Consider the following 72,089-nt stretch of genomic DNA (forward strand, 5'->3'; position numbering starts at 1 on the left):
ATTCGCTTATACTTCTAAAATATGGGGCATTTGCTTCATTTTCTATGAATAAACGTGTGCAAAACCTTTTGCTCATGCTCATCAAAAAAATAGTTTGAGCATTTGCTCTAAAGTAAAAGCTTTTGCTCAAAATTGTATGAATAAACTAGAGCATTTGCTCAACTTTTGAAGAAAATGCTTCAAAAAAGGTGAGTCTAGTCTAGAGCAGCTTATCACCTTTTGCTCATAGTAAAATGGCTCAACTAATTCGTATGAGGAAGAGGAAACTATACCAGATAGGATCACAACCAATAGTTGAGAACTATAAAACTCTTTTCAGATTCAACCATGATATATATCACCATTATCCCTACAAAAGAATAAATACAAAAGATAGTCATACCTGTTATAAAGATAGCCATCACAAAATAGGAAATAGGCATTTAAGAAGATGAGAGTGTAGACGATTATAAGAAGGCTATTGATATTATAAGAATATGCTGAAGATTATTATAGAGATGACATTTTCTCACACTATTATTTTAAAATTCTAAACTCAACCAACCTGAACCTCTATTCATAAAATAATAGAAAACAGAGCAGACGACGCAAACACAAGCGGTGCACCCTACTTGCATATTTAGCGCTTCCGTGAGCTATAAAAACAAAGTAAGGCTACAAAAGTGAATCAGCTGATGAAAAATCTTTAAAATACGTGAGAATTTGCTCCAGAGTTCAGGAGCATAAGGTAAGAGTAGGCTATAAGGTGAAGCTTATTCATATAAAAATGAGCAAATGCTTTTGCTTCTACCGTTTGCTCATGAGCAAAGCCTTATGCTCCATGCTCTTGCTCATGAGCATTTGCTCTGATTTTATTCATATGGGCCATTGAATCAACCTATTAACAGTATAGAATCATGAACGCTCTTATGTATTTCTTATCACATGACAGTTAAACATCAGAAAAGACGAATATTATTTTTCTGTTCTATCATAATAATTTTATCGGATTAGCGTTCCTTGTAGAATTCAATTTTTTCAAGGTGTGAACAGAACGATTTGTACGCGGTGTAGATTTCGGTCTCTGTCGATAATCATCTGTTAATGATAAAACATCTGAATGTGATTATGTTGAACAGAAATTGAGTGGTTATCGTACTGTTCATGGCAATGCTTTACACTGTGTTAGTTTTACATGAAGGTCGATTGCGATCGCGACTTACACTGAAAGCTGAATATCGACCTGACCGTTACCCCTAATCTGGTCGTACCCTAAGGATATGAAATAATTCATTCTCGATAAAAATAATTTATCAATCTAAAACAGTCCACGATTTAATTTCAGTTCAATAAAACCAACTAAATAGAAGCATAGAGAAAAGTATGAGCAGTTAAAGTAAGTCAGTTTATTTTAATGAATGGAAAAGGAAGCAATTAGTATGACCGCTCAGTACCAACCACATCTCATCAAATCTTTGTGACAAATTTGAAGACTAACAAAGTCGGCATGTTATTCTAAAAACATTTTTTAAAATACAATTCAAAATAGTAAGTACTACTATACTATAATGTAGGCCACTATAGTATGGGCACTAGCACGTTCTGAACGATATTTAGAGAAAAAAAATTGAGAATGAACGACTGAAATGTCAACAGAGTCGGTGAACTTTCTTTCAAGTTTCATTTAGTTAATTCTTATGCAGGTCTTTGAGAGCCGTACATCGGTACATATTTGAGAAATATTGAGGTGAAGCATGTTAACTTTAGTGGGTATTGTATTTGAATTAAGTATATGGTAAGTACTTCTTCCATGTTCCATGTCATATAAAGATTTGAGCTGGCTAGATTCCTAAAGCTAGGTTTTCAACTGTGTAAAGCCGACAGAACATTGCATCTGAGACAGTGCAACAATTATGAATCACGACAGTTAAAAATTGTGTGATTCTCTAAAAACTGAAATTGTATCATGGAAATTTATCAAAGCATTGGATTTGAGTAATTTTTTATCTTGAATTGAATAATAATTTAGTTCATCTTGAATTTTACTTGAATCCGAAAACCGCCAATTCTATTTTGTCAATTAGTTCCCAGAGTTCCAAAATATCTCAGAAGCAATCAATCAACGAGTGATGGGAGATCAAATTTTATCAACATTTGAGCTAACATGTAGAAAAACTCTTCAAATGAACATACTATTTTATGTTTATTAATTATTGATCCATTCTGAGCTGCAATGTATTAATACACTATTTTATCTTTCAAAGAACGACAAGCGCAATAGACAGCATATCGGTATTTGAATGACAGGATGTGTGTTTGTACAAATTATTACGAGCAGCATATCACTGAGTGATACTTGTCAAAGGCACTGTATACCTACTTCGACTATTTATCGATTGTAAATTTTGATGATTCAGTAATATTAGAGTTATTCCTACATTCATAATAATATTCATTTCTTCCTTTTCTCATGTTGATGACAAAATACATTGTTCTACGATCAAGTACTTTAAATTATTCTCCTTGGTCTCCATTGAAAAATTATATTTTTCATCTTTGACCAGTAATCTATGACATCGATTTTCAAGACTGCAAGATTGGATTGCAAGTATTCGCTTCATGCTGCATTTCCAAAAATAAATTATTCCTCATGATAACGTTCATGTTCAGTAATACTAGATAGAGTTCTTTGATCTGTAAATGTTTTCGACCTTTAAAAAATATTCTATAGTGAACAAAAATCTTTGTTGAGAGAGTGCTCTGTTCCTTACATGGACTGTATTGGAACAGTTTGGTTTCGGCTGTTTGTCGGTTGTTATCAGGTTTACAAGTTATCGGATGATAAATGAAAAGATAGTAAATACTTTCAATGAAAAGGTTTATTCAATTCTTATTAAATACAATATTTTACTTGCTTTATACATTTTTACAGATCAATATAAATAATAATAATCACCAACAAGTCAACATTTTAAGCAACATTATACAGAACACAAAATAGTATCGAGTCTTTTTACTCATTAATTTTCACAATAAATATCGATGATGAACCTCTTGCTGAGCAAAAACAATTTGAAAAGTATGAGCTACAATTATATATTCATTTATAGAAATTATAGCAACTAAAAATTGATAATATGAAATAATTGTATAAAAGTTATTTTTAATAACGATCATGCGAAGGATACCCAATAAAATGTTCATGCTTCAGCTATTTTGAGGATTTATGATTCAGAGTAATTGCCTTAATTGATTGTATATAAAACTGTATCAAAAATGGATTGTATCTAAAACTGTATCAAAATTGGCAATAACATTTAAAATCAGCAAGCTGTTCATTCGATACACATATAGGCTACAATATATGGCTCATTATAAAAACAGAAAATTTAACGAGTAAAGAAGCTCAACTATCAATACACAAAGTTTCGGCGAATTTTTAATTCTGAAATCTATTAACATTGAATACAAGTAGGATATTGGAAGTATGTCGGTACATGTAAAACTAATAATTATCAAAGAATTCATAATTCAATTTTTTACATCAGTCTTTAAGTCTACAAATAGAAAAACATTGACAATGAAGAAAATACAACTCTCATTGGAATATGTACAAGCAGTTCAATATCGTTGGGCCTAGGGCCTGTGGAAAAACTTGAGCCAATCTCATCAACCACAAAATTGAGGGAACATCTGAAGAAAATCAATCACAGTTCGAGTTTGTATTCTTCATTGCAAAAGGTTGAAAACATGTGAAACAGTGAACAAGATGAATATTTCTGGATGTCTCATTCATAATTCGTTCAATGCTTCGCATTGCTATGACAAATTATTTTGAACATAGTCAACCTTATTGGTTTATTCCAAGCTGGAGATTACAAACTCAAAAATTAATAATGAAAGAAGTGTTTGAAGTCTTTCAAATGTTCCCGATAGCATATTTATTAGAATAAGAATATAGCCTTTTGATGATTATCTTAATAAGATTTGAAATATTCATCAATTCTAGCCGCTTCATCCGAGAGAAAGTAAACTGAAAATCTATTGTGGAGTTCACAATCTCTTGAGTTTCAAGAGTTGTCATGAACCAACTTAATGGTTCATGAGAAGTTTTGAACACTGAATTTGAGATACAGATTAACAGTCTAGTCTCCTCAGATTAAAAAATATATAAATATTTGTTCGCTATATGAGCTTGTTGTTATCTACTTGAGAGTCTTTTCATTATTGTCATTTTACATGCGATCTCTGAGAATTAGTTCCAGTTGCCAGCTTTCAAATGAATATGAAGCAAGAATTGATTGATTGAAAGTACATTTTCTAAAACAAACGAATTTCAATAATAGCTTTTCTTCTATATATTAATTTATCAAACAGCTTGTGTTCATAATCCTTCTTTGGGAGTTTCAGTTTCTTTAATGTAATAATTTCATATATTTCTATGAAGTAAAACAACCAACAAAATTAATGTTTACAACAATAAATATTTCTCCAAAGTATTTCGTCAAACATTAAGAATCACAAAACAATATACAAACATAATACCAAATTTATGTCTTTGAACAAAAACAATTAGATAAATTACCTGTGTTGTAGAGATTTATTTGTCCATCTTGAATGATAATAATATAATACCAAGTTTTACATTGAAAATTACAATTTTTATACTCCGGCAAGCTAGATTATTTTTTCCCTTAAGGCTCAACTGTTCTTTATGTAATGAACATTGGTTAACGATATTTTAAATTAATGACAGTCTCCTTAGATATAAAACTTGATGTCAACACAGATAATATTATATATATATAATTTTCTTATAAGTTTCGAACCAAAACGTACTCAATTATCCACTAAACATTTTTTTGTTCCCTGAAAATTGATACTTTATTTCAACTTCAGACTTTCTTTTTATGGTAAACTATATTTCTTAGCTACTCAATTCCTTTTAGTGATGTCTGATGTGATCACAACTTTTTTGCAAAAGATTGAAATCGATTGAGTATTTTTTATGAAAGAAAGGAACAACCTCGTAACAGTTCTTGTCTCATTGTGACTATAGATAATATCAATTCAATTACGTTACAATAGTTACTACACAATTCACAATTATTATTATTCACATTATTTACATAAGTACTGTTATGTTACAGATGAGAACATTTATATCCAAATATACAATTTTATACAAAAACTATAAGTTTTCATCAAGTCTTTACAAAAAACTATTCAATTATTAAACTAGTCGAATTAACACTGTAAGTACAAAATGACAACAATTTGAGGGTCCTGAACAGTGCATGGATGTAACACAGTTCTTTAGGGACGGAAACTTTCAACTGCTCATCATACACATTTTTCAAGGCCCTCCAATGACTTAGCAATAATAACAGGAACATTTCATCATAATAATTATTTATCAATTCATTACTATTATAATTATCATTACATTTACCATTGTGAAAAACAAAAACCCTACCCAACTATGAGAAGTGACGTCAATTTTTGTCAAGGTCGACTCATATTTTTATTCATTTTCAAAATTTACGAATTTTACATTAAATTTCTCCTACCCCATTTGCTATATCAAACAGCAATCAAACAAAATAAAAATTATTGAAAAAACCGTCTTCCACGAATAAAGGAAATAATATTACTTTTACAAAAATAATAGTTATTTTAGACATGAACAGCTTATAAGCTTGTTTTTCTATGTATCAGTCATTGGCCAAAACTTAAATTTTAAAAATAGAACAATATTAATTGGCCATAGAATGTCCGTTCTTTAAATTATTATGATTATTAGTATCGTTATTACAATCATCACCATCTTGAGTATCATATTAATAATCATAACAATAATAATAAATTCAGATGATTTTTATCCATAATATATTATAATAACAATGAGTTTGTGAATGACTTAGTTTTTCTTCCACTTTATGAAAATGGATCACAATAATTTTACACAATAATAACATAATAATCGAATTATTATTAGGTCTACCTATAGTTATCTTCAATTTATTTTTATATATAATATTTATATATATATAATACAGATGAGAACGAATTGTTAATAATTATCACACTTGGACAATAATGTCTATTGTCGTCGAGAGAATGTCTATCGATGAGAAAACTAGATTCAGATGCTTTTTAGCGTCGACGCAATACGTACTAGACTTCTGTGGCTAGAAGGGTGTCTGTGTGTGAGTGCGCGTGCGCGAGTGCCGGCCTCTGGTTGTAGTGTTCGTCTATGACGTAGACACTGGACGACGCCGACGCCGACGCTGACGTTGAGTCTTTGTCCTGCGTCGTTGATCGCTTCAGTAGTGATGTGTCACTGCAACCACACAAACAAACCATTCAAATTAGTTGATTGACACATTTAAAAAATCAAATTGGAATTATGAGTTGTACAGGATAGTAGGAGTGGGAGGGGAAATATGTAAGAGACTAGAGGTGTTCATGAACATTGAGGATTTTTCAAGAATGAAATAGATTCTAAAAATAATTATTTGGAGATGATTTGGTGAAGATATCGAAATCAGAGGAGAAAATGTATAATCATGAACTTGAAGGAATGTTGAAAGTCAGAGATGCCAACCATTTTAAAGATAAATATAGAAACCGTTTCAAAGACTCCTATTGATTAGCTCTTCCCACTTTTACTGGAGTGGGAGGGAGCAGTTTTGAGGTACAACCAATCAGATTTTTCAATTTAATAAAAATTTAGCTGCCATTATAAGAAGATTGATTGATACAATTTCTATTATAAAAGTTGATTGTGATGAATTCTTGATTTATGATATTGGATTCTTGATTATGATATGGATATTGGATTTATGATTAAGGAATTAGTTCAAGATTAATTAGTGAGTGGGAATTTGTGGAGATATTTACCTTGTGTTACAAAGCGACGAGTCAACCGACAGGACTGATATCCTCTTGTCAGGTGTCCTGTCGAGGTCCTTGCAGGAGGCGCGTGTTGTCCTCTGCACGGAAATGTCTGTGTTGAGCTGCTTCTGAGACCTGCTCCTGTGCAGCGAGTAGACAGGCGCAGGCGGTGCCCCCTCACCAGGCCCCGTTGTGTTGGGTGTAGGAGTGGGAGTCACGCATTGCTTGGCAGTGTACCCAAGTTCTCCACTGCCATCCTTCACACAAGGTTCCCATGTGTTCTTGATCATGTGGGCATCGCCACGTTTCGACACACTGCTGTGTACTGCGTTCTGCTCGTTCTGCATCCTGGCCTCATCATCTGCCCTCTGCTGCTCACGTTTCCGCCTTTGCTTCATGCAGACAACCACCACTGCAGCAACCAGCACCAGGATGGGAACAGCTGTTGATAGGGTTGCAATCACTATCACGTGTTCTGTGGTCAACCCTGAGTCTGCTTTCTGGTGGGACACATGTCTTGATATGTTGCCAACACTCCCAGACTCTTCTTCTCGACAGTTCTTGCCCCGCCAACCATGTGCACAGTCACACCGGTAGCCATTGACCCTGTTCACACACTTGCCACCATTCGCACAAGGGTTGGATGCACACTCGTCGATGTCCACACTGCAGTCCTTGCCTGTGAATCCGGCACGGCAGGAGCATTTGTAGTCGTTGACCAAGTCCAGACAAGATCCACCGTTGGCGCAGGGTTTGGCCAGACAGTAGTTGACTTTGCTCTGACAGAGGTTGCCAACGTAGCCGGGGATACATTGACAGCGGAATTGGTTGACCATGTCGATGCAGGTGCCACCGTTGAGACAAGGCGAGTCAACACAGTCGTCGATGTTGGTCTCGCAGTCCGGGCCTTGGAAGCCGACGGGGCAGTGGCACTCGTAGCCACCGATCTTGTCGACACAGGAGCCGCCGTTGCGGCACGGGTTGGGCGAGCACTCGTCGATCTGGTGGGCGCAGTCAATTCCCGCGTAGCCCGCGGGACACGTGCACGTGTAGCCGTGTTCGGTGTCTTCGCACGTACCTCCATTGCGGCACGGCAGATCGCCGCACGTCTGCGCCGAGTTCTCACAGTGCAGGCCATGCCAGTGCTTCGGACATTCGCAGATGTAGCTCGTGCCATTGTCCTGTAACACAACACAACACACTCATAAGTCACATGTAATTACACAGATAAGCAATCAACAAAGACAATAAGTTAGATAAAAAGATAAATAGATTGAATTGTTTTTTTATTAATTGGCATAAATAATTGGAAATGAATTTTAAAGGATCGCTACTATTTATTTCCTCTTGACTCATAATCAGTAATAATAAGTTATTGATTCTCCTTCAATGGAAAATATTTCTGTGAAAACAAAAGGAATTTCTGATAAATGAAGTCAATATTGTAATAACGTAATTATCATTATTCTCCTGAATATTCATACAGCTGAATTCCATGATTCAAAGACAGGAAGTAGATTGAGTGATCCAGTAATAGAAATTCGAATGCAAGAGAAATATGCAGCTATAGACTATCAATTTCACCAAACTGCTCCAAATTAATTGCAAAATATAAACTATTATGATCAGAAAGAGTCACCAATTTCAAATGAGAACGCATATTTCAATCCTTAATAATATTATTTTATTTATTTTCTATTATAAGAAGATTGATAAAGTATAGTATTAGAATAGGGCTACTCGAATTGTAAAATTTATATAGAAGTAAATAAATACTGAGAGAGAATGATGAGGTTGTAGTTACCTTGCAGGTGCCACCGTTGAGACAAGGATGGTGCGCACAGTCGTCGACCTCTCGCTCGCAGTCGGTGCCGGAGAAGCCAGGTGGACAGCTGCAAGTGTAGGAGCCCTGGCCGGTGTTGAAGCAGGTGCCGTTGTTGCGACAGGGCTTGTGGTTGGTGCAGTAGTTGAGGTCCTGGTTGCAGAACAGGCCTCCCCAGCCCTCGTCGCACAGGCACTCCCACGGCTTCTGGCAGGAGCCGTGCAGGCAACCCGGGTAGCGCTCGCACTGGTCACAGAGGCGACCTTTCCAACCGCTGTGGCATCTAGAACAGGAAGGAGAGCGCTGCGGTTAGACGAACATGGCTGTACAAAAGTAGTTGGAAGTGGAGGAAAGATTCGAGAGTCAGTAGTAGGAAGTAGTTGGTTGAAGCTGAGAGAAAAGATAAGTCAAGAAAGTTAGGGAGACCATGAATGGATCAGTAGTTGGAGAGGTTGTGGTTGAAAGAGTAAGTGAAGCTAGGAATCTCAGTTGTTAAGGAATCTAATAAATAGTAAGTAGAGTAGGCTGCGAAACAATGAATAAGTAAAAACAAATAGAAGTGTAGAGAAATGAAAGATGAAATTGTAAAGACTGAAAAAATATAATTATTTGAATAATGATCAATAGTGAAGGAAAAATAATTTAGAAAAAGAGGGATCGTATAGGTGAATGAGCAAACATTATGAGAGAAGGAATTGATCAGGAACTCAGAAGTCAGAGTACATATTATACTGAAGTACTAGAGCAAAACGTATTCAAACAAAGACCTCATTGTCATTGTTGGTAAACCACGAACGTGTTTGAGCGCAGCTAAAATTAATTAGGATATCACCGCCAGCGGTATCTAATAAATGATAACGCACTGCTTTGTCAACTTTGCCTTCCTATAATAACAGTTGTCAGCGTCGTCTCTGAAGACTATTAGCCCGCATAATCTTTTCTCAGGTCTTAAACAAAATCGTAACGCTGATAAAGATTAGGCGTGAATAAATTTACATAGCATAGGAAGTTCTCAACTGGTGTATGGGAAATTTTCAATGAGTTGGCAGTTGTTGAACTTGGGATTTTATTCAATAAGCTTTGCAAGACTTGCTTTTGTTTCAGAAGCATTTATTTTACCTTCGTATACATCAGGTGAACAATCACCAATTTCACGTCAGGGAAACAGAAGGCGTGATCTTTCCTATCTTACCATCGAAAGCTGATTTTTCATTTCTACAATAAAGAATAATTGAAATCATTAAAGACTGAGGAAAATGTACATTATTATTTGTTTTAAAATGATATTTTCTACCTTCACATAATACAGTCCTAAAACCTGTCAGAATAAGTTTTGTTTAGTCTATCCTGAGAACGTGCAGCAGCTACCCTGAAGCAAAGGTTTTATAAACAAACAATTTTAAGGGCGGATGACTGCTGCTCGTCTGACTTCTGCCATCCTTCTAAATATTTTGTCAGTCACCTCTGGAAAATCAACCCCTATTCCAGCTATAAACTTGATAATATATGAGTTTCAGAAGCATCTTGTGTGAAAGTGTGGCGCTAGCGCTAAAATGCCGCTGCTCTTGTATTTGGTTTTCTCAAGTTGCTAACGAAGTTTTGGAGTAGTTCTAGATTTTTTGGAGTGGATGGTAATGTATTATGAGAGTTTCTAGCGATATTTCAAGATAAATCATTCACTGCGATCGAAATTTTACTTTCAGCGCTGACTTTCAAGTGGTACATTCGCACTAACAAATGACTTTGAACTAGGGAGTAACTTATTTTTAATGGCCATGCTTTGTTTAGAGCTATTTGGAACGCGCGAAAGTGAAAAACTATTACAGAAATAGAACGTTTTTTGAGACAGTGTTTGTGGTGGAAGGGTGTCGGCAGACAGCTTTACCCATTTGAACGTGCGCCAATTGGATCAGCCATTGAAGTTTGGGGAGGTTTCAGTTTTTCGAATTGGTTTATTGTGTTGTTTGGAATGACGAGAAGTGTCGATTACAGCATTTTTATTAGAGTAGAACGGAATGTGTTGTCAGAAAATGTGTTTGGTTGAGATTCTTGTGGCTGAGGGATAAAATGCTTGGTAATTGTGAGAAAAGTGGAGAGTTATAAATTATGTTGGTAGAAGCAGAGAGAAGTAAGTAGAAGCAGAGATCATGAGGAATAGCATTTTATCCTCTTTGGTGAGAGTAAGTAAAAGAATAAGAACAAAGATAAGTTGAAGAAGATGTATTTTGAATAAGATAATAATTTGCATGCATTCATCTTTGTGTGAAAGTAGCATAGTTTTTCATGAGCGATAAACTCTTAAATTTCTGGAAAGAAGATATCAAACTTCTCACTGAATATAGAAGTAATCTAATAAAACAATTCGATGTTTACCAGAGTAAAACTTATTTTAGAATTCAATCCAACATCCGAGCAATTTCCTCCAGTTAAGAGACATACTTTAAAACAGTGAATTGCTGTTGATACAATGTGAGAAACAAAAATCAGACAAGAATACAGTTGTAGTTGAGTGGAGAGTGGAGAAGCGCAGGATCGGAAGCGCAGCGCTGTTCAACGTCCATTATGAATGCAAAAGAGTTGCTGTCTCTCTCTAACCGACAGTAGACGAATTGTAATTCAACGTGTCTAGCCCAAACTATCAGTGAGAACCGACCGAGACATGAAAGTATGCAAGACCATGTTCTCACGCAAGCCCAAGCCTCCTCCATTCTGTCAGTTGAGGGTGGAACGTGCAGTGCAGTGCAGTTCACATATAGGTTACAGGAAGGCAACGCAACGCAATACTCTACTAAATGCCCTCTACAACCAAGCTTTGCATCTATTTTTCGCGATAGTGATCAGGAATGATGATGAATCATTCTATGGTATTTATTTTTCAAAATATGAGGATTGAATATTTTGTTGAGCATTTTTGGATCAAGGTATGATAGACATGTGTTTGTTGTGATATGAATATACCCCGATTATTGAAATGAGTCTGAGACAACGTTTGATATTCCTATAAAATTAATCACTTTTGCCTTAACTCTGGCTGCTTAAGCGTATCCTAACGATTTTATGTTTGCACCCTTTATAACAAGCCAATCATCCCCTGAAACAGCTACCCTCATACTGGCACAATCGGTTACATATCCTACCCCTTTTTATATTGATTTTCTCTTAACAGTCACATGTGTATGTAACTGCCATCTGTGAGTTAACGAGGGGCCGCGACCAATGCCAATTATTTTTGGGGTGGTGATTATGAGAAGGGGTAGCGGAATTGGAATTTGAAACAAAGCCGAGCATGAAAAATTAATCGATGATTTCGAAGCTTGCAATGTATAAAGTAACTTTCAGCTATAAGATTTTTATCAATTTTCAATAGATTTTTTTAACTTGACCAGCCTTAAATTTCCTTGAAGATATGAGATCGCGTTGAAAAATTGTTGAAATATGAAATTAATATAGCTATGGTTTCCCACTCACCACACACTCTAGACAAAGTCGGCAATTTTTGAACTTCTCGAAGAGGCAACTAAACATAAGAGAACATGCGACAATTGAGAATGACGGCATCATCTATATCGACCTACAGCCTACGCAAGATGCCCAGTAACTAAGGCTATTAGCGGGGTTCAGAGGTCACCTGGGAGGACACCCAGAGGAAAAGAGCACAAGAAAGACGGATGAGAAAGAAAGGAGAAGTGTGAGAAAGACAGACAGAACGGAAAAGAAAGAGAACTTCTCCCTATCACCCCATAGAAGCCACCTCTGGATTAAGTCCAAGCAGACAAAAAATGAAGTCAATTAGCAAGTGAAAAGATCGGGTTGCTCGCTTTTAATAACGTCTCAATAAGATTGACTCATCAATGAAACGTTCGAAGAATTGCTAGCAGTATGAAAAATATATCAATCAATTATTGAATGAGACATGAACAACAATGGTAGTTACGGAGAATACCGGAAATGTGATGTTTTGAGCAACATTATTATTGTATAAAATAAAGGTAATAATTATGATATAGTTTAATTTGAAATAAAGATACTTACGTGCACTCGTTGGGTTGTGAGCAGTGTCCATGTTGTTCATCACACCCAGGAAGGCATTTCGCTGTAAATATAAAAAAATATATTGTTAATTTGAATAAATATAGAAGCAATCTCTCAAGTTAAATCCATAATTTTAGATGGAATTGAATTCCAGCTCGAAAATCATAGAAATCTACAATATCAATCGGATTGGAGGCACTCCTGCTGACAAGTCCTTATCAAACTTTGGTGGGAGACGTTGTTTTTAATTGAAATGCACAGAGGAATATGAGCCGGAAGCGAGCAGGAAAAAGGTGTGACAATCGTTTAGGAAGCCACGCGTTGGAGTACACAGTCTGACAACATGTTCAAGAGACGTCCACCAAACTAGCAGGTTGGGCGCGATATGAAAATTTGGTAGATAGTGTATGCGTATGTTCATTAAAAACGTACGCCACCAAAATAATGTATATTCAACGTGTATATACGTATTCTGTATACAGTATGAAATATTAAATATTCGTAACTAGCGCTTGGTGGGTAAACTGAGACAGCTGGTGTTTCCTGTACAGGAGGCAGCTGCCTGAGTTTTTGTCACCCTCCACCCCTCGGGCTTTAAACGCATTGTTATTGTCCCCTATTTTGGCTCAAAAGAGGCATCCGATTCAGGACACCCCTCAAAAATTGCGCAAAAATCTACCCCTCCGATGTCTGTTTTGCGCCTGCAGTCAGTTGAATCTTTTCGATAAAGCCACCCCTTGCATGGTGCAGAAATGAGGAATTCCTCGAAATTGTGAAATGTATTGAATCATACACTTGTTTCCTCCCCAAAGTATATAACTTGCTACTGTAACAGGAATTAAGAACTCAAGTTGAATATTATCTGATACCGATAGTGTTCATTCTGTGCAATACAATCCCTTTTCGAGCATATTAGCCTACACCCAACTCTACTGTACTACATACTACTCTACCCTAACCTTACTCTTGGAATGATTAATTACCTCTTTCTGGATATTTTATTAACCTAGTATTAAAAAGTAGAATGGCTAGAACAAGGTCTTGCTACAATTTACTATAATCACAAGATTTGTGTAGAACTTCTGAAGAGGTTGATGAGGAAACTGAATGAGGTTTAACCACAGGTTTGAGAGTAAAGCAAATTGAAGTTAGAAGTAGAGATGATTTTTTATCAGAAAATCACTGTTACAATTTTACTGAAGGTAAAATGCTTTTGCTCCTTACTGCTTTTGTGTTATTGGAAATAATATTGAGTTGGTGAGCATCCACCGATTTTACTAACAACAAAAACCAAGAACTATTATGTATTTGTGATTCTCTTGCCACGCTTCTTGTTTGTACAGTTACGACTTAATTTTAGTGACGATTGTGAAATTACTCAAGGGTGGAGTGAATCTGTCGAGGAAAAAGGACAAACAAATTGTTAAGTTTTCATGCCTCTCACTTTGGAAATATTCAATAGGATTCTAGGTGGAACATCAAAGCGGAAGTCTGTGAAGACAGTAGTGGCAAAAACTGGGGTAAAAAGTGAGGAATTTTCAAAACCATAAACTCGTGCCTCCCAGTGATCTTCACACAGTATCCAACAAGTGATTGTAGATACATAGGAATTCACAATGAATATTAGAAAACAGAAGAAGCAACTCCTGAAGAAGCGATTACAAAACTGGAAGAGACAGGAAAAAAATTGTACCATTAGAGGCTTTGTTTCAGTAAGCTAGTTTAAACAAGTAGTGCTCAATTTTTAAGCTTTTTCTTCAGTAATCTTTGTTTTGAACATTTAGACAAATTGTAGCTAACTATAATAATTGTGTTATTGAAAACAATATTGGATTACTTAATGAGTAGGTTGGAGTTTGCACAGCTCTTCAGCTCGCATAAAAACATTGCGAATATTGAGCCTTGAAGTGAACGGCTTTGTAGAAATGCTAAGTTATTATTTCATATTGTATTGAACGAGTGAACTGTGTTCGGATATGCAATTCAAGCAAAACAATTCTTGGATTGATAATTTCCAAATCAGCAACAGGCAACTTAAAAAATTATCAAGATATTAACTGTTAAACGTTTGAATGAGATTTTGAAACTAAACATAAGCTTATGTTGTTTTAGAAAATGTTCCACCCCCAAACTCCATTATAAGCGTTTATGTACTAATAGACGTAGAATAGATGTAGGGATTCTTCATCTCCAGACATGCTCTTCCTTTTTTTCTATTATTCTCTCCGATAGGAACAAGAAGGGTCAATTAATTATCACCGGGAGGTCAGAAAGGTCATGACGGGCACGTTTTAATGATTTAATCGCTGAGGAAGACCCTCAGTGCATATGCCTCGGGTCCAGAATAGCCGTGGGAACTATTGTATATGTGTACCGGTGAATCGACAGAGACGAAATTGGGATTGGAGAGAGAGAGTATGAAGAGAGGGAGGAGAGAGAATGGACCAATTAGAAACTGATTCGTCGATTCTCTTTTGCTTCTTTGTTGTTTCGTTGCAGTCTACTTTATCCTTTATTTTCCTCCAGATTCTTTGGGCATGCTCGAATCTTAAATGATCATCTTTTCCCCTCTCCTCGTCTTTTTAACCTCAACTACCTATTCATAAGCCACAAAGTTCAATGCAGCATCGACAGAGTATAAAATAATGACTGCACTATACTATTATAGCATGTTTAAAGGGCAGAGAATGATCTGGGAAGATGATAGATATCTAGAGACTTGTAATGCTTTCTATAAATCACAATTCTATTATTAAAAAATATACGATTCAAGTATAAATTTCATAAATGTCTGATGAGATGGGAGTGGAACATGCAACTAAATCTGTATTAATAATAATTGTATTAATACTTGGATCTCACTTGAAAATCCCAGTATTGCTTACTTGTACAATAAGTATATATACTCATTACATGAACTTATATGAAGATTACAATGAAGTAGGAAAAGTTCTAGAAAAAAACATGATCAAAATGATTCTCAAGAAAATAAATTTCTACCAGCAATCAGCTTGTCTCGTAGCTTTTTGAGTTGCTTGTTTACTCTCTACGATAATCTGTACAAATTTGCTGCTATCTATCATCTTATCAGTTAGTAGTGACAGAAATGCTACAACTTTGATCCGTGGTCTGTCAACCGAATAACTAATTCCAATTAGGAATCATTGAACTGGGAAATCCGTTGAATGTGATTGATAATCATGACAAATTAGGATTTTTATGACAGTTACTAATAGATTCTCAGTATGTTTTATGATTCTCGTCCAGTATATTACTATTGTAATAAATCAGAAATCATCACATTAGGTCAGATTTCTTGAAGCTGATGTTAAACATTGTGGAGTCTTAGATCCAGTGAGTCGTTGTAATAAGTTGGAAACATTTCATCATGACAAAATAACCTAATATTTTTATAGCTAATATGCAGTTATTGTGGAAACATCAGTTTTATCATGTAGTCTATGTGTGTTGTTGTTTATGAGGGCCAGTCTAGCCTTGCACGAGCAGACCATGTGTGTAGAGTGTAGACCAGAAGGCAGGTCGAAAATAAAGCACTTGAAGCACCTAAAATTATCGTCAACTGTTCCTCACAAGGGTGGAAATAACTTTACCAGCCGGCTTCTGAATCTGGAGAGCTGTAGACTCTGTACTGAGGTCATGAGAGAACATAGGAGCGGTCAAAGAACTGATAATTTGTGTGGTTATGCAGAGAAAATTGAATTCCTATTATAATAGAGTTCCCATTTCTTATCTTTGGTATTTTTGAAAACACTCCAATTCTGTGGATGAAGAAGTGAACCTTAGAAAACGTTGAGTGTTGGTCGGGAAGTAGGAGTACATTTTCAATATAACAATCCTAAGATGGATAACGTAATCTCAACTTGTTGAGTAATGTCGCCAAAAACTGTACCTTAATAAGATGTCTTCCCCTATAACCTTTATGTAAGATTCCTTTGTCTTAGAACTTTGAAATGAACGATAATAGCCCACGATACACCTGTAATTTCACTGTACGCCGCTTTATAGCTTACGAGCATTCTCTATTCGGGCACAAGTTCTAGATAAATGGTTTGATAACTTCAAACCTCTGGTGTTAGAACGCCTAGGGGCGGGGTCACAGGATCCTGGGTAATTACAAAATACCAATAGTTGGTTGATTTTTATTTCTTCTCCAATGGGAGATTAAACTGGTCTTCTTTGTTTTTGTTCGGAAGTTAATTAACTTGAGAGTGGGATCGGTTGTGGACGTCGTGATTCAAGGCAGCGAATTTGAAATTTAGGAGTCGTAAATTTTGGGGGAGTAGAAAAAGAAAGGGAAGTATTTAGAGGTGACTCCCACTAATCGTGATTGACTCTACAGTCTCAGCTCTCATGTCTTTTTTCGAATTTTTTGTACAGATTTCATTGACCTTAGAAATTGAGTGTCTGGATCGCTTTCTCGTTAATTTACACCGTCACTTTTCGAGATTCTCCTTCCAAGGTTTAAATTCTTAAATTGAATATGGATGGAATATTTGTACATGAATGAATTACATAGAATAACTCACGTTTAGTGCAGTAGTCTCCTTGCCAGCCGTCGAGACACACTCGGCCTCCCACTGGTGAACAGGTGTAATGACCGAAACTATCGTCTCGCGGCCTACAGAGGTTGGCACAGCCAGAGCCGTAGTAGTGCGAGTCGCAGGTAACTCTGTATTCGTAGCGCATGTCCGAATGCGAAGACTTGTGCTCGTCCTCCGTCCAGTCGTCACCGACATCCAGCCAGCGTTGCGTCGTCAGTCTTGAGATCAAAGTTTTGCTTCCAGCTGCAAAAACACACAATGATCAGGTGAGTACAGGTTGAACAATTCAGAAACTTCAAGATTATCAACTGGAATTGGGGGATAGTGGTTGTGAGGAGTGGGAGGGGGAAGAGTAAATAGTTTAGGTACTAGATGGGAGGATTGGGATCAGGGTGCTATTATGACACTAGAATTAAAGAAGTAATTCATTAAAGAGATTAATTCCATCATTTATCTGTATAACAATACTAACTCTCCAGATGTGTATTATTTGTGTGTGTGAGTGTACTGAAGAGGACAGAGCATGATAATTTTCGATTTCCACTAAATCTATCCTATTTTTAAGGTGAAGGTGTGTGACTCCACATGGCACAGTGATAAATCTGCTCTGTGGAAGACAAAAAACAAAAGGTAGATGACTTTCAGAGTGATCCGGTTTATAATTTTAGAAACCGAAAAAAGAAGGAGCGAATTCGATCGGAAAGAGAGGTGCGACAAAGAAAGAAACGCTGGAAACAGGAAATTGTGTAGGACTAATAAATTTTTGGTGTGAAGATGTGAGACGAAGATAGAATTAGAAATAAAGAAGCACAAAGTGACAGGAAAAAGAACTACCGACTATCTATATAGGTTTGGAACAACGCGATATGTAGACAAATATACACAAATAAACAAACAGGAAAATATAGCTACTTTTCCCACGGATTAAGCTCGGAACTTCGTTCTCAAGACGATACCAACAAATTATATTACTCACATAAAGACTCTCGCTTCACCATCCAAATTGGAAGCAGATCCAGACTATCAAGGTAATCCTATTTAAGTAAGGTAAGTTATTTGGAGGTTATGTCTGGAGATTATCAGCCACTGATTAATTCAATTTAAGACTAATATATGAGGAATAAACTTCTCACAATATTTTTCTTCATGGCAACGAAAACTTATAGGATTAATCACGCTGTTCAAAACAGTTCAAGTTCTGTTGCTAATTAATTATTTAGGGCTAAAACTGATCGTACTCTCACCATGTTACTGGCTTTGATTTCTGTTCTTTGCCAATAGGAAAAATCGGATTGAATTATTTCGGATTATTTTCTGAAGCCCATGTAGAATCAGTCTCAGTCACTCTGAAAAACTCATCGTTCATATTTATCACATTTATTTCCAATTTCAAATAATGTAAGCAACGGCTAAATCAATCGATGATGATGATGTGGACTATACTAAGTTGCATTATATAAAAAGTATCAGAGTAATTAAAGGTAATAAAACAGGAATAAACTTATGGGACGCATTATAATAAAACAGGAATAAACTTATGGGACGCATTATAATTGATTCAATTCTGTAAAAAAAGTTTGGGACCAGAAATTATAAAACAGGAAGAAGGAACAACCTTTTGGTCTCCTCCTTCATGGCACCTTATTACATTTTTTCTTGTAGCGAAACAAAGGACTAAGAGGAACCCAAGGTGTTGTTTTTTTTTCTCTCTTCCAAATTATCTTCCGTCTATTTCATCAATCATGTCGATAATTTTTTGTGTTTCGTTTGATAGCATCTTGGAAGAACAAGAAGGAGAATGAGAAGCCGATATTGCAGTTTTGTACAGTATCAGTGGTTGTAGTAGTAGAGTAGAGTAGTATGATATTGAAGAAGAATGGACCACAGAAGAAATAAAAACTCTAAGTCATTGACTCTGTCTGGTTGCCTTTATCCACCATTCTTCCATCTTGGATTCACCGGTAAGGTACACAGACAAACACGATGGCTGAACAGTTTCTTTCTTATTTTTTTCAAAAACTGCCGATTCATCGTGTTCTCTTTGGACCCTAACATGCGGTGTTAACCAAATCAAGTGTTATTTGACAATAACTACAGTAGTTACAGTATACAAACGTGAACGACACATTATTCTATTTTTGATTATGTGTTCGTCGCTATCCTTTATTCACGATTTTCTCCAGCCTACACTCAATCATCCCATCACATGGCAATGCCAGTCTTTTTTGTTATCATCATTCATTCATGATTTATTAATGCTTGATGACAGTAAAACAACATGAATGTATAGGAAGAATATGGAAATTCAGGAAAATTAGGGGATGACATAGATACCATTGAAGTTGACACTACTGTTAAGCTTATTTTGATTGTATAAATTCATATAAACAGTAACTGAGGTACGTATTTCCAATAGGCTTTCCCAAAAGCAATAATTATGTTACACTGCACTGTACCTACACCATTTTTTTACCTTTAAAGAACTGTACTAATTTAGTAGAAGGAAGCTTTCAACTCAACACGCAACTAGGGTCTGAACCAATTTGTTGGTACTCAATAATAACATAAACGAACAGAATATAATTTGAGGTTTCAACAGTAACTGGAAGCTTCGTGGATATTCCTACACAGATGGTAAGTGAGCAGGTAGAAAAGAGAGGTTTTTTTAAGAAAGATAAATACTTGCAGTTACAAAAGTGGTATGGATGTTCGTTCATTTTCAACCCAACAATTCAAAGTCGTTGAGATATATCACTACTGCTGGAGAAGTAAAAAATAATTAGTTCAAGTGGCAGACTACAGCAATGCAAGATAACTACAACAGATCTACTTTCAGCTTGAAGAACTTCAAGAGAACTAAGTTTGATATAGACAATGTATTTGATAATCTCTAGTTTTTGAAGACCAGTATTATTTTATTCTCTTTCCATATTCGTATTATTCAATAATGATTTTAATGGCAAGGAACGCTTCATAATTTTGAGAGGAAGGTATGGAAAGATACCAGGAATCTTTTGGAATCCAGCATACAGGCTCAACGTGAGCAAAGAAATATTATTGGAAAAATCCCCGTTCCCTATTAATAGCCTCTGAGGTCGTGATGCTATTGTCTACATTATGGCCAGACGGTAATAATTGAGCTTGTTTTGTTGTGGTAGGTGGGAGGAAAAGATGGTTAAGACTTGAAAACGAGTAAAAAGTGAAGAAGAGGATGATGTCTGATGTGGGTGCGTACTGTGACCTTGAGACTGGGCAAATCTTGTTTTTGAAACGATTTGCAAGTATGGTGAATGGTCATTTAATTACTCAGATTTATGAAAATAAATAAAAGGAATCTATGGTAGATCTACAGGTGGATTCAAGATCATTATGAAGATTACAAAATAGTTTTTGATCGCTAAGCCTTCAAAATCTGATGAAAACCATGGAAATCAAAGGAAGTTATTAAATATAAGTCCATTCAAGGACATTATAAAGCTTACTCAATGATTTATTATCACTTACTCATTGAAATCCAATAAAAATCTATTGGAATTGGAATGAAAGAAGAAATAAGTTTGTCTACTAACTGCAAGTGTATCTAAAGTTCATTAAAGAGCTTATTCCATGTTTTATTTTGTCTTCTTGGAATGGAAGTATTAATAATTACTAATAGATTTATAGATTCGTGAATTCTATTACAAGCTCATTACAAAATGAATGTTCAATCATAAGAAAAAATTAATCAATCGGCAAATTATTTAACTAGAAGTTGTAAGTGCATATGAGGTTTCTTGTGGATGGTTATTATGATTGGGGTTTGAATGAAAACATGAATGAAAGAAGGTTCATTGTAGGGAGGTGATCAGCTCAGGAAGTGGATTGGGAAATGCGAGCCGTATTTCGTTGTCTTTTTGAAGGGAATCGATTGAAGATGTTAGTAGGCTGATAATCGCCACTTGAAGCATCCTCCTCCACTTTCAGGGACAACCCCCCACCGGAAGGAAGTTGTAGAAGTTGATCCAGCCGATTTGACAAGGGTCACCCACCATATGCAGTGCAGCACCTGAAGATCCTCCCCCCTCCCACCATCCCTACAAATCAGTGCCATGGCCGGGCTCGGATTTCGGTTCCCAGGATTTCAGTTCCCCTGTTTTTCGGCCATCCGAAACTTACTCAAGACATAAAACACTACACTAAAACATAAATCCACCATTACACACACTCACACACCCATGCATAACTGTGAATATCGTCCAACTCATAATTCATGATCTTCTTCTGTCACTTCCACAGACGGTAACCGAATAGCCTACTTAGGTTACTCTGCACAGGTCATTTTTTCTACTAGTAGTAAGTTGTAGTAGTGGAGATAGTAGAAAGGCTTCCAACTTTTTAAAACTGGTTACGTGTTGTTATGTAAACAAAGACAATCCAGGAGTTAAAGTTCCTCCGTTGCAGAGTGGAGTGACTCAAGGTCAGGGAGCATTGACTCTGTAATTGGCGAAAATATTCTGCCTGATAACACACGTGACCAATTGCACTGATTGATTACTAAGATACGTTGGAACTCTAGAGATTTTTCGAATTTTGCTTCAGGTATTTTTCCTCATTCCTCAATTTCAAAGTACATGTAACCAAAGAAGGAATTCTCTTGTTTTTCATAGCAGCTGTCCAATTACCACTAATACAGAATGTCTTTGATCCTGCCTTATCAATAGAGGATTACAGCATATCTACAAATGTGAACAGGGTCCCTGGTTTGTTAGTATGTGTATACTTTATCTTAATCTAATTATCTGATTTTAAAATATTAGGTATGGATGAAATTTCAAACGTAAATAATTAGGAATGCTCCCAAACTGATCTATGATTTGTTTCATTCCTATGTTCCATTGATGCTTACTTTATCCTAATGAAGATGACATAATATTGCTGTTCAAAAATGTAACTATAGGCTATATTAAATTTGAAAGCTATAAATTCAAATTATTGTAATGAGTGAGTTTACTTAAAGTTATTTGAGAATTACATGATCATGTTACTTGATGATATCTTCAATTGAAAGTATTCAAGCTAACTTGATGAGTAAATTCTTATATTGAGAAACAATTTTACCTGACGATGAGATCATATCTACATTCATGACGTATTTTAGATAATAATATTCACAATTAGCATTAGACATTGAGTAGTTCATTCTCCAAGTTTATATGTGTCTCATCTCCAGGATATCACAAGATAGATCCAATCATTGATGAAACTAGTCAACTAATGGACTAACCCCTATCATCATATCATATCGCAACAAAGATGATATCATCACAGATGACTGGCGGATGTAATTTCATTACGAATTAGGAAATTCCATGAGCTTTACTAATGTAAGTATCTTTGGTACATCGACATTCTCTCAATGCCTGTTGCAAGAATGGAGAGAGATTCCTCGGCAATGACTCACTCACACATCATGGGAACCAGAGAGTCTTGAGAGAAGACCGGTTATTATGGAGGGGTAGTTATAATCATTGCGTGGAATAACAAATTAGGCCTACTCTGAATGTTAAAACAGTGGACAAGTTGAATGTTTCAGTGATTTTATTGGGAGTTGGTGAAGTTTTGAATTCGAGAGAAGATTGTTGTGCAAGTTTGTGAGATACTGATGAGTGAGGAAGGACTGGAACCTGTACAGACTTTGCTAGAAGTGACCCTGAACAAGTTTCAGCAGGTGAATGAGCGAGGATCCTTACGGGAGAAAGAGAGAAACACATCGAGAGAGGGAGAGAGATTCGATTCGACGCCCGCTGAGAGATCTGCATGCCTTTTGGTTCTCCTGTTGCTACCACTCCAAGTTTTCAACATATTTATGTGCCATCTTCACCTGTATCCAATGCTCGTATCCAAGTCGTAGCATAAAAAATTACGATGAGATGATGAAAGGAGAGTTAATTTTACGTACGACGATCATGCATGCCCACAACACACAACATGCATGCACACAGCCAACATGTCTACCCTTGCCACCGATACACCAAACTCCATGAGATATGGAGCTGAAAGGTCGTCAGATTATTTGTGAGATTCGCTTAAAACTGTCAGCATTGGCTTTATGCGATACATTGATGTTATCTATAAGAAACACTAACAGTATAGAGTGAATCACATTATAGATGCATGCCATATGGTAGTATGGCGTTTCTAATTCAATGGTCACACTTTACAGCAACAAGCATTTAATTTAGATTATTTTGAAATGAGTTTCTATAGAGGATGATGGATCAACCTGATCATCAAGATGAAATCAGTTTCAAGGAGAAAAGAAGAAATTGAAGCTTCAACAACTTATTTACAATGTTGGGCCATGACATTAGTACCAAATTTGTATGTGACTCCTTAGTTTATATAGAAGGAAAGAAATCATGAAGATTGATTCAGCTTACTATAAGGAAAATTATACGATACATAACTAATATTATTATATTGATATTTTCTCTTTAATAATAATAACTTTAATTAATAATAACATTCGAAAAGAGGAGCTGGTTGAGTTGCTTACCTGTCGTACTAGTATTGTTATTGTCGTGCCAGGCTTCAACAATGAGTGAAAACGTGCCCTGAAATACAAATAACAAAGTTAGAAATCTGTAGATAGCATTGATCATGAATTTTCAACACATAACATATTACTAGATAAAGAAGTTTTGAGAAAGAGATATGTTGAACTTACTAATTCTAATTAATTAATTACTCCCGCCATTCAGTCAATGTAATTCATTCATTTGATACACTTATTACATTCAATAATTGAACTAGAAGTATAGCAGTTGAGAGATTAATCAACGAATGCAATTAAGAGAATCTAATATGCTATAATAACCTGTGTGATTATAAACGTTAACTCAATTTTTATCCCACCAATAGATCCGGTTTGAATGTCAAAGTGCTAGAGGTGAGAAAGGTAGTACAAGTGAGATAGAGAGAGAGGGAGAGTGTGTGATTGAGGAAATAGGAAGAGTGTAGAGAGGGAATGACTGAGAGAGGTGGGCGAAAGAAGAAGACAGAGAAGTGCCATTGAGGAGTATGTTGATGAATGGGGGAGACACACTAGACACGCACGCACTCTCATGTGCCGACATCGAAATACAACTTCCAACCGGTTGGATCATTGAGTAAACCTTCCTCCTCATCACATATACTAATTCTATAACCTTCTTCCTTGATCTTTCTCCTCGCTTTTATCATCGCATTCTTCTTCACACCGTCGTACGCCGTCGGGAAAGTGAACCATGCGCGAAAAATTGAAGAATATCGCCGGAAATCCAGTTTGTGTCATCGGTTTTAATTTATACTTTCAAAGCATAAGTTTTTCCTGTAGGATCGTTCAATCTCCCACAGAACGTCCCAGGTTTTAATTGTTTGAGAGAAAGTTGTGAATGAGTTTCCAATGAACAAAGACACAACATCCTACTAAGTGTGGATTACTCATTGTTCCTCTGTAGTGGAAAATAATTAAAGACTTTTGGTTCTCACTTAACCCCCAATCAGTTGAAAGCAATAAACTAATAATTGTATAAATACACTCTACTAAATACAAGTGATAGAAATGATTTGACAGTGTTACTGTCAGGAAAAGAGTTGGCACATTAGATTTTTGTTGGCAGTAGTCTACCTAATAAAGCTACAAAAATAAATTATTTTCATTTTCAACGATCACAGTACCCTCTCCTTGAAGAAATCTAATTTCCTCGCCGAAGAACCTTTTTACCTCGAAAATCGTTTAATGTGGCTAATTTCTGGGTGCCTGCTTTTTTACGGGTATAACATAATGAATATATATTTTTCCGAAAGAGTATTTTATTACAGAAAGGCTATAATATTGGGAGGCATTATGGGAGGATGCAACCATGCTGTGGTGGCTTACCTACCTAATGATGGGTCTTCACGTTCCGACGGACGGATGAAACAGAAATCGTTTTTTCGTTGATCGTCTTGTTGCTTGTTTTGCTCGTCTTCCGTTCCCCGGTAGTGGTTTATGGATGGAAGCAAGACGAGGAGTGTGGATATGGATGATGGAAGAAATAATGAAATGGGACGAAGAAACAGAAAGACAGGAAGAAGAAGAAGTTGGTGAGTAAGTATTCGGTATTCAATTCACGCGTGGGAATTAGTAGCGTGCCTCGAGGGACCATTCACGGATCGCGTAAAGAGAGAGAGAGAGAAGAAGAGACAAATGAGAGAGTAACAAGACAAGGTCTTCACTTTCCCTCTCTGTTGCTGTGGATCCGCTATTTTTATCTTTCTCTTTTCGCGGTGATGCATCTTGTTTTTTAAGACAGTTGTTGTTACCGGTTCCTCTTTGTAGTGTACACTCTTGTCAATGAGGTTATCAACAACTCTACTCATTCCTGTATTTTCTTCACACATTTCTGGAGGATTTATCAGATTTATCTACAAATATTATATAACATAGTGCTGAGTATTCAAATATAAAGATTCACAGACTGTTTTTGTTTCTTGCAACCAGATACAACCTATGGTGTATAAACTACATTAAAATTCTCCTGGAGTTGAAAAAGTGCAGAAAGTAAATCTGTCAACATTCAACTGGATGAACTACTCTAGACTCTTGATGAAATTAGCTGTGTTGCTATGTTATAGACAAAAGAGAAGATTCTCCTTTATTTGTTAGAGCTTCTAATCCCGAAGCTGATTGTTTATGGGTGATGGATTGGAAAAATCCATCCAGTGGTGAAATCCAAAGAATCAGTAGCAAGAAAAAATGTGAGTGCTATCCTGAGAGTGGCAACATTCGACTTGGCAACGCAATGGCAACCGAGAATCTCTCGAGTCTGATTGGAATCCGGTTCTACGAAAATATTTAAAACATTTGAGATTCTCTTAAGCATGGAGTGAGCTTTTTTGTCTCTTATAACATTATCGTGTTTACTTCTTTTCTTCCCAGAATAATAAAATTGAAAGTCTTCTCTTGAGAGTTTATTCCTTTGTTGGGTGCTCAAATTCTTCAGTAAATTCTTCCCATTTAGATAAGAGAGTTCTCAGCTCGATTTTTTCCAGATACAACAGGACGATATCGTGAGTATCATATATCTTACGGTTGATGATTGCCCTGGGAATCAGTTGGGATTTTGTTTGTTTGAGAGATAAGACGGGCATCTTCATGCAAAAAATGTTGCGTTGCACGTTTTATGTGTTCACAAAGTTCAAACTTTGAAAACTGATGATAAAGCATCATTGAAATTCATCTTCCAACACAATAACTCCTGAATTCTTTGAATGCGCAAATCTTCAAGTGGGAAAAGCAATAATTGAATTATCCCGACATGATCTAGTTTCAAAGTAACTGACAATACAAGAAAAATAGATTGTCTTATCACATCTTGACCAAATTATGAGGGACTAAAATCTTACAGAAACTAACTTATCCAGCAATCCAATTGTTTTTTTTTTAGAATTCAAACTCGTATTATGATAACTAGACCAGTGTATAGTAGAGTAATACAGTGAAACAGTGTAATATCTAATGGCTGATCATCTGTCAACAATTTATTAAGGAATCAGTGATGAGCAGTTAACGGAAATTATGATTGTATAGTGGTAAGCAAGTAATCATGAGACTTTGAGGACACAATATGATAGGTTGGAGAAAGTATATGTACGTAAATTTATTATAATTCGATGTGTTACCGTACTTTTGCACTTATCCACTTATTTGTGGTATTTGAGCAGAGAACAGTGATATAAATAAATTAAGGGGAAGAGAATGAATTCAGTAATGTATACTCATACATCTTAATTGAAATCATTTAAAAACGAATAAAACTCGGAAACAGGTTCAATATAACTTTCAAATTCCCATGCACACTCTTTCCTTGTTTGTCAACGAGCATCGAATTCAGCAATAATTAAAAGAAGATACAACAATAATTAATGCAAATCACATGTTCCATTACCCCAGTTTTCCCATCCACCCAGACATCGCAGAGTAAACCCATTACAAGTCTGGCCCATTATTTCCAAACCAGTATCTGAACAGGAGAGCAACATCGTTTGTCGTGATTTTAATTATATAAGCTGGATGAAATCTACCAGTTCTATCAACAGGTACCCAATAAAATGATGTTCGTATTTTTTTCGTCCGGTACATTTCGGCAGTCTTCAATCGGCCTTTGTACAAGTGGATTGTCAATAAACAAAGTTTATTTCGCCGCGAATCATATTTCTCAGTCTAACCTAATGACGTAGCGGCCAACCAACCATGAAATTGCGCTTCTTTCCAACAGATTGATATCAAATCTCAGCCCTTAATAAGAACAGAAGACGATGTACCACACTAAACATTGAAGTTTCACAGCGGAGTAACTATTGAATCGAACCACGAATAAGTTCTACTTGAGGGAATCTCCCGCTGCGCTGTAGCCCAACCAATAAATGTCTGCTCGCACTTCAAGTCTTCAGTGATTCATAATTTTTTCGTTTGTAATCATGATTCAACAAGTTTGGTTGCATCCGGGTTGAGAAATACCAAGATTCACCTTTGAGCACATGTAGTTATTGTACTGTTTAGAAATAATTTAATATCAAACCACCGAATCATGGAAATAATTCATTATAATGACCAAGCAGCACAGAGTTTCAAAATAAGTTCTGACTTCTCACATAGAGAACCTTAAATATGGACCTTCTAATATGTGACTGGGATGAGTATGAGGTCATGTATAGTTTTAGGTAATTTGTAGAGGAGGAGAAACATAGAATTATTAAATATTTTCTTCAGCACCTAGAACTTGAAATATACAGCATTCTAGTATTATAGCTGCAGTATTGAAATATAATAATTTATTATAATATAGATAATCGTTGAAGATCCTCTAGTATCTGAGCAAAACGATAGTTACAGTAGGTCTAGAGGTCTACTGCGCCTGGGAAAGTCAATATAGGCAACATTCATAATAGCGAGTTTCTCATGTAATTGGAAACATTTTATTGCTTATGTCCTTGTTATGACTAACATTTCTAATTTCCCAGCCATCGACCTAATACAGCATGGAATCGAACCGAGTGGAACATGATAAATAAAATCTATTAAATTTGTTGAAATTTGTTTAGTAAGCAAATAAACGTTAATTATTGTGCAAATAAAAGTGAATGATCAACCAACTAATAAATCACGGCAAGAGAAAATCATTGTTCTGAGACCGGTATAAGTAGAAATTTTATTGTCTATGGGTGAGAAGATAATAAAATGAGAAACCTGCGAGCAATTAAACCAAAGCAATAAAACTGTCAAGGATGAATGATGCCTGTGTTCATCATAAAACTGGCGAAAAGTTATATAATTTCGAGCTCTTCTAAGAATGTCATGTACAATTATTAGCATATTCCTAATATTTTTGCTAGGTATAGTTAGTGTGGATTCTTGAGCACTAATAACTATTTTACATACTCCAACATAAACATTAATTTGTAAGTGGGAATGACAGCTAACAGAAGATCTCTCCTATTTAAATAGCTCATGTAATGAGAAGAATTATTGACTATCTTATTTGGATAACATAAATGTAAGTTATATTAGCGAGTTGGTTTAATGGTTTTTGAAACTAGAGAGAAGAGAATATCTATTCAAAATATGGTGCTATGGTAATATGGAACTCCGAAGATTATGAAATTCACTCATCAAGATCTGATTCTAGAGATTTCCAGTCACTAGAAGTAAGTTTCCTGCAAAGAAAATTCGTCACTTGGAGCAAATTTTCCGCAATGAAAATTCCATAAAGGTCGTTAAGAGACGTTAGTTCGTTTGTCCGTCTATTCACGGGCGTTTTATTTTTGTTTTAGATTCCAGTCACGGCGTCAAAAAAACTTCGGTTCGAATGAATAATCCTTCTTCTTCTTCTTCATCGTATCCTCCTCAATTCTCCTTCTTCTTCTTCTTCTCAGACAAAGTCCTTGTGAAACGCGATGGGAATACAACGGTCATCACGATCTGAGCATGGACAAATATATCTGTGTATACTGTGAGGAGAGTACATATATTTGTATGTAGTACGGCGTAGCATGGTGGAAGAAGCAGCGAGAGAATGTCCATGGACAGTCAGACCAAAGAGGAGAAAAGGAAGGTAGAGAATAAGTTGAAGAAGAAGAGGAGAGTTCTCCAGGGTGCCGAGAATAGCAATGCTGTAGCTGAGAGTCTCTTCTCTGTACTCTTTCTCCTTCTTCGTCTTCCATTTTCGTCTCATTCTGCGGCGTCTCGCGAGAGAGCAAGCCAGGTTCATTGCATCCGTGAGAATCAAGAATCAACTGTTAATTGCATGTCTACTACCATGGCATCCTCAATACTCAATACACAACCAACATACACCCAACGTTGCAACTTCCAAGACGGAATAACTTGTCCCCTCTCACACACTCACTCACACTCTCTCCCTCTCTCTTTCCCCCTTCACCCTTCCACCAACAATCATCTTCTACTTTAGCACCTTCATTCTTGTGCAGTTCTGCGCACCGAGAGAATATTCGCATCGTTGTCGCGATCTTTCTCCAAATCTTCTTCTCTTTTCTTCTCCTACTTCTCTACTTACTCCGCTCCATCTTGTGGCAATCCGCTTCACCGGTTCCTTTTGCTTTCAGGCTCGATCGCACGCTTCCTCTTTCTGGCAGTTGATCATAACCTCAAATTTTGTGCTTTGTTTCTGCACAAAGTTAGCATTGTTCACGTGAGTGAATTCTAGTTCATATCGGAACATGAGGAGAATATCATTATGAGTTTCATGATTAGATATGATGGACAGGAAATATCAAATTAACTTGCTAATCTGGAGAAGTGAATTGATCCATGCAAAAACATAACCATAAGTAACCCATATGTGAGGATTTTTCTTCAAAGTTTAATTAAACAACTCATCCATAAACTTCCCAACGACATCCTTATTAGAAAAATACAATAGATTCTTTAAACAAGTTAGTGTACTGTCCGATATGATTCAAGTTTTTAATGTTTTATTTGGAAGATGAAACATGAATTACAAGAGAGTTAATGGAACCGCATCTCTATCAACTGCAACAAGTAAATAGGCCACATGAGTAAAGTGGTTAAACTGAGCGTCTATTAGCAATTTGCCAAACCGCTTTCAACAATTCAATTTGAGTGGACCAATTTGTTGTTATTCCTTTAAGCAGCAGTGCAACTGCAAGCAAACGAGAAAGAGAGAGAGAGAGCACGAGAAGGAAGAATGAGAGTGAGAAAGGAAAATCAGGTGGCGTCTGATCGAAAAAATGACAAAGAGGGTCTAGTAAGGATTTTGCCTAATTTTTCGAAAGATTGCTCTCCCTCTTGATATTCATCTCCTCCTCCTCCTGATAATACTCCTCCTTCTCCTGATTCTCCTCTCTTCCTCCTCCTCCTCCTTCAAGATCTTCGAAATGGCGACAATCGGATCATTCAAAGAAATAGGACACAGGAACATAGTTGAAGAGATGTGACCAACCATTCGACTGATCCATCAATCAGTAGCCGACAGGATTTGGAAGCAACAGGATGGATGTGTGGATGGATAAGGAAAGAGCAGCTGATGATAAAAAGGTAGGGGAAGTCGGAGTGGCAGAGTATCGAAGAGGGTTCCAAGGCCGGATGTTCTGGCTTCCAGTTCCCACAGTGTTCACCTTACTGTGTTTATACTATGGAGCGATGATCGTCCAATAATCGGTCAATTCATTCCAGCCATCAAATCACAGCCTCCAATTACCTGCGCTACCTCTTATCACGTACAGCTTGTCTCAATCACGCATTCGCATTCCTTTCTGCCATTCGATAACTAATTCCCGATAGTGATGTTGACGTTCATTGTTGTACGGAAAGATTAGATACACGACGTGTTGGAATCTGGGGTTAGGAACACTCTGATGTGTTTAAATCAAATACTCATACTCAAATTTACTCATGAAAACACTCAGATAATCATGATACAATTTATACTCTCATGACTTGGAAAGTGAGGATTCATCATATTGTACGGTTGGCTCCTTTGATGAGATGAGGAGGAAACATTGAATTGTACACATGACGAGTTGCATCCCAGACCCATGAGGATATGCACAGTACAGTAGTAATATTTCTCAAAAATATTTTATAGTAAGAATTGATTGAATTCGAACAGATTGATGGTTGGCTACAATATAGTGGAAGACAATCAAAATAGAAAATACGACATTGATAAAATTCGAATTATGATGATCAACTTATGATAAGAAAATAACTGAAATCTCGGCAAGCGTCGCCTTATGCACGTAAACTAGACTAATATTCAGAAGACTGTATTACATTACAATAGTCAGCAGCATTCTCTCTTCTAAATATACAGCAGCATTAGCTCTACGGGAGAGACGCGTTTAAAACCACAAACGAGAAATTAGAAATTGGATGTATTCCTACACGACTACTTGACTGCAATCTTGCAAACTGATCTACAGCTGTCGTTGCGGTAATCGTGGGAAATAATGTTACTGTATGTACTATATTAAGCTGGTACAATGGAAGAGTACTACTGAAATGACTAGTACCAGAATAGCATAACACCTCCGAGTATACAAATCACCGTTATTACGTTTTAGGCGTGAGTCGGTTGCTATACTAGCACATTATACATATATAGTAAAGTTCAGTACAGTACTGGGACAGTAGTAGTGCTCTGCTGCTTTCTTCCAAAGGCTTTAATATCTATGTTTATATATTACTACTCTCATTAACTGGAACTGTCAGAAGGTGAGAACAATAAGAACGTATGAGGAAAATTATTGTTATTGCGAATTGAAGGTCGTGGGAGAGTTCCTGAATTGGAGTTCGAAACTGAAGAGTATTTATATATATATATATATATATATATATTGAAATATGGGTTAGGTTTAGATTGTTATCTGAAATCTTGATTTGGAATCGGAGCAAATATTGGAACACTAGTGGAGAGTTTACCGATATGGACTGAATGTAAAACCGGGATGGGATGAGATCAAAATTGGTGTGAAGGAGAGAAAGAATGAGAAAGAAGTGCGAATGGGATGAACTAGTGAAGCAGGAGAAAAAAAAATAAGTGAGAGAAATAAGAAGATACTGAAAAGAATAAGAATGAGGCGTGGAGAGTGTTAGGGGGGGGGTGAGTAGGAGTCAAAGTTAATCAACAATTTCTTTGTTAAAAATGTGTAAACACGAAAATTATACAATTGATTAAACAAGGAAACTGAATTTCACCCTGAACAGGTGGAAGAAGTTGTGAAATATTGAATGAGTAATTATTGTTTCACAGTTTCACGGTGAGAAATTACCAGATTATGAATGAACGACGGCAAAATATCAATCACTCATAATTCCATTCATGAATTATCTACACATGGTTTTCCCTCATTCAGGAATACCATCTACCACCCACAGTTACAAAAACTCATTCATAGGTACTTCGTTATGGTATTTGTTGTTGTTCTTGAATACACAAACAAAATTCAAAGAATCACTGGAACAGGTAGAAATTTCTACAGTAGATTAACGGAATGAATGGTAACGAAAGCCGTTGAATAGTGGTACAGGAGGAGGTCTTCGGGTTTTGTTGCTAGGCGATCAGTTAACAATTTCCCTTTCTTTGTATTGTTTTTAGAGCAGTTAACCAGTGAAGAATACATAAATCTTGCATGGGTTGGATTGTGAACAGGGCTACTGTTGGTTGCCTTCAGTAGTTCTGTCGACAAGGGTAACGAATTGTACAGAATGAAAGTCAGGGGACACGGGGGGTAACTGATGGATAAAGTTGTCACTGGCCAACAAAAACCAAACTTTTGTTCGCGGGAACAAAGACGACTTTTTGTCTTTCAATAGAAAGGTGGAAGGAGCGCGTTTAACCAGATTACTTCAGTCATTCTCACAGACTGTCTTTTTGACAACTGGCCATTCTCTGCCCATTAACGGCCCCTTTCAGCCATTATCCGAGTTGGCTACCCAAGAATTCAAGCATCTCTTGCTTGCAGCTTCAGTTTATTGACCAGAATGTTGACGATGCTTTAGGAAAGCTGCAGGTTGCTTCATTAGCGATTTCAGGGGTTGAGTTCAGAGTCCTGAGACGACTTTCGTGAAAGTGATCTACTGCATTAATCTTGACAACTCTACATTCAATTATGGGAATTCAAACAACAATAATAATTGAGTTTTGGATAATATAGGCCTACAGTGCTATTCTTCTTGATTTGAGGTAACTCAGAACTGTAAAGTACTAGAACACATTTAAAGAGAAAACTCTATATTAGTAGATGACTTTATATTTAGTAGATGAATATGAGATTGATTAGGTAATCATCTTGAATGATTCCAAGTTTTGAGAAAATTTTCAGAAATTTATCCCGCCTTTGATACAAATTTCATCATGTAATTTATTCATGGAATATATTTTCATCATTTGTATATCTACAGATTGAAATAAATTGGAAGTTGCATTTGTTCAAATGCTAATTAATGAATAATTATTATTAAACAAAAATCCCAAAATCCCATTAGGATTTTCGATAATAATAATTATTCATTTGTATATTCTAAAACAAACTTTCGAGAATAGTAACATACGCATTGAAAAAAGTGGAGATTTTTCACGTTTTCTTGAACCCATCTCTTCTCAAATCTGTAGAATATAAATCTTCATAATTCAGTTAACGCTAGAACTGTTCACAGTTTTCTTCACGGCATCAACCTTCGTTCTTTATAGGTACGTTTCATTCTAGTTTGCGCATACCTTGACAGTGAATTTTCAAAGCGGGACTCCCCTTCGACTCTGTAACTAACTCGCCTTTTCACCGTTAAACTCCCCTATTGTCAGCCTAAAAGGGCTGCAACGAACGAATCGAACCCCGTACCTACTCGTACAAGTCGCCTTCCAAGAAAACCATCGCGAGATGCAAAAGAAAAAGAATGTGTGTGCGCAACAGAGAGGCCAGAGGCACAAAAACAGGGGTAGCAGCCTATGAACAATTGCGTGGAGATGGACAGGGAGAAACTGAATAGGAGAGAAAGTGAGAGAGAAGAGGAGAAATGAAGAGAAATGACGAAGAGGAGACAAAATGGGAGTTCAATATTCAGTAACTCATTGATAAAGTACCCTGCAGCACACTTCATTTCATGTTTTCACGTTGAAGTTTGGAGGTATGCGTGAATGAGCTTCACAATATATTTCACTGGATTTTTAGCATTACTAATAGCAAATGAAATACTGTAAGGTAAACTCATATTGAAGGGAAGATAGGAACAAGAATAAGAGGATATTTGAATCCTACGATTTTTACATGTTGTAGAGCATGCCTATAATATTTTTTTATAAAAACATTTGTTGGCAATTACGATTTGACAATTACCGTTCATTTTTCATGTACGTCTAGCCTTGATACTGATGAGAATCTGATCAAATAATATTTCTTTCAGATTCTCTGTATGAATAATAAAATTTATGATGAATAAATATGATGTATAGTAATATTGAAATGTATAGGAAATATTTTTTTATAATTGTATAAGGTAATCGACCCAGAAAATTTCATATGCAATCAATTTTCACAAAGGAATACTGGAGTATCCTTTCATGGGGTAATTCAGGATTAAATACGAATGAGATCTTTCACGAGAATTCTGAATTCGAGCAAACATGCTTCATTTTCGTACGTTACTTTCCATCTTCAGGACAGCGTAAACAGATAGTTCTGCATCAGAGACGGTAATATACCAGGACCGTTTTTATATAGAAGAACTTCCTCTAATTGCACATATCCTTCCGCGCTCCCTATCATTAACTCAAATTAAAAAATAATGTGAAGGCCTCGCCGATGTAACTGTATATTTAATTAATGCTCATATCATGGCAAGGAGCAGAAGAAGCTAGCGCTAGGTGCTGTTTTTCGGTTCTGATTGAAAAGGTTGTAGGTTAGACATAGAGATTGGGGAACGATGAGTTGTTTTGATCGTTTTCATTTTTTATCGGGGAAAGATGCGTTGTTTTGATTTCGAGCTGACGAAAATGGCAGAATGTTATGGGGTGTTTGTTTGAAAATTAACAGTGAAGGTTGTGTGGTTGGTAGTTTAAAGGTTTCCTACCACCATAACTCCAAACTCGAGCAGTGGTTTCCTTAATGAAGTGTGGAGGGGAAGTGATGATGATGATGATGGTGTTCCCGAATGAAAGGGAGACTTATTATAATTGACAGGTTTGGGTCAGGTCTTCGACTTTTCCCACACCCTACGGCAGTAACTCTGCCGATTTCAACCCTCTGGCGATCATGTGATCCTTTTCGATTCAAGAAAGGGATGATCGAGGGATGAACAGGTGTAATGTGCTTTTCGAAAATATATTCAAAACCGAGGAGAAAGATCTTCTTTCACGAATCGAGCCCAGATTTTTTGTTTTGATGGAGGACAAAACAAATCCACCCCATCATCATTAGTAACCGATTCGTAATCCTGTCAGCTGTGAAAGATGCTTCAGAAACATGAAGTTTTGTGAATATTTCTTTCAGATATTGAGAGCTTTTGTAGTGTTTACTCAAACGCTGGATGGTCACTACCTGGTTTTCATCATTATCCATCCGAATAATATATATTTATAATGAATAAAGTTGAGAATAGCAGGTTTTCTATTGCATGAGACCTCGTATTCATCAACTAAACACGACAAAAAAGAGATATCTTTGATACTTTTGAATAAATTCAAAACACATCAATGTTAACACGTTCACTTCATGAGAAATATGGCCCAACATGATTTTCCGAATCAAACAAACTCATCATCGAAATTCATTCGTTCAGCCATTCATCAAAACTCGGAAGAGAGACAGTTTTCAAATCTGCTTGTTGTCCTTACTCGATCATGTTGTATAATTATTATGATTTGTGATTTTCCTATGGAAAGAGCTACCTAAAAGGATACATTCAAGAAGTTAAAATTTATCTGATGGAAAAATAACGCATGTTTAAGCATTCTATGGAAACTAATAGCAACAAAAGCAAATTCTAATGAATAAAATAGTTGTTAGGTACTTACGGGCCAGGCAAAGTCGAACGGAAACCGGATGGGGTTGTTGAATCCGGGGTTGGCATTGGCGTTAGCGTTGGCCAGGTGCACACTGTTGTCGCCAAGCACGGGCGTGATGACGTCACCGAACGTGCAAGGCGACGTGGTGTCTATCTTCACCTGGTAGTGCTTGAGGCAGACGCGAAACCTCGTGCGGCAAGGACCGCGGCATGGCTCGCTACGCTCGCCCGAACAACACTGACCGACACTGTCGCGACCCTGTTCGTTCGTGAACGACTTCAGCCGCAGTTCGAACACTCCCGAGCTGCTGGCCTGACAAAAAACACAAACAAGATGTTAGTTATGGATAAAATATATGTAACTTATAAAGAGAACAAAAGTCATATAATTATGTAGGTTAATTTATCAATCATTACATTATTGCTTTTTTATTGCAAGTGATAGCAATAATGATCGTTTGTGGAGAAGGTATTCCGGATGGGGGACGGAGGACTGCGATTCATTTCCATAATTCGGGAAATGCATTCGAGATGCTTAAAGTATGATAGAAGATAATAATTATGAGGTTATTCAAGGTGAAATTAATAATGAACTGATTATGACCAGTTATTGAGCCAACACTATTATGGAATTATATATTTTCATCCAAAATATATGTGTAAACCATATAGCAGTAGTATTTGGGTCAACCATGAATTTTATTTTCCTCATCAATAATTGAGCATTAGAGAACTCTAGCTAGTATGTCGAATTTGATCTGAATTTCATCAACAGTTCAAATTCATTTACTCAATCTTATTAATTGCGTCTGATTTTGGCACAGAGTGATTCATGTGGTCGGCAATCTCTTTGTGTAAAACTTGTTCTAATTAACTTTAACTATTGACATAAAACAGACTGGCTCTCGGCAAGAGTGTAAACAAACACAATCATTCCAGTTTAAAAGCCCTAATAGGGATGGTGATTCACAATATAATTTTCACTCTCAATTATCAAGGTTATAAGGATTAGCCAGACAAGTGTTTCCTTGGAGGCAGATTGGTCATGTTTGAGAGGGAAATGACGAAGACAGTCTTAAATCTGGAGAGAAAGCTACATTCCGTAATTCAACTGCTAATTGAATCATGTTATACTTGAAATTTAATTGACAATCTCATTTGTGACATACACCAAACACCATGCTAAAACATTTGAAAACAGCAATATGTGGTCTAGAACGAATTTCACCAATATAAGATAAAAACAATAAACCTCTTCTCGATGATTGAGTATAAAATGCGTCTGAAAGTAAATTTGGAGACTAAAATAGATCTATTTCCAATAAATAACCGAATACGACTCTTAACTCGATTTACATTATAATCAATTGAACTGATCAATCTTGATACCGTTCTTAAAAAAAAGTTTGTACACTAGTCTCATTTTTAAGTCGAATTAAGCAGTAGTGCACATAAATAAACACATACACACATGAAAATGGATAAGAATTCACTTATCGTGAGAAAATTTTGATAATTTCATGTACTGTTATTAATCTAAATTTGTGATTGGCTGATGAGAATAGTAAATGTTTACTCACTGCAATTGTATTATTAGTTAGTATTAGTGAGGAATCGTTCCAAACTTTGAAAAATGAAAACTTCTTTCTTTCAAATTCAGATGTTGAAAAGTTTCACCCCTCGTATGTTCAAAGTATTTAGAATTCGTTCAAGGTTCAATTACTCATTCATTTCATCAAAGTACAGTGTTCATTTATTACATTAGGCTACAGTCTACAAAAAAGGAAAAATAAGTTCTAGCTTGAAAACTTCAAATTAGACATGAATATTGTTGTTTTGCAGGTGAAACACAAAATTGTCTTTCTCATGAATTCTTAGGAAGTTTCCAAACTTCTACTTATTAAAGCACATCTGCCCTCAGATGAAAGAGATTATAAGGCATAGAAAAAAGCAGCAAGTTGCCTGGACCTACTGTGGGACCTTCACAGCTTGGAACAGCAAGCTAGGATGATCGAGAATTAAAACACCTGCTCAACAGGTATGCTGTCGTATTTTTATTCGCTGGCAACTGTAAAGTCTCAGTTTTCTATATTTTCCAGCTTATTTTCTCATCAGTAACTGCACTTAAAATAGCGCACTAAGCACATAAACCACAAGCTCCACTATTTTCATTCAATTACACCTCAATCAAGCAATTTTAACACGTAGTTCTCACGAAATACTTGCTAGTTTCGTGTAAATTGATAGATGAGAAACTTCTCTAGAACGAAACTGCAGAATCTGGATTATAGCACAGACGAGAATATTGCCTGATTCGACTTTTATCTGTGATTAGAGATTATAGAATGATGATGATATGATGATATGATCCTACAGTTCACAGTATATCACAATTTGATAGATTCTATGAATATACAACTATTTGAGATTTAATCCAATTGATTATAAAAAAAGATTTTGGAAAACTTAATCAGCTATTTGTTTGACCGATTTTTACAACTTTCTCCAAAGCAAGAAGAAAAATCACTCTTGTTGACAAAACTTCCATAAACAATAATAGTTGTAGGTGGTTACCGCAATTAGGATTGATTGAACCATCATTTTCAATTTTTAGTATTGGATTTCTTTCAATTATGGAAGGAAAAATTTGTAACTAGACTCCACTTGATGCAAAACTAGAAACTATTTTCAAGAAATACAAGAATATTCAGCATTCTAAATAGCCTATTCCATCAAATTACTCATGCTTGCAACATAGATTCCTATTTTATCAATGATTTCACACCTATTAAATTATATTTGATGAAACTTTCCATTGATTGAATTAATGATTTTGTATGGTTAATGAGTATCACAAACAACAGACAATAATTCTCGCGAATTATTTGGAAAAGTTATAATAATTGATAAGCTTCATTGCTATAATTTGTTTTTCATCAAATAGCTTCATCATAACTGAATTGAATTGATTCGAATATATTGATTCTTATGCAGTATCATTTGAATACAGTGATCTGAATTTTAAGGAGTCTTTTCATATTTTTGATGAAGATTGCTCTTCACAATTTCTACTCAATTGCTCCATATATTATATATATATATATATTATATATATATATATATAAATTAATTATTCATTATAGAACCACATATATATTCCACCAGTTACCTGCTAAGACTAAGCGGCTTTAGAATATTGGCAAAAATTACATTTTCGTTCAGTAGGCTAAGAATCAATGCTCCATCAAAGCGAATAATTTCCACCAATTGCCAAAACTAGCATTCTTCTCATGAAACTGGAAACCTTGACTAAACTCCTTATATTACAGGGTTCACGAGTCAACGGTTTTGGACACAATAATTTACTTCATGACAAATTAAAGCCGTTCAACTTTAGTTAGAAATGCTTTGAAATTCAATTGCTTCAAAATATTCAATATTGACTTCTTTGAATTATATAATTTTCCAGCCTTTTAATAATTGTTGAAACGTAATGTTAAATTTTATCTGCCTTGAAATTATGAGAAAAGATGAATCCTGAATTTACTTTTGAATAGGGTTTACTTTCGATTAGGATTCGTTCAAGAAGCTTAAAGATCTTATAAGTATATGTTTATTTTGTTGCGCGGTTTGAAATGTGTTTTATCTGTTGACAGATATTCAACAGCTTTGCGACTACTGGAGAAACGAGGATAATCTAAACAACAGATAGCAGAAGACGTCTTTCATAACACGGCCTTGTACTTTATTTCTCACGCTCGGATACAGTAGTTGTTGTTTTAATACATGGTAAGCCGTATAAGTACTTTTGCCAGACTTGATAGCATCAAACACTGTTGGTTTACTGAACTATCACGTGTCTCAATGGTAGAAACATGTGTAATAAATTTATAATATGCTAATCGAATTGTCAATACTGTTTTAAATATACTGGAGATTGTTTGTATAACTGTAGATTGCAGATTTATTGACTGCAAACTTGGTCTATTAGTATGAGCAATATGAAAATGGAAAACTGCAATCAGTTCTCTTTCATCATATTTCAATAATGTTAGTTGCGGTATGAAAAAATGTTAGAATCAATTTTTTTGAAGGATATAAATTAGAAAAAGTTAAGTGATTTCCAGAAGCAAATTCACTACTCAAAATGTACTTTCCATACTTTGCATGACACCGATTTTTAAATGCACTTTACTGATTATAATAATTAATTGATTAATCCTTATAATCCTGAGTAAGACTAGTTCAATTCTATAGAACGTGGCACAATCCCAATGTTAGTTAGCAAGGGGTTTCATGGGGGATAGTCCGTTATATTCATGGATTGGAAACACTATGGGATTGGAAGATTATCAGGAAGCTATCAAATTGAAATTATACAAAGGAAATTCACGGAAATAGAACTGAGAGTAAATTTGTTATCTAGTGGTGATTTTGAGCTAACATTAAAACGTCTATCAGCCCTGAATGAAATGTAGTTCCTTTGAAATGAGCTACTAAATAAAGCTGGAAACATCTTTACTACGTAATACAGTAGTACTCAAACAAGTGTCAATAATTGGCTGTGACATGTTCGAAAGTGTCAATTGGGACGTCTGGTAGCAAGACCATAAAATTAAGTTAGTACCGAAAAATAGTACGTCGTTTTAAGTAAAGGAGACACTACTTCCTTTTAGAACGGAACTTGTGATGCGAGAACAAACCCTTCAGCTTTCCAAAGAACGAAAGGGTTAGACGACAAAAAATTACTGGACGATTTATTTTGGAAGAGCCCCGAAATGCCAGACCAGACTGAAAGAGAAGGATGGAGAATGAGTAAAAGCAAGAGAAGACAGAGAAAGGGTTATAAATGTGCTCCCGTAGTACAGATGCTCAAGAAGGGGCTGGTGATGTCTCTTGCAGAAGAAGAGCAAGAGCGAAAAACGAGAGAGAAGCGAAGATAAGGGGTTCTTTAACGACACTGGCAACGACAAAAAACAAGCAGACAAAAGGACGAGCTCAGGAGTGCATTTTATAAATATCAATGCCAGACGTTTTCATTGAATGGGTTGGGGAACAATTACGTTTAATGTAGCAGGTTTAGGTGCATAGGTATCACCACCACAGAAGGGGACATCATGATAAATAGGTAGGCAGCATGATTATGCTATAAACTCCATATATTTATCAAGAATATTTATGGGACAACAGGATTATGTAGATTTTGTGTGCTGTGAAAGTGTCCTATTCGAAAGATTTTGGAAGGATTGTAAAGGGGAAAATACGAATTACGAATAACACTTATTAAAAATTAAACGGATCAAATTTACGTAAGAACCTTCCAATTAGTTAGTTCCAATTCCAATTCTGATTAGGGAATTATTGAAATAAGATAATATTTATCAGAACATATTTTCGCACATCCTTTGGTCATTTTCCGGAATATTTCATATTATCTACTGTTGATACTATGTTACTATTAATACGTTTAATTTAAACAGTGATAAATTATGACCGGTTGTCAATAAGATATTTTTTGTTTAATCATTGATAAGTATCCAACGTATTATTCATCTCAAACTGCAGAAATTTCTAGCAAATTAAAATGACTGATCTTAAATATGAATACTTAATTTTCAACTTTATAAGCTGCTTGATTTGGTTTGAAATTTACTTTCGTACAATAAGTTTAGTTCCAGTATCATGAAATTGCAAACATTTAATGCAGTTATTATTGCTTTGAGTTTAATTTTACGGGCTGCTTCACTTTCAATGCCAATCAACACTTCAAGCGCTACTTCAATTTTATGGACTGCTTCATTTTTCCGAACAAAGTACTCAATTTAACACCCTAGTCCAATCAGCTGACGTCTACCAAATCGAACTACAACACACGCCGTGACCTAATAAGGGGTAGAATAGACAGCATGCTGTACACGCTTCTGTACGTCACTAAATTCCGTTCCCGCACCCCCTTCCCAGTGGTCACGTGATAGAAAAAAATAGTAATTAGTCTTGCAACAATGGTCACTACTTGTTAGAGTGGAGCAGTTTTTTGACGAAAAGCAGCCAGCACACCTTTTCCATTAGGGCAGTGTGCTGGTGGAATGAATGGCTGAGTAGTAGCAGAGCAGGGAGCAGCTGCTTGTCTGACCAAAAGGGCAGATGTCCTAAGTTCGGCCCCAACGCAACGTTTGCTTGCATTACTTGCTAAGCAATGAGTGTACTTGGCAGGGCAGGATGGTGGGTAGGGGCAGAGCGGGGGTCACGCTAAATGCATTTATGCTTTTCTAGCGAACACTGAGCTCAACCCACCCATAAACAAGTGTTTTCAACGTAACGAACTTTTTCAAAGTATCAAGTCCTAGCTAACTCAATGCTTGCTTGTAAGTTAAAGTCGTATTGAGAGGATACGTTTCTACTGTATCAATAAATCAAGTTTTCTGTGAATTTTTATTTAGAGAAAAATTATAGAAATGAAAGATTTTTTATTATTATAGACCTATGTAATGAGTTTTAATGAATTGAATATTGAAATTCAATAACCATTCTATCTATTTTCGGAAAAAATATTGGGAAACTTGCTCTTGAAGTGAATGCTTCCAAGTCAATTGCAATCCTTAATTGAAAATGGTGAAGAGGAGGTATTTTCATCCAATGTTTTTTCTTCAAAGTCAAAGATGTTCGATCAATAAAATTTATACTCATTTCTGAATTTATTTTTCGCTAGTCTACTGCTCTGTCAAGTAACTTTCAACAAGTAGATATTTCAAAGAAAAGCTATGATTTACCATATTTAAAAAAAAATACATCAGGAATATCTAGCCGGACTCTTTGATGAATCATCAATGTGACCACAGAGGAGATCGTAAATTCAAGTTCCTAGAATCTACATGTGCAAGCCACTAGAATTTTATGGAATGAAATAATCCGAAATAAGGTCAAACAAGCCGTTTCCCCAACCGATTTCGAGTTGTGAGTCTGAGAGTTTGTAGATAGAGTACGTCCCAAATTTATTTTTAATGTCTATTTTTAAATCGAACGCAAAAGCTGAACGGTCCAGACAGGATTTTTCACTGACCATCTCGTTTGATAGACTACGATTTGATCAGTGTTCGATATTCTCGGTGAAGAATAAGTTTGTTGCGGAGAGATGCAATTGGGAGTACTGAGCTGTAATCACACATCTTTATAGCCGTCAGTTGATGAACGCGTCAAATCTTTGTTGTTTGTTATAAGAAATAGATTCAATTCTGTTTAACTCAACAAATAATCTACTGATTGAGTGAATTATTGATAAGCTACTTGCGACATGCCTCTTGATAAAGAGCCATTGAATAAGCTGTTGTCGATTCTTGTCAATTTGAACGAAAAACCGTTAGAAGTTCTATCTCAATTTGCAACTACTAATAAAGTAGTATAAATACTTGAAATAGTAAGTTAATGAATATCGGAATATTCAATACTATTGTGGGTGAGAATTGAAAAATTATTTGGGGGTGTCCATCACTTCGAAGAGAACAGAGTTTGAGAGTGTTAGGAAGAAGTCTAGTATGTTTACGAGGACTTGGAGTTTTTTTTTAATATTTGTGTTTATCAATGCATTATGTTTAGAGGATAGATGCTAAGGATTGTTTTATATAGAAGTAGGGGTTCAAATAAAGATGATAATAATAAAGAGTGAACTTACTTGATTGAGTATCGCCAATAAGAAGACTAGAGAAGAAGATATCCACTTCATTTTTGGTAGGTAAATTATCACTTTATCTTAGTCGAAGGTAAAATAATTATCAGATGAACACTTTTTAATGATGACCGTTTAGCTGCTACGAGCCACGTCTAGCCATCATTGATAAAACACAACTATTTATTTCACCACACATCACCAAAATTTCGCGGTAGCGTCTCACACTGCACTTCACACAAATTTTTTTAACCGGTAAAAATTTTTGTTGAAGACGCACTTATCCACAGGACACTAACCGACCGTGATCTTAGTGAATTCGTTGTTATCTTTGTGTAGTTTTAATAACGTTATCCATGCTCACGCACAACGTAATCCACGGAAGATGGTAACGCGGAGATGGTTCACTGACAGAAAAGCCTCCCTGCTTGCACTAGCACTGTTCGTAGGAGACTGATCTCCAACTTGAGCGAAAGGCCGGCTGGTGACGAAGCGAACCTAGCGGCGAAACTCGGAACTAGTGGTGAGATTCTCGGAACCACCACGAGAGATCGCTACTGTACGGCGCGCTCTCCAACTAAACTACCACCCTCGAGTGGAACAACCCTCAGACTGACAGCACTATTTCATTTCCACCCTTACTTATAACTTATTATTATTGTGTGCCAGATTAGCATAGGGGCAGATGTGCGCTTAGGACCTACCCCCCTCCTGCAACCCCCAAAAAAGGGCCTTTTGGCACAAGGTGCTGCTTTTGGGCACGCGCCCCTATCTGTGACGTAGGACGCGTTTCGAGCCAGGTGTGTGACGTCATGGTCACAACCCACTGCTTCTTTTATACACACACTATTATTGTGATTATTTGCTCAGCTATTATTCTCCTCCTTTTTCATGAAGCAACAGTGTGCTCTGGGGACAACATAGGCCAACACAGTGCATGAGCTACAAGTGAGTCACAATTATTTATATATCAACCTTCAATGCTAGGTGTTCATCAACCTATACAACACTGTATATCAACTCTATGCTGCGTCACTATATTGATGAAGGCTTCACATCATATTAAATATAAAATTCCAACGTTAGGTTGCTAGTCTGTTCTACTTGAAACTCAGTCTTTCTCAGTATTGTTATCTACAGTACAGTACTTTTGTAAGGATTATCCTGAATAGCATCCCTAAAACTGCTTGTGCATTTGACTGATGCATGTTTGGGAGAATGTTCATCATTTCAATAAGAAGAAGACTAAAAGAAACGGAGAGGAGGTAGAAGAGGAATCATGGTGAAATAAGGGAAGTAGGAGAATGTAAAGGAGGGCAAGGAGGGGTGATATAAGGATGGAGATGTGAAAAATAAATAGGAGAAAGACATGAAGATCAGGAGGAATAGGAACAGGATGAAAAGAGAGGAAGGAAGTAGAGGAATAAGATGAGGGAAATAGGATAAGGGTACAGAAATGAGAGGAAAGGATGAGGAGGGAAATATACAAGAGTGATAGCAGGAGGAAAAGGAGCAGGACGGAGAGGAGCCGGAAAAAGTCAAGTCTTCTGTTTTGATGTAATCCAACAATATAATATTAATCATTTGTCAATAGAAGATTTCCCTGCATCTGAAAGAGTTTTCAATGGGATTTCCTGCATTTCTATTGAACATTTTACGGTAACTTCTATGAAAACCTATTTCATCAAGATTGCTCATATCACATTGAAGAAATCTCTGACCAGCTACTCTTTGCAAGTGAATGCAATTAATTTTATCATACTTACCTCTTTTACTTTCCATCATAGTATCATGAAAACAGTCTGATAAATATCCATCTCTGGCAAATCATCTAATAAAGATACTCAATCGAGCAATATTCAAAATCTCAATAGTTCGAGAAAAATACAAAATACAGTTCAAAAGAAGAAATTATGGCTGACTTTTTCGAAACTGATTTGCATTCAGAACACCAAAAGTACATCTTTGACATGATTTTATCATATAAGACTAGTAGAACTAGACAATCTTCCAGTACCAGTATTCCTACTACCAGGCGGTCTTCCATCTTCTATTACTTACTAATAAGCCACCACATTTGGAACTGGCCAGTATGGAAGATGTGATTTTTATTACCTTGGGAAAGAATTACAACTATGTCCACCTCAATACCTTCTTTGCACCGTACAACTTTCACTTTGCCAGCTGTAAACTCGCTTTAGAAGAAGAGCATCCATACTGAATCGAATACTGAGCTTTTATGCGAATATTTATGCAAATGAGCGCTCAAATGCCGCAAAGCATAGTTATGCAGCCAAGTCCAATGCGAAGCGTCTCACAGCAATGAGAGAAAATTAGCATAATGGATTATTATAATTTAAATAACAATGTTTCCTAAGGATTTTATCTTCTCAAATCTCCAATCTGTTTGTATGTTCTAACTGTTTTTCTTTTTATTCTACATGTAACTTTAATGAAGAATGTAGATTCGGAGCTGGTAACATGTGCACATTTCTATTCAATAGGCATAGACTACATACTACAATATTGCCGATACATAACAAGTAGAGGATTGTAATATTGCTCAACAATAAATTTTGAAATACGTGGTAGTACTTATTTGAATTTAATCTGAAGGAACTATGTTACTCTCCTAGTACATGAACCTAATAAAAATATGACACACCTCATATTTATATACCTATTTATAAATACTGAAATTAATAATACATTCATATCTGATACTACAGTTGTTGTCAAAGAATGAAATGTAATGGTGAAACTAGTGATAGAAAATTATGATTTATTGAGGAAAAGCAATTTCTTCTCATTCATTCCTTATTACTTCACTTGTTTGATGGTTATTATAAGCTCCTCTTCATTTAGGAGCTTTATCCGATTTTTATACCAACTTGTATATTGTTTTGTTATTGGGAAGGCATTTGTTCCAATGATAGATTATTCTTCGAACATTTTGATACTCCTCATTATATCTTAAAACTCTTTCAGTATAGATAACATTTGTAGATCCATAACCGACTTTTGAAGGTCAATATTTTATTCCTTTTGTTCTCTGGAGCTCGTCAGGGTCAAGAATGGTGATATAAGTTTTTTATAATTGAAGAAGAAATATCAAGATTAATGTGGGTGAAGGATGTAATTTCTTAATAATTGGAAAGCCACATCCGAAAAGTCAGAAAGATATATTAGACAAAAAAGAAATGCAAGTCCAGGACCGGATAGTATGAGGTTTCCGTTATGGAGTGATGATAATGAAGAAGATAAAACTTCCAGTGTTCTATTGAATTGAATTCAGATGAACAAGGGATATGATAATTATTCAATTTCTTAGGTCAGTTAACAATCAATTAATTGCTGTGAACAAAATAATATTTTTATTATTTTATTGAACAATCTTCTCATTATTTTTCACTGTATGGTATACAATATATCGTGATATCGTTCTATGCTATAAGAATAGCACTTGATTTGATGGCGTTTTCAGTACATCAGTAGCTCAATATAAGATCATCTCTGTTCTCTCACCCTCAAGCACAACATCATAATATCATTCTGACTCATCTCCCATTTGCCGGATAGCTCAAATCTATGAGAAAACTCTTTCTCTTCATGGAATCACTTTTAAAGCCATTAGATTAAACAATCAATTAACGAGTTTATTGATGTTTGGATGTTGTGTAAAACGAATCTATCACTGACCTTAATACCATTAGTTACAAGCGCCATCCCATTACCTATTACATTATCAACTTTCGTAAACAAAAGCTCACTGAAGTTAATATAACGTTGACAATGATTGATGACTGTTTACGTGACGAGGTTTGATTTGAAAATATCAATTGTTGTCAATTGTTGAAGAGTGAAATGGATGATAAAATTTTGTTGTGTACAAAAATAAATTTCAATTGTATGTACATTTTCCAGTTCTTCTGTCTCAACAAACGCAATTTATTGGATAGATTTAAAGTACTTTCTATATAAAACCACAGTGGAATATGAGTCAGTTCTAGAGAAAAATGAGATATTCTCTTGATATAACTGATACGTTTTCTTATCATAGTATTTCATTTAGTCATAATCTCGAATCAAATTCACGCCTTCCATGATGGCTGCACCACATGACTTGAGTTATGTTTGACACAATAAAAAATTGAAGGTATCATTGTATTCAAGGAACCTTCAATGTCAACAATCCAACTAGCTTCAATCAGAACCCAATAGTCTATCATTAATTTTCAACTTGGCAGCACAAGAAAGGGGTACTGGAATAGCAGATTAACAAAAATATTTGCAGGATTAAACAAAAACATACACGAATAGATAACTACATTCTTACTAGACTACAATCTGTTTCCGCCCTCTGGCTCCTGACACAGCTTCTTTACAATTTGAAAATTTGGCGGGAAGCATGTGTAGTGAAGTAGTAGTAAAATCGCGCGCCGGATGCCCCAGAGAAAGAATGAATGAATGAACGGGCATGAATTAATCTGAATCCACTGCTGCTCTGCATCCTTCTCCTTATAAATCATACTGAAAGAAACTACACAGCAAGCTGCTCTATAGGTTGGAGACAGCTGTAGGGGGGCACAGGCCTTGCTAATGGGTGCAACTTGCTTTTTTACTGTTTATTACGACCAGTGCCAAACCGTATTGTGTTTGTACGTATGCAAAACTGAATGAAAAAGAACTGGATCCCCTCACACATGTGCACTTATGTACACGTGTTGCACTACATCAACCTTACCCTTGTCTTGTATTGCAGCAGGCGTGCTTTTTGATTCGGAGAAGAAAATGTATATCGAAAAGGAATGAGAAAGAAAACTGTCATCTTGAAGCATCAATTGAGCTATACTGGCTTGATTAAGTGTAACATGTTCTAGTTTGTGTAATTGTTTTTTTTTCAGGGGGAGAGTCACTTAATACGAATAGGCTTGTGCGCGAGTAGCAGAGCAGAAAAGATGAATTATAAACATTGAAATGAATCATAGAAATATAAAATGTATAAAATTCTTATCCTCTTCGACTTTAATCTTGCGCAGGCAAGGACAGACAAGTGATACGGGAAATATACCTCCATCTTTTATTCATCTAGTTTTTTCGATATGATATCACAATCAAAGACTGGGAATCTTCATTCCTGGGAACAATAAATCGATACATTTTAATCAGTTAATCATGATAGATTCAATTCAATCATTGAGAAACCAAAGCAGATAGATCATAATTATTTACTATTGCCTGATTGTCCCATACTGGCGAATACTTGGTAACCATATACTGTACCTACAACTGCAAGTAATGATGCAATAATTCAACGATAAAAAATGTTGATCAATGACACAGGAAGGAATATAAGTAAGTCTTATAAGAAATATTCTCTTCCCGCCCCATATCATTCCAAGTTATAAGAAGTAATGCTGAGTCTAAAGGTAGGCTTCCCTTCACCATTCATTGCATTCATATGGAGAGACTAGAAATGCAATATTGTTCATGCTTGAATGATAATCAACCTAGAATTGGTATTGATGCGTGACTAGTGGTAGGATTACTGGCACATCATAACGATGAGAGAAGATCATCCTTCAGAACCAGTTGATAGCCGTTGTTAGCGTGAGCAGTGTGCAACCCTGGGCCCTGTGCAGTGTGCACTGTGCAACCCATGTCGCGACTCAGTCGACCGTGTAAACCATAAAGAAGCTGAGCCGATTAGCGAATGGTGTAGTCAGTTTCATTCATAGAACTGTGCGAAGATTACTCACTGCTACTGAACCATGGAGGTATCAGGTTGCCTTACTCATACTTTTGTCCTCAGCACGCAATACTAATAGTGTCATGATGTGATGATGATTTATGATAATGTATTATACTGTCATTGAGTAATGTTCAAAGATGACATAGAGCAGTAACTTACCATGATGCTGATGGATCAAGGATATCTACTACTCTTCAATGAGTTATTGATTTCAATAAAAGTCAGTGTATGAGAAATGTTGTTAACTTATTTTTTTTTTCAACAAATCAGGGGAAAATGTTCACTAATATTCTCAAGTTACTTGATTGTTCTATCATATTATTTGGATAGGCAATAGGCCTACTTATACTTCATCCTCTCCAGAGAAATAAATGTGTCATTATGTGTTCAAATACCGATCTAAACTGATGAATAATTGAAGTATTACAAGTGAATTTCTATGTAGATTATATTATTTATAGCTATGACGATTCAAATAAAAAAGGTGAGATCACACATATTCCCACCTCTGAGGAACTTCACTATTGTCTCTAGTCCCAGGAATTCTCCATATTCCTTCTACTTCTGAGTCATATTTTTCCTGTACAGGTCTACAATGAACTCACGTTCACGACAAATGAATGTAATTGGAATTGTAAGTAACGTGATTCTATGTACTTTTAAGATCACATCACGATGATTTGAAACCATAGAGAAGATAATACTATAATACTTGTAATATAATCTAGTATAATACTGAAATACTAGTAATATATTATTTCTTTTACGCACCAACAACAGCCGCAACTCAAATTATCATCCAAATATCATCATACTATCATTGGCACAAGTACAAATAAAAGTAAGCTTGGCATCTTACTCTGTGAAAAAATTTGAAAATCTTGCATGTTCATTTGAAATTTTGATGAATCATTTGTCTTTTATTTAATCATTGATAGCCTTATATGTCCCATTAGCATATACAAGACCATTCAAAGCTATTCACAAAATCAATTCTTTTCATATATTATATCCATGAAATGTAAAGTGTTGTGTTGCAAGGTGGATCTAGATTCCTCAGCCCTTATTGGAGGCAATTATTCAATTTGATATTATGGGATCAATATTACTATCACAAGTTATACGTACAAGATTTTTTAAAGCACAATTATCATCAATTAGATCAATTATTGGTCTTTTATTTCGATAGTATTATCCATTAAATATAAGTTTTCAGTTTCCAGATTAACCGAGATAGACATGCAAATCTCCCGTTATATAATGAAACTTATAATTTTTTATTACAGTGATGACTGGTTAACTGAATGAATGCCGTATCAAGCAGATAGGACGGCTATGATTTTCGCTGATCAACTAATTTAATGAGTTCTCTGGTCTCACGTAATCACGACTCAATAGCCGATCCCCATCCTAAGATCCTCCTAATCTACATATTTTCGACATAACTTCGAATCGCGCCGCGAGAAGACCGATTCAGTCGTGTTTAAATAAATTTTATCGCGCCCAGTATCTCGCATTGGAAATATATTATTGGTTATCACTTCGATTCAAGGAACGTGAGTGAAGCTTGGTGTAGTAAGAGTTTATAACCAAAAATAGATTTTTTCTAAGATGAGATATGGTTTTGACTACGACATCACTTTATTAATGCGGAAAATGTGGCTATTATTTGATAACCAAATATTCAAGTCAATAATATATTATTGATATTAGTAAATATATTCGGCAATATTAAGCCAAAATATTAGTTTCAATTACGTAAATGTGGTAATAGTTGATAATAAGTTAATATTACGATAGTTTCTATTAAACATGATATGATTGAGTCCATGAATGATGAAATCTTAGGGTACTTGTTCTGTTCGCACCTTTAAGTGTCCATGATAAATGGAAATGGTCCCTCTCAATTTCATTCATCCATATTTCTGCATCCATAATGAATTATTTATTTATGCATTTAGATACAAAGCACAAATCATTAAAATGTTTGAATAAAACATAAAATTGCCAATGAAATGAAAACAAAATAAAAAATCAATAAAACATATTCCTGAATATGCTATGATATTTTAGATAAGCCAACGTGGTCTAGTTCCATGGAGCATTGGAGCGTCTCATCTTCTGCCTGCTATCTTTGCTCCGGTGATGAGTTCGACTCCCTTTACATCTGACATTTATTTGTAATATTATCTCTCACTTTTAAACCCACGCACAAATCATGGGTATATGTGGGCATTATCAGAATCATCTTACTGATACCAATACTGTACAAATTAATGAATGAATTAATAGTAAAATCAAGTTATGAATGGATCTCCAACACCTCATTCATTTTTCTATGTCAGCTTGAAATCAATAAAAATGGAGAGTTAAATGATACAGTATAAGAGCATCAAGTTTATCATGTAGTGCTGTTCTTTTCCTAAATAAATTCTGTATCAATAAGTGGAAGACATAAATCACACTTTTAGAATGATTGATTGACATTAAGTATTGCTATTACTGTGTCATTTTGAGTTTTGATATTAATTTCGATCTTTATGTGGAAGCGTGCCGTGCTGTCTAGTGATTGTTTTCTGCTACCGCACAATTCTATATGTTGAAATATCACGTGATCTGTTAATGTTTTCAGAAAAAATTATGTTTATATGTTTATGACAGATGAAATTTTCATTAGTTTGATGTTCTGATTGAGTACGGTCGGATTGAAACTGGGAAAATTTGACTTATTAAAACGTGTGAGCTGTCATGGGAATCATATCAACCTACTTAAAGCCTTATCGTGTATTCTCAACCGATTGATTCGTTAATACTAACAGCTGAATATATTATTATAAATTGTGAGTACTGTAGTAGCATTCCTACTAAAAATAAACTTAACTGACCTACACCACGATAACTTGTGGAATTTTCATCATCTCTCATGACTAAACAATATCGGGGGAAATCCCAGCAGTTTTATGTGCTTGAATATTGGAATGGTTCCCATCAAACGAGTGACTTTCTCCAGTAGTTATGCGGTTATTAATATACTGATCAGCATATTCGATTCATTCAGCTATAAATTGATGCATTCCTCATTGGTTTGTATGGAACTACATTATCTAAATCGAAATGCAGAATCTAGGAAACTAGAACAGTATCTTGATAGTCATCAACTGATAACACATAACTGATTCCAAATAAGTTTATCACATTGATTACATAGAATTGGTGATTCCTTTGTTGAAACTATGTAGAAAGCTAAATGGAAACTGTTTGGAGCCATATGGATGTACATTATTTCAAAAAAAGCTGTTTGAATTTATCAGTTTTCAATGCATTGAATATTGTTGTTTGAAACTATTTATCCTTTGATGCTTGGAATAATATGAAAATTCAATCATTGTTACACAGCAGATGAAGAAACAGGTGGATATGCAGACTTCTATTATTGAATTCACTGTGATTAGAAACAAATAACCTGAACATATAATTAATTGAGATGTGAATACTGTGAACTGAAGAGAAAATTCCAACCAACTGGAGAAAATTCCAAGATTATACGCAACAATACTTGAGTGTAATATCGAATTATAGGATACTGGAACTTAGTCGTCAGGGGTTTTCCGTAACAACTTGAACTTGAGAAAGAGAGTGGGGACTTGCTGTACTGAGTTGATACGACATTAACTAAGATCCAGAATTTCCAAGGAATAGGAAAACTATGCAAGATGTCTGAATAACTTCGGTACCGGTTCCAATTTTATTCTAGACAATTTTCTGATCTCCTGTCTGTTTTTTTGCCGTCCTTCATTGAAGAAGACGTATTCTCTACTCTGATATCCTTAAATAATCATTGTTGCTGCTGATTTATTATCAAATCACACCTGTCTTTCATTTTAGAATATAATTGATAAGAAAGTTCAACACTTCTGCCGGAAAATTATATTTTTATTTCATTCAATTTAATCGATTCCAGAACAACCAATGAACGAATCCTAAGTCAATACGATGACATAGCTTCACAGTGTTGAATTCAGTTTGATATCTGTGTAACTGACCCAAGATTCTGAAGGAAAAGTTACCTTTGGGGCTAATATGATGGATTACATAACGAAACCAAGACGATGGATTAGGCTAACACGGAAGTTAAAGGAAAATTCGCATTTATTGTAGCAATAAACTTTGTTGTTCGGCTTCAAAAATGTGATTCTTTCTCAGTATCAATTTCTTTTTGAGAATGGAAAGCATAAGCTTGGAACATCGAAAAAGAGGGGATGAAGACTGGTAGTACAGTGGTACAGACCAGCAAATAAATATACTGTATTTTTCAAGACTGTTTCTTACAATCTTCCAACAGTTGCAGCAGGTGTACAGTAATTTTTTACCGATGGACGAGAATCCAAGTATGTAATCTGAAACAAGAAAGGTGGAGACGCGCTGTTTGTAGCCAGAGGACATTTTACTTCGTGCATTTCCGTGGATGTTCGGGTATCTTCGGGCACGCGACTGCGCTCAAAAAAGGGAAGAAGAGTGGACGGACCTGACCTCTGAGAAACCCCCGGGCTGTCGAGGAGAAGATTACTTCCCAAAAACCTTACAAGAAACGTCAGCAGCATCGTAAGCATTCTTGTTCATCCTTAGAATCCTCATGCAGTTTCTGCAGCATCATCCTTGTCCAACCAAAAACCAAAGCAGCATCATCAGCATCCTAATCATTCTTGTCTATCCCGTTTGTAACCGAAATTTATTCAGTTTCAAGGCCGCTCTACTCCAGTTTAGGACCGGGGAAGACAAATCGTCCTGCCGTAGTAGTTAGGACAGCTAGAGGCGTCTAAGCTTTCAGCTTTGCCCGTATTTATGTAAATCAGCCCGGAACACTGTATAGCAGGTTAGGACAAGTAAATTAGCAGTGGGATCCTCACACAGTGACCCTCTTAGTTGGTTGCCTGTCTTTTTCCAATTAATCATTTTTGGATATATTTTACATCTGATATCTATGCACTCCTCCTATTCAATGTGCTAATCACTTTATTTGTCTGACTGAGTTCGATCCAAAGCCAAAGTACACTCAATAAAATGTTTTTCCACAATTTCTATCTGTCATTTTGAAGTATGAATTGAATTCATATTCATGAGTATGAACAATAATTCGTGTCTGAGCTCAGCTGAGCAGGAAAGGAATTGCAGAGAGAAATATAAACTAGTTACAGTTTGTTATATTCTCTATGGTAATAGCACCACTAATCAGGAACCAACGATTAGGCAACAATGTCTTATTTATATTGAATTTGCCTAATGGCCCTAGGAACCAGTTGTTTATAACTACAGCTATGTAGTTACAGTACTTACAGTTAGTAGTGTATTGGACTACTTACACAAATAAAAATACTTTAATCTCCCCAATATTCGTTTATTCATACCAGTTCATATGGATAGAATAATACTCCGTGTTGAATCTTACAGAAAATTTTCACTTCACTTAAGAAAATATCGTCAACCACTTTTAGAAACTAGTCATCCTCATTGTTAAGGTGCTGTAAAGAATAATTCAAAATATTAAGTTCAAGTGGTACAAAATTGATTTGTTTCAAAAACCTTCACCCTAATACTATGTTTCTAATTCATACATCTACTGCAATAATTTGCACTTCTTGCTATTTCCAATAACTTATTATTACAGTCTGACTTATCTTCATGAAAGTCAACCTTTATGCCTTCAGAGAGTAGCAATGTCGAAAACGATTACAGAAATCACACTGACTTTTTTGTTCGCGACCGAAATTATTTCCAAAGATACAATAGAAACCTATTGATTCAAATCCTATCTGGTTCTTTCAAAAAACATCAATGATGATGAAGAAGAGATAAAGACCAGCTGTTTTCTACATGGTTTTTTGCAGTTTTTCATATGGGACTCACATGAAAGAGACCAACAAAAGGATTTAGAAGCGTATGTCACTTGGGAAACAAAGGTGGGGGAACAGAACTTTATGCGAAAAACATCTGATCTCTATTGTTGAATGGGCAAGCTGGTGTCTACCTGCAGAACCCTGGGAAAAGGCAGGTTTCGGTATACTTGCCAAAAAGAGAAAAACAATAAGAGGGAAAACTTAGAAGCAGGAACCTACTGTTGCTGCTGGACTGTTCTCAAAGAGTCACTTTCCAATAGAAAGAAACAGAGGCTATGAATTGATTCACAGAAACGATAAAAGGAGAGGCTGCTAAAACTGATAGACTGATGTATTATTGATTGTTCACATTAGGTGCTGCTAGCTAGGGGCTATAAGCTTAAATAGGTCAACCATGGTCAAAACCCACAATGTATAGATGATAGTCTGCCATTTGAAAAAACAAACATTGTTTATACAATTTGAATAAACATTATGAGGTATTTGAAATAATGATAGCAGGAAATAATCCACTATTAAAATTTAGAGGATAACAATTATTAGATGCAACGCTGCTTTTCATTTTCGTAATTCATCTACCACCCTTTCTTAGGAATTGATCAAAGCAATTTTTATGAAATCCACTATAAAAATTTGAAGGATATCACTATTAATAGATAGAACGATGCTTTTCATTTTTCTAATTTATCAACCATCCTTCATAATTATTTGTTTCTCTGTTCTTATCTTACTAAATACACTTAACATAAATACACTTCAATCAATCACCTGGTTCTATTTTCCGACTGCAATACTACTGCGAAACTTTCCAAATCCTAAAACCAATTTTTCACACCGTGCATCACAACAAAACTCCCAAGATTTTATCACCCCGGCCTACTTTTCAAATAGATTTTCCACCACTCGATAACAAACCTCAGCTCAATCTATTTGGGAGACGAAATGTAATTCTCATCCAAATTACAGTGTCTAGTGTTGGTTTTGAGGCGTTTATTTGCACGTTATGCAAGTTGAGAAGTCGGCGAGCAATCAGAGAGAATAATTCGGACATTCACATTTCGACTGTTGCTGTACTGGGGGGTCTTGGTTGATGTGTGTGATTACAATGGTCGAGCTCGCGTGTGAGATTGTAATATTCCCGTGCCCCGAAAGACGCTACTGATCCCTATCTTAATCAAACCGATTCGGGTCAGTCTGGTCCCCGTACTACTTCTAAACCTACCAAAATATAACTATACTTCAACTGACCAGCACATACCAACCCTGATTCAACTGCCCAACACATATTTATCTTCCTCTATTCCTTTTCTGGCTGAGAAAATATTCAGCTAAGTTCGCAACCTTTTTATGTGTTGACCTCTGATTAATCACGAAACCTCTTTACTTACTTAGCAAGGTCAGTAGGGAGAGAAACTTCATTCGCAGACAGAATTAGAACAAACGACATTAATTTTATGAGCTCGACGTCGGTTGGTCGGTTTGATGTTACTAAGCAGGGGGCAGGAATGAAGGGGGCAGGAGAATAATGTATGTGGCGCCTATCATGCAAATAGGCCAACGATAGTTATTTGGTGTAAGACATAAAGATGGATTTCCGACGAAAATTGTGAAATCTCCAATTTAAAAATTTATATGATAAAAATGAGATGATCTTTTGCAATGTATTTAGCGTATCTCCTCATTATGACTTTGTGAATATTACAGGAATTTCATCTTGAAATTCTCAGTGAAATGTGGGAATCTAATGACGCGAGCCCACGATTTGTTCACGACAGAATTTCTTCTTCCTCTGATTTTGGGAAAATGTGAATATTACTTACTCAGAGACTTTTAGTAACATGAGTATGAAGATCGAAAGATTCTTCCGTTCTTTGTCCATGATTTGATCCTTGGTAATTATGTATCGAGTAATATAGCTCAATCCCAACTGGAGAAAATAAATGCACACTCGGTGTGCGTTTATTTTTCACCAATTTTTAATAGTGTGGGCCTACCACTTCTCCTATTGTTTTTTAACCAGCAGAATATCTTTAATTTACCTTAGTATGTTCCATGAACTTATACCAACAAGTGAATAGGACCTAGGAAGGAGTCAGCGGTCTCGTATTATGTCATCACAACAGGTGAATTATATCACAAGGTACATGACTTCCTCACCCTTATGATTTGATTTTGTTATGGTCCAACTTTTCAACAGTAAATAGAATCAACCTGAATATTTCTGACACGTGCTTCATATAAAAATCTTTGAGCTAATATACGGGTTGAATAATTTCACTATCACAGCATTCTTCACAGGGTCTAGGTTCAAAAATGTTTGTTGTTCTAAAGCCGTAAAAACAAATCACTAGTATGCCGGTATTTTGACAAGATGATCCAGTAGTACTGTAACATTTCCCGTTATTCAGGCAAAGGCCTTACAGCTATCGTGATGTTTGAGAGATGAAAAGTGAGGCATACATTTTTTCAATTTCAAATGGAAAGGTATCAGAGATTGTTGCATTTAATCAAATAATGTTGAACGAAACTTCAATTTCATTTATATCAATAAAATTTTCCAATAACTAAAGATATGTTAATTTTTACCTCTATTTCTAATAAATAATGATATTGAATATAAAATATTGAACCCTACATTGTTATTGAAAATTAATTCTATTGCCTCTTGGACTGTCTCTGTATCAAGATATCTCAATTTGTCATTCAATTTTCCACATAAGTTTCATTTCCAAGATTATTTCTCCCTTATCATCAAAAAATTGTAAAAATTGTCCTCATCAAAATACATCATCCCAATAATTACACTTGAAGACGCACTTCTAATCAATTTCCTAATTTTATAGATTTGTTGATGAATCAATATTAAACACCTGTCCACCAAGAATAAAGCTTTGCAATTAACTATCGTTTAGCAAATCTTCAACAATACAAACCAGTGAATCAAAATATTAGAGCTGAACACTTGTTTTGTCAGTTGGAAAGTCTTTCAACCTGATGATGTATTCTGCCTGAGGGTGATTGATGTGAATCACTCACTTATTCTCATAATGGAACAGTTCCCACGTGAAAGTAGCCGTGATTCGAACAGCATGTTTATTTTCAGTGTTGACTTCTAGCATGCTATTCAACCCTATCCGCTTATTATTCATCAGCCAATTAGGCGCCGATTGAAGGATTTAAATTTCATGTTTTTTCTCACAGATTTGCTCCAATATCATCAATTAGCTATTGGTGGATGAGTCAGTGTTGGAAAATAATGAAAAATCATGTAATCCTGAATCTATTTCGTTTCATTTGTTTATTCATCTTTGAATGAAATCCATTTATCCTTATAATTTGATTCATTCTCATCGATGTTCTCATTTGTACATAACATATACAGAGTGTCCTAACGTCAATAACTAGAAAAGTATCAGTCAAAATCTAATTCTAAGGATATGGTTGGAGAGAGAAAGGAATTTCCATACAATAAATAGGAAGGAATATAATTGATATAATTTGTTCCTTCGTTTGACATTCATGAACTTTTCATGAGCGCTCAAAGTTGAATAAAATACATTTGTTGAGTTGAAAGTCGAATTTAAACAATTGGAAAGTTCATAAAAATTTGAAAAACGTCAAAAAAAGGAACAAATCATATTGGAAATTTCTTCCTCTTCTTAATCATATCCTTGGTATTGAGTTTTGATTTTTTTCCTTTCATACGTGTCAGGAATATTACACAGGTGATATAAATAGCGGTTTTGACTAATAGTTTTCAAGTTAATTACGTTTTTAAAGACTATTGAAGATCGAACATATCTCGAAAACTGTTGTCGATATATGAGTATTTTACGTGATATTTTTTGTTGAATTTGAAATATGTAGAATCCTGTAGAGTCGATCAAGACATGAATTATTTACTTCTTTCTTAAATTTTTTCCAGTGAATTCTAGTCCCTGAAAATTAGTACTTTTGCGATTCAATATCTGCACGTGAATTGACATTGCTTGATGATATTTAGTTGAATATAATTCAGTTAAAATATATTGAAATGTAGTCGATCCTTTTTAATTTAATCTTGGATATAGTGGCGACTCGCACCAGCGTAGGGTAATGTATAAAGTACCTAGTGAAATTATGCATGAAATGGAAAAGTATTCAATGCTATATAATAAAGTATAATGATTAGCACGATTTTTCCATCAATCATTGAAAAGTTATAATAGTTATGAAGTCAAGAAGATGAAAACATTGAAGGCAATTGGGGGTTTCTTTCAAATGTCACACCTTCAAGAGAGTATATCTCAAAAACTATGAGCATTATGGAATAGAGTTTTCTTTAAAGCTAATAGAAAAACTTATAGGCTTTGATTCCGTAATGAATAATAATATCCGTAAGACGCATCATCTACGAGATATTATGTGAAAGATCAAGAAATGGTACTTTTAAACCATCCCTACCCCTCAGTACCACAACTATCCCTAAAAGGGCTGCGGGTCGAAATTGTGTTCCAAACTTTCCCCTTTATACATTTGTTCAAGCATTCGCTGCCTGGACTGGTAGAAGTCTCTGCAGAATTTCAGCAATAATACATAGTCTCATGATTATTCCTTTAAAAATAAATTAAATGGGTTTTCTATATTCCATACGCAATATTTATGTATGAACGTATTATCACAAACAAAGATTTTTCTCGATTGGTTACTTTTCATGTCATGTAAATTTCAAGTAGTAAGTTTCACGACTCAAGTACCTCGTTTGTAAGAGATTGTTGACCAAATTTCAATTTAATTGACTCAATAATTGATATCCTTCAACTGTTCTTATATTGTCAAAGTTTCATCAATTTCTGATGTTAAGTTTAAAAGTAACTGTGTTGCAAACGAAAAGAGGACACTACAAATCAAGTATGATTCCTATTAATTTTCATTTATCTTCTGAATGAGTAGATTTACATTAAAAGTTCAAAGGACAAAAATGATGCGTAATTATTAGTTCTATGTTCTACTTATTAGTTTCTACTGGAGCAATACTTCGAAACTTTTGAAAAATGATCGAAGTTTTGAACGGGTAGTAGGCCCTATTAATCTCTAGTGCCCTCCGCCGGTAAGCGAAGCTACAGGCACTTTCATGAGCAAGAAAAATGAATATCTTACCAATAAATATGAAATTTATTAATTTTTTCACTCTCCCTATGAACGTAATTAATCAATGCATACTAAATAAAAAATTTTTGGTGAGCAAAAAGATCCGCCCGAACAGGGACTTGAACCCTGGACCCTTAGGTTAAAAGCCTAATGCTCTACCGACTGAGCTATCCGGGCTGCTTGGTGCTACTGCGAATTTCTCGTTACTTGAAAGCCACGTGTATTGTACGTCTGCTCTGAATTTGGTGGTCTCAAAGGTCATGTGACTTGCTTCTTGACACTGACTATTCGAAAATAATGCCTATCTCGTTATAATGGCAGTGAAAAAAGATAAGAGAACAACGTTGCCGATCCACTGTCTTGTCAATGCCTTCTATGGAGGGTAACTGATACCGGTTTATTGGTGTAATATTAACGGTTTATTCTCGTTTAAAATAATCAATTATATTTTATCAAGCAAGAAATTGAAGTTTTTAATAATATTAAAAATTGAATTTTCATAATCAAGAATATTTTTTATATTTTGTTAATTAATTATATTTCTACATCTTTAAAAAACGATCTGGCAACAGAGCAAAGTGAGAAAAAGATAGCGCTATCCCCTTTGTTGAATGATAGACAAGTATATCAATACAATAAATTGCTAATCAAACACTGCCATTATAACGTGGACCTCACTATAGGCCTAATAGCCGCATGCGTTTTTGATAGAAAATTAAATATCGGGGCACCGAGCTTCGCTCGTTATCTTTATTTATTGATAAACAGAACACAATTCTCTAAAATGATCGTGTTTATATTTTACAGCTGGTTATTAATACGTCAGCTTATGAATTTCGGGGATGCGATATTTTGATTTTCCACAGAATCACACGCTATCTTTTTACTATCCACAGACGACGAAAATTTCAGCTGTTTCAGCCAAGGAAGAATTATCCTCCTAATGTCGTTCAGCGAGTTTTCCCAAGGATGAGACCTAGTGCAATCGAAATTTTATATCATAAACCTAATATGTTCCAAATTTCGTGAAAATCGTTAGAGCCGTTTAAGAGATCCGTTGAACATAAATAACCAGATATAAAAATATTATTAAAATAACCAAATAACCAGTTATCAAAATATAAAAATATAAACAGATATACAGAAATTGCTTGCTTAATATAATAGGATATAACTCATATTATACTGAAATGAATTACTAATTTTAATACTTATTCTAACTCAAGCTAGTTATAATGATTTAGATTTTGGAAATATGAAAAAGGAGCATTAGTAGGGGAAGCGGGAAGAGCTTACTTTATACAGTATCAGAACTTGAAATGATTATATTATTGGAATTAGAAGCATTTAATATCATTATCACAAGTCATCAGTCGGAAACCAGTGAATGTGTGATTGATTGCACTCTGTCATACTCGAGTACGGTATCTTCCATTTTTCATCAAATGATTTCATGATTAGGCCACTCATTAGGCTTACTCATTGGTAAGCTTTTACTTAGTAAAAGCTTGTACCAATGAACTATTGATCATATATCGTCAAGGCTTAATCTCCAATGGGAAATGGAAATGATCGAAAAATAAACAAGAATAATATATAAAAAAATGGGAATGATAAAAAATCTAAGAACAGAAAATAGTACCTAATTCCATTACATTAAATGTAAACAGCATTATGTTTGTCAATTCTAATAAATAGGAATTGAATCAATTTGGAAAAATGTTGTATTTGGATGCTTGCAAAAATAATCGATAATTCTATTTGAAAATAATCTATCGACTTATTTAAAATTAATTTTGATAATTAAACAATTGTTTTTGCAAACTTACTGATAACAAAAATTTTCCAAATGGATTCAATTTCATTTACATTTTATTTTCACAGAATCCACTATCATAGATATTCAAAAATAAATTATTGGAAGAGAAACAACAGACCGCCAACCTTTTATTTATTTATTTATTCATGCATTTATTCATTTCTCGGATAGAGCTAACAATGCAACAGTCGGAAAGGAAAAAAGGCTTTTGCCCAAAACTTCTTCAATTCCCTAATTTTGTCTCAAATCGTCCAAACATTTTTACTTTCTAAAAATGTTATAGAATCATTTCTTATCATTATGTAGTAATTCTTCATTTGAGTAGGCATAGGCTCATAATTAATTCCAGCCAGACATGATATCCAATTTTTAATAATTTCTACGACTGTGATCTCATTGTCTTCGATTTCTATTAATCACCAAATTTAGTTCTAATAATCATTTCCCAGCGTTGCTGAAATTATTAGCATAGTGACATTAGCTTTAGTGACAATAGCTGAAATTATTCACTAGCAAACTGTAAATGTTGAAATTAAGGTGCACTCACTGGCGCCTAGTTATCAGTCGTAGACAACTGATTAACAATGAAATATTCAGAACAAGTGATAACTAATCTACTATCGTGAGAATCTTCACAGTTCATTAAAACTTAATATATTTCTATTTCCAATTGCCATGCAACTTTCGATGGGATTCCCCACTGAGTTTCACTTCATGGCCTACAGCTACAGGTATGACGTACATGGTGAATAAATTTAATTTAGCCTAGATAATGAGCATCTCATTGAAGTCATTGCAAACTTTTAATTCGAATTTTAACTAGTATTACTCATCATTCTAACATAAATAATTATCATTATCAAATAAATATAAATTATCCGTTCACTTATTTACCAGCTATTTGGAATAACTGTCCAACTATTTGAATACTGAGCTCATCATATTGAAAATATCTCAACAATACTCGTCTCAAGACTATATATGACAGCTTCCAAAATATTTATTCCAAGAAATGCAGTCAACACGTAAGCCATGACTGATAACATGTTGATGCAAAGATATTAAAGTAAATACCATCATAAATGCAATTTTCCATGGTTTCCTATATCTTATAAGGACAGAAATAGATTTGATTGAGCAATTACAGATTATATACAATGGTTTCAAACTATGCAATAGTACAAAAATGAATTTTATAGGAATATGTGCCAGGTTTAGAGAAAAATTGAGGGGACAAAGGCATCATGATAGTCAGATTTCATTTTAAAAATACAAATTCATATCTACATATTATATAAACCTAAGAAATATTCCAAAGGTAATTCAGTACAGTATTAACTTTCAATTAGTAACAAAGTAACAAAGTGAGTAGTCGAGAATCTATTTATTTATTAATTCAATTACAAATCATTAAAAATGAATAAAAAATGAAATAAAATCAGATGCCACTAAAATGTAAATCCCAGGTGGACAGTCCAAAAGCAGGGCATGTAAACATCAACAATTCATTATTGCTGATTCAACATTGAAAAAACATTCAACTTTTTCAATATTTATGAAAAGAGTATTAAGATTCTTTGCATTTCAAGTTTAATTTTCAGGAGTAATTTTGAGCAATGTTGAACATATCAAGAGCAATTCTTCGAGTTTCAGGAGCAATTCAACTGTCACCACTTTCATTCCAATTTGATTCAATAAAAAACCTGTGGATACAAATTAAAATGCATTTCACTGATGAGTGATGTTACGGTGAAGTTACGGGGTGTTAATTCGAATTCGAAGCAACCACGCGCTAAGTGAGGAAATAATTGAGCTTCTCCGTAACTACACAAAAACAAGCCACTAATATTAGTCGGCGGGTGGGGAAGAAATAAACGATGCGTTTCATTAGAGTGTCATCTTGTCACTGTTTTGAGCGATGACTTTTGGACATTCCCCTAATGAACGTCACGAAGGAAGGATGCAGCTTCCTTGAGGAAGCATCCTTAAGGATGTGTCGCAAATATGGTCGAGATATACCGGAATGCATGCCTATTAATAGATCAGTCCACGTGGCCAAGTATAGGTTTCATGCTGTTTGTTCAGATCTAGTTCAATGAATCCCATACCGCCAATTCGGTGCTTTTTTCCTCTTCTTGTTGATTTCCTTCCTCTTCCGGCAGCTTGCCACCCCCCGGGACGTGGCCCGAGGATCATCCTCATCGTTTCCGTCCCAGTAAACCACAAAAGGAAATGCACATACAAGGAATCAGTATCCTCAGGAGAGAATTGAAGCCCAAGATATCAATGAAGTTGGACATTATCTACCGTTATGTAATCACTTATCGCGGTTTGCGGTAGTCCTTAATCACACCCTGGAGGATAGTGATTGGTGACAAGCTGAATGTCATCATGATTTGGGACTGTCATGATCAATGGTTCGAATGAGTATGTGGTGGTTTGGAACCCACCTAAAATTGTACACCTATTCATTTATCATCCACATCTATGATCATTGCAGCATTATTTATTGTTAATGAGAGCAAATTTAATTGTTAATGTAGGCAAAATTAGAAGAAGAGGGGATATGGAATGATTATTACAGCAAAGAAATCAGTATTCACAAGCTTAGACATTATTGTTCGGTATTCCTGGGAGTAAAATGAGGAGAAGAGGGGAATATAATGAGGATATCAAAACATGTAGAGTTTCAATAAATTTCATATACTAATGACCGACGATTCTTTTAATACAAAATGATTCAGAAGAAAAGAATCAAATGTGTGAATATTTTACATTGCTAGTGGGTAGTGGGATCAGTCTTCCACGAACAAGGAATTTAATTATGTTTATCATTATTATTATCAAAATTAGGGAGAGAAACAGATTTGGGTTTATCCTGTTGATTCTATTCCAATCTTCAATTTGATATTGTAATAGTGAAATAAATAAATAGGCCAAGATGAATGTTCAGTCGTTAGTAAAAGTACTTTACGTACAGGAAAATTAATGTTTCTTCTGTGTCAGCAAGATTATGTTTCCATTGCATCTATGATAGAATACTTCTTTTATTTTTCTGCACCCCTCATCATAGAGAAGTGGATTTATCATAATCGTAAATAATTCTTAAATAAAATAAGTAAATAATTCATGGTAATGAGCTGGAAAAATGTTTTTATCGCATCAATGGATTCGTGTATCTGAGTAATTACCAATTTCAACTGATGAAACATTGCTGACATTTATTATAATGTAGTGCAATCCAATTTATAAGAATTTATTCCAATTTTATCCAGTTTCATTCTTCTAGTAAGATTTACAAACGATTTTTAATTTTCGTAATGGAAAATCTCAGATTTTCTTAATATCCTATCCTATTATATTATGCGAGCAATTTCTGTATATATTTTTTTATTTGGATATTTATATTTGGTTATTTATATTTATTTGTAGGTATTTTTATCCAACGGATCTCGAAAACGGCTCTAACGATTTTCACGAAATTTGGAACATAGTAGGTTTATGATATAAAAATTCGATTGCACTAGGTCTCATCCCTGGGAAAACTTGCTGAAGGACATGAAAAGGATCATTCATCCTTGGAAAAACAGATGATAATTTCGTCGTCTGTCGATAACAGAAGGATGCGTGTGCCTGTGTGGGAGATCAGCTGTGTAATCAATCAGCTTACCGTATCTCGCGAGAAATAATCTAGAAATTTTAATAGACTCGATCAAATAATCTTATTTGTTGACATGACATGATAATATTTATGTCATAATATTCAAAGTTAATCATTATTTTACAGTTTTAAGTGATTAGTGAGTGTTATTTTGTTATTCATTTTGGTTTGTAAACAATCTAAATTAGAACTTTTCTGTTTTCAAATTTTTGGACTGAAAATTGGACCTGAATTCAAGTGTATGAAACATAACCTACTTTTTGGATCATTCATAGTGTATAAATCAAAACTCGGGGAAAAAAAGTTTTGGGCTGTGCCTGTTAGTCCTTTCCCAATCATTTTGAAGAATTGTGTTCTGTTTATCAATAAATAACGAGCGAAGCTCGGTGCCGCGATATTCAATTTTTAAACGGAAGAGAATCTTCATTGTATTGGATTCGTTCTGCAACAGAACTTTTAAATGTTCAATGAAATATTGTAGGTACTTGAAAACCATTTAACAGTTCATACATTCTGCACGGTAAGAACACAACATTCAATTAATTTCAACAACGTAATCACCTTAGCAAAATGACAAACATGTAATGTACATTGTACAATGTATGGAGTGTAAACTGATACCAAATAATAAATAAACCATGAGAAACCATTCAGTCTCACGGCTTCACCTATCTACGTGTAGGGAAGGTCAAGCTCTGGCCTTTTGTAGTAACTGAACCGTTTAAATTAACGGCTGATAAGTTCTCGTTCTCAATTTAAAATAACAATCAAAACTCTTGTCTCTAAGGAGATTGGCGCAGTGGCCTTGAAACATACGAATGTATGTTTAAAAAAGAATTAAAAATGCATTAGAGGCCAATAACTCCTCATATAAGTTACCACTGCTGAAGAGTTGGTTTATTATGCTTGACAGAATTATTTTTTCTCCTCAGGTTTGCTCTCAATAAACTGAGAACTGGCGATCAATCTTCTTTAAAAGAGAATGCTAAATTTGTCAACGTATCCATAGCTCCAATGTTCTAGAAAGTTGGATCTCATCAACAACTGTTATGAAATAATGTTTATATTGTCACGCCAATTAAATGTTTCATAGCAGTCGAATAATGTGCAGCCTCTGCTCTTACTTCATTTAATGATCAACTGCTTTCAACTATTCATATCATATTTGATAGGAGTTATAGTATTATCATTCTTGGCTTTAATAAGCTGCATACAGTGATAATATGTTTAGACTCAGTTTTTTAACTAATTGGCTTGTTCAACTCAAGTGCATTCAGTTATAACAGAGATTAAATAACATAACTTATGTCTTTTTTTCTAATTTAATATTGAAATAGAATGAAACCATTAAAACCAGTCCTTTCAACAATGAATAATATTGTTATAGATACCGTACCTTACTAGTCAAATTGAACATATACTAATTGTTTCTATGTTATTCTACTTCTTCGAAGAAAACTTTCAATATCTACAGTCTAAATTTTTATTTTTTTGTTGTTTAAAACAGATATTTCAATTTTAGAAAAAACTCTTAACAATACAATTGTCTACATGAGCATTTGGAACAAATTCTTGACAGACTTCTATAACTCAGCATTTAGACAGTATTCGTGATTTATTTCGTAGGGTACCCACCTGAAAATAATTTAAAGTCCGTACAAGGGTGTTAATCTTGAATCTTTTCAAATCCCCCCTCCACATCTTTTGAAGAAACTTCTCTAAGCTAGAGAAGGCACGCGCCTGTGAAAAATAAGAAAAGAAAATAATAAGAAATTCACCCCTCTTTGTGTAATCTATTCTCCCCTGCTCTTTCATCTTTGAATCCCTACAAGCTTCTAGGGAAAACAGTATTCTTTGTGATAGGAAAAAAATCGTTTCTAACTGAGATTTCATTCTTCTCGTCAGTCGCTGTGAAGAAATATCGTCCCGTAGTGGAAGGACTTGGTTGCGTACGTTTCTTACAATATAGGTGAGAAAACATGAGGGCAAAGACCTCGATTTAAGTTGAACCCTGAGGGTTCACGGTGGGGGAGATCATCTCAGTAATCTTTAGTAGTAGGATCTGGAATATCTCTTATAAGCATGAGCTCAGCAAGACTTTCATACCAATCCATATATCTGACAATATGTGTCGGTCACTGAGTTAACTGATATACTCCTATATTCGTATTCATGTAGAGTCTTGTAATATCTCAAGATCTTCTATTATTCCTATCACTCATGTACGTACCATTGGCTCAAACAACTATAAAATATATCGTAGTTCAGTTAAACAAGAATGAAAATAATAAAAAATGTTTAGTCATCATCTTGGTCTATATATAACACAAGGATTGTAATTTCAATACGTTTTAAAATTTGTATATGGAACATCGTACAGGGATTTCACAAACAACAATTCTATTACATGATATTGAAGACAATTCCATGAATATATTTGTTCATCATAGAATATAATTATCTCATTTGGCAGTTAAATTTAAAAGCCTAAAACTTTAAAATCTAATAAATACGGAAATCATGAGATTATTCAACCTACATTATTAATAATATTAGAAACTTCAAGAAGTAAATAGTGTTGAAGAAATCTTGGAAACAGACACGAATTGGAATTTATCAGTGGAAAAATAGCCTCATAAATTGGACATCATTGTTAAAAGAATAAGCACCTTGCGTTTACAAACTTTAAAGTAATGATTTTCACATCATTTTGTAATCTAAATACAGACGTGCAGTTATTTATTTTAAGTAGTATATGTTTTTTACTTTCCTTGCCCTATCACCATAGGTAAGGATAGTATTGCTTTCCAAAAAAATCAATGTACCCCAATTTCTAAATTTCTATACGTTTCAAAAGAGAGGTTTTTCGGTATTGGTCTGTATGAGTATTGCTTTCCAAGAAAATCAATGTACCCAAATTTCTAAATTTCTATACGTTTCAAAAGAGAGGTTTTTCGGTATTGGTCTGTATGAGTGTATGTATGTCTGTGTACACGATATCTAATTTCCCAATTGACGGAATGACTTGAAATTTGGAACGTAAGGTCCCTACACTGTGTGAGTGCGCCACACCAGATTTTTTAACTTACAGACTGGAGCGCTTCTAAGTTCTCTAAACTCATTTCCAACTCAGTGAAGATCGCGTTTACAGTTTACTTCTTCAAATAAATAAAATGACTGCATATCGATATCCACGTAGATGACAAAATAGTGTTTTGATACTTTGCAATTCGGAGTGGATCGAAAAACCATCTTCATGATTTCCTTTATTCATATTTCGTACAACTTCAATTTATTCACAATACACACAAATACAATGAGAAAAAGCAATTTAAAATAAAACAATTACAATAACAGTAACAATGAAGAAAACACATAAAAAATTAGACAATATTGAAAAAATGATGTGGTGTGATGATGGCACAAAATGAGGGGCAAAATGGAACTAGGGAATCGGGAAAGAGGGGGAAAAACTTGGAAACAACAGTACATCCTACATAATTATCTATATCACGTATACAGTGAATATATTTAGCAGATCATTCTTGAACTCTTGAATAAATCTTTACCAAAATTCAGGTATTTGATTATTTATTCCACGATTCGCAAATATAACCTTTCGGATATTCTTTTTGATATCATTTTCTGATATCTTTTTCGATATCAACAAGTAGATTCATTTCTGAGTACAATAACAACCTGGAATCAACAAGTCCGTCCCAGAAATCATTCAGCCATCATTTGCACCGAAGACATATGCCAGCAGTGAATGTTTTTTCATCTTCCGCCAGGATTTCGGAATCAGATTGGCACCGGGGCCCATTTAAAACGGAGCATCTGCCTTCCATCCTGTTGCTCTGCTCCTTTCCTATCTTCGTTCCTCTTCCATCTTGCTCCTTCACACTCTCTCTCGCTCCCTCAGCTCACACGACATCTGTAGCACCAACTGTTGCACGGCTAAGCAACAGCTTGTTGTGTTGCCCCTGCTCTGTTGCTAGGCAGGCAACCTGCCGTGTTTTCTAGCTGGAGCGACGGAGCCGAGCACGGATATCCAAATAATAAGACGGCTGCTGTGTAGGATCCCACCTTCCTGTCCAAATCAAGACCAGAGGCTGTGATTTAATTCGCGTTTCTTGTTTCTAGTTGTTGGTTTTCGACTTCCATATGGTGTAGGCCTAGTTAAAGAACTACTTTTAGAAAAACGTATGAAACTAAAGTGCTACTGAATCGTAAAATTGCGCAACGCTTATCATTTGTAACTCAAATGTTTGGAAGGAAGCGTGTAACTGAATGTCACTCAATCTCTTCACCTATCACCTCTCTCTATCAATAGATCTCATCCATTTCCCTTTTACTATAACCGAAGAAAATAAAGATATAATTTAAATATAGAAACTCCATACATAAATCCTATTTACTCTCATCTTTCAATGGAAGATGATGCTATCTTTCTATATGTCTACTGTAACCTTTCATACTCTTGACCCTTTCATTGATGCTCACCTATCCAACATATTGAATTGATTCTAGGATTTGGCTACTATTTTCAACTACTATAATACAATAGCAACAAATAAAAACACTCAAAATTCAACTGGAGTAATTTCAACATTCTACTGGAGGTAACTTTCGATTGACATCGATCTTCGAGCTTCCTATAAATTTGGAATGTTAACTCTATTTCGCTATCAGCATATGAAAAGGCGTGAATACTGTATTGATCCCCTATTGGTGAAAGATTCACAAATGAATCAACCTCTAGATACATATTATTTAACATTTGTTTACTTTTGTTCTATCTTTCTATTTCCATGTACCATTTTCAAAAGCAAATGAGAAGCTTTTCAGATTAAAATTTCCAAATTCTATTGATACAACAAATCCGAGTATACTTGTAGCCTAAGTAGTTCATAATATAGGAGTTACCAGCATCAGATTCACTCGATTGCAATTCCACTTTGGTTTCTGAAGAATTGAACTTATAGTCTTACAGTATATACATAGTATATCATACACTATGTGTATAGTATCCACATTTTCCAAGATATGTATATAGTTTGATGCAACACACAGGTCGGTCACGGGTCGCAGCACACGGTAACGGCACGCGAGTGTGTACAGTGCGTGGTGTCCTTTTCCATTATCTTCACTGTCCTATCTTATTTCTCTTTCCAATTCCATTAGCATTGTATCTTCTTCCTCCTTCCACGCAGCTCATCAAGAATGTGGTCTGCTTTCCTTCCTTCCCTCCTGTTTTCCTGCATTGTTACGTTTTGAGTGGACTCTTTTTGAGTGAGGAAATTGGAAGAGAAAAAGCAGTGCCGGTTGGATGCCACAAGCCAAAACACAAACAGAAAACGCATTGGCCGAAGACCTAACCAACAATCACAACTCTTGTTCGAGAAGGAAGAATTGTTTTGAAGTAGTAAGAAGTCTATTCATTCGAGAAAGTAGATTGGTAACGTACTAAGAAAGTGAATAAGTACAAGATTACTGTTGTATTGATTGCATTGATATAATCCACCAAACATCAATTTATATTTATATTGGTAATATTATGCATTGTAATCATCATATGAATTATTTAAGGAGTATTATAGAAATATATATTTTATGTGTTGAAAAATATAATATTTTGAACTGTAAAATTCATAAACATGTGAGTTATTCATCTAGTACATTGTATCTCATAATATGAATCATGAGTAGGAACAATAACAAATTGGTTCAAATAATGATGAATGCAATTTTAGTTCATGCTTCATGGAGGTTACATGCCTAGTGAAATTCATGATAGCCTAAACGAAATTACAAAATAGAATTATGATAATTC

At 35.2% G+C, this 72,089-nt stretch overlaps 1 protein-coding gene and 1 non-coding gene across 2 annotated transcripts; both read right to left on the reverse strand.

The window, feature by feature from the left end:
* Window positions 1-2,840: 2,840 nt before the first annotated feature.
* On the reverse strand, window positions 2,841-44,470 carry LOC111053416 (neurogenic locus protein delta). Its single transcript, XM_022340311.2, has 8 exons — window positions 44,007-44,470; window positions 36,348-36,650; window positions 23,828-23,885; window positions 17,278-17,535; window positions 12,731-12,791; window positions 8,681-8,981; window positions 6,883-8,057; window positions 2,841-6,322 (listed from the first exon to the last, which is right to left on the reverse strand). The coding sequence occupies exons 1-8, from the start codon at window positions 44,055-44,057 to the stop codon at window positions 6,157-6,159; spliced, it is 2,373 nt and encodes a 790-aa protein (XP_022196003.2). The 5' UTR covers window positions 44,058-44,470; the 3' UTR covers window positions 2,841-6,156.
* A 16,410-nt stretch (window positions 44,471-60,880) lies between these two features.
* On the reverse strand, window positions 60,881-60,953 carry Trnak-uuu. The gene has a single exon. It is a non-coding gene; the product is annotated as a tRNA-Lys (tRNA).
* Between the last annotated feature and the right edge of the window lie 11,136 nt (window positions 60,954-72,089).

The sequence above is a fragment of the Nilaparvata lugens genome, chromosome 7 (assembly GCF_014356525.2).
Source record: "Nilaparvata lugens isolate BPH chromosome 7, ASM1435652v1, whole genome shotgun sequence".
In the NCBI taxonomy this organism is placed as follows: domain Eukaryota; kingdom Metazoa; phylum Arthropoda; class Insecta; order Hemiptera; family Delphacidae; genus Nilaparvata; species Nilaparvata lugens.

Bases quoted from the DNA above. Each gene is read 5' to 3' on its own strand.
- LOC111053416 (XM_022340311.2), bottom strand. From the start codon at position 44,057: ATGAAGTGGATATCTTCTTCTCTAGTCTTCTTATTGGCGATACTCAAT. The intron at 36,651-44,006 runs GTAAGTTCACTC...GTTTTTTGTCAG, and splicing joins TATTGGCGATACTCAATCAA to GCCAGCAGCTCGGGAGTGTT. The intron at 8,982-12,730 runs GTAAGTATCTTT...TTCCTGTTCTAG, and splicing joins TCACAACCCAACGAGTGCAC to ATGCCACAGCGGTTGGAAAG.